The 72,089-nt window shown below is 43.2% G+C and overlaps 1 protein-coding gene across 2 annotated transcripts; it reads right to left on the minus strand.

Annotated features, from left to right (window-relative positions):
- Window positions 1-23,791: 23,791 nt before the first annotated feature.
- IP6K2 (inositol hexakisphosphate kinase 2) lies at window positions 23,792-55,573 on the minus strand. Of its 2 annotated transcripts, XM_056524808.1 has the most exons (6): window positions 55,435-55,573; window positions 32,214-32,477; window positions 30,010-30,238; window positions 29,527-29,699; window positions 27,340-27,515; window positions 23,792-26,514 (listed from the first exon to the last, which is right to left on the minus strand). In XM_056524808.1, the coding sequence occupies exons 2-6, from the start codon at window positions 32,413-32,415 to the stop codon at window positions 26,002-26,004; spliced, it is 1,293 nt and encodes a 430-aa protein (XP_056380783.1). In that variant the 5' UTR covers window positions 32,416-32,477; window positions 55,435-55,573; the 3' UTR covers window positions 23,792-26,001. The 2 variants fall into 2 exon arrangements, with proteins under 2 accessions (XP_056380783.1, XP_056380784.1); XM_056524809.1 differs by lacking the exon at window positions 55,435-55,573 and having other exon boundaries at window positions 32,214-32,645.
- Between the last annotated feature and the right edge of the window lie 16,516 nt (window positions 55,574-72,089).

Consider the following 72,089-nt stretch of genomic DNA (forward strand, 5'->3'; position numbering starts at 1 on the left):
ACACAGGGGCAGTATAAAAGTATATTCTCTTACATAATGACCACTATAGTAGCTATGTTTTACTTATGAGAGCAGTATTTTAGTAGTTTATGCATATCTGTACTTTCTAATGAATTTAAGAAACCTCCATGATTTAGTTACATTAACCCTTCCGAGTGGTGACATGGTGGCTTTAGTGCTCTCACTGCTGTCATTGAGCCCCCTGAAAGTCCCCTCAATGTTGAACATATTTCTCATTCTCTCCATTTCAGGGGCGGGACCAGAGCTGGGCTGTTTGCCAGTAGCACTCACACCAAGATTACCTTTGCCTTACTATGCTGGCCAATAACAGGAGAGCACCTACTGACAAGCCCTGCACCTCTTTGCTGTGCCATGATTCTGGAGAAAGTGCACTGGACAAAACAGGCTGGCACTGTTCTGGAGGATTAAAGATGGTACGTAGAGAACTCCTTAGGTGGTCGCCTAAGACACATTGTTGGTCCCTCAGAATGAGGCACACAGGCTTAGGATCCTTGCATAACACTAACTAAGCCTGTCCCCACTTCATGTGTTTAGTCTTGTTCTCTTTGCTGTTAGCAGGCCTGTCGCTACAGGACAGGCAAACCAAGCAATTGCTTGGGGCCCCCGAGCACAGCCAGTGCTTGCCCGTCCTGTAGCGATTAACAATCCTGCTCTTGGAGTTTGTGCTCCGGGCCCCAGGCACCCAGTCAAACAAGAGGGCCCCCGAATGTCTGACATTTATTTAAAATAAACTAATTTGCAGCTTTAGAGTTCTTCTCACCTCACCACAATCACGCTCCCCCCCCTGCACTTGGTATCTTCCCTCAGCCCGGACTTTTCTCTCAGCCTTCAGCCATCTGAGCAGGAGGAGGGGGAGGGGGGAGGAGAGAGCTGTGAGGAAAGGAGACCGCAGAGGCTGTACAACATGGGGCCTGACTACAGTAGGTGTCCCTGCATGTATATATGTGTATAAGCATGTGTGTGTGGATATATATATATATATATATATATATATGTGTATGTACATATGTGTATGTCTATATACTGTGCCTGTGTGTGTGTTACTGCTGTGGATGACTATATGTAAAGTGCATGTGTGTATCTATACCAGTGTTTCCCAACCAGGGTGCCTCCAGTTGTTGCAAAACAGGCATGCTGGGGGGTTGTAGTTTTGCAACCTCTGTAGGCATCCTGGTTGGGAAACACTGACCTATTCTATCTGTGTGTGTATGAAGCATGTATAGTATGTAATGTGTACAGTATGTGTGTATGATGCATGTACAGTATGTAATGTGTACAGTGTGTTTGTATATAATGCATGTACAGTATGTAATGTGTGCAGAATGTGTGCTGTGTGTATATAATGCATGTACAGTAATGTGTGCAGTATGTGTGTTGTGTGTGTATGATGCATGTACAGTATGTAATGTGTGCAATATGTGTGCTGTGTGTATATAATGCATGTACAGTATGTTATGTGTGCAGTAAGTGTGTTGTGTGTGTATGATGCATGTAAAGTATGTAATGTGTACAGTGTGTGTGTATGATGCATGTACAGTATGTAATGTGTATAGTATGTGTGTGTATGATGGATGTACAGTATGTAATGTGTACAGTATGTGTGTGTATGATGCATGTACAGTATGTAATGTGTACAGTATGTGTGTGTGTGTATGATGCATGTACAGTATGTAATGTGTACAGTGTGTGTGTGTGTGTGTGTGTGTGTGTGTGCATGATGCATGTACAGTATGTAATGTGTACAGTGTGTGTGTGTGTGTGTGTATGAAGCATGCATGTACAGTATGTAATGTGTACAGTGTGGTTGTGTGTGTATGAAGCATGCATGTACAGTATGTAATGTGTACAGTATCTGTGTGAATGAAGCATGCATGTACAGTATGTAATGTGTACAGTATCTGTGTGTATGAAGCATGCATGTACAGTATGTAATGTATACAGTATGGTGTGTGTGTATGAAGCATGCATGTACAGTATGTAATGTGTACAGTGTGTTGTGTGTATATAATGCATGCAGTGGCAGATCCAGGGGGGGGGGGGACAGGGCAATTGCCCCGTCCCATGCGTGCGCCCATTGGAAAGCAACGCGGAGGAGCGGAGCAGCGAACAGGACATGCACTGCCCAGCATGGTAAGTGACCAGCGGCACATCAGCTTCAGTGCTCCGACCACCGCTCCTCCAGTCCCGGGACCTATGGTGGCCGGACAAAAGGAGCAGTGGTCAGAACACTGAAGTAGGGCAGTAAACAGGCATACAGCCTCCAGCCATACACTATATGGCTGGAGGCTGTACGTCTGTGGGGGAACTATACTGCACCTAATGTGGGGTAAACTATACTGTCAACCTAATGTGGGGTAAACTATACTGCCAACCTAATGTGGAGAACTATACTGCACCTAATGTGGAGAACTATACTGCACCTAATGTGGAGAACTATACTGCACCTAATGTGGGGGACTATACTGATGTGGAGAACTATACTGCATCTAATGTGGGGAACTATACTGCACCTAACGTGGAGAACTATACTGCACCTAATGTGGGGAGAACTATACTGCACCTAATGTGGGGAGAACTATACTGCACCTAATGTGGGGAGAACTATACTGCACCTAATGTGGGGAGAACTATACTGCACCTAATGTGGGGGACTATACTGCACCTAATGTGGGGAGAACTATACTGCACCTAATGTGGGGGAACTATACTGCACCTAATGTGGAGAACTATACTGCACCTAATGTGGGGGAACTACAGCCTAATGTGGGGGAACTATACTGCACCTAATGTGGGGAACTATACTGCACCTAAGGTGGGGAACTATACTGCACCTAATGTGGGGAACTATACTGCCTAATGTGGGGGAACTATACTGCACCTAATGTGGGGAACTATATTGCCTAATGTGGGGGAACTATACTGCACCTAATGTGGGGGAACACTGCTAGCCTAATGTGGGGAGAACTCTGCTGCACCTAATGTGGGGGGAACTCTGCTGCACCTAATGTGGGGGAACTCTGCTGCACCTAATGTGGGGGGAACTGTGCCGCACCTAACGTGGGGGGAACTGTGCCATACCTAACGTGGGGGGAACTGTGCCGCACCTAACGTGGGGGGAACTGTGCCGTACCTAACGTGGGGGGGACTGTGCCGCACCTAACATGGGGGAACTGTGCCGCACCTAACGTGGGGGAACTGTGCTGCACCTAATGTGGGGGCCTCGTATCGACGTTCGCTCACGTCGCGTTCCCAGCATTCAAGGGCCGGCGTTACTACCTCCTGATGCCGGCCCTAGAGCGTGACGTGCGTGAACATCAAGGGGGGGCCTCCATGTCCATTTTGCTTGGGGCCCCTAAATTCCTTCAAACGGCCCTGGCTGTTAGTGATAGAATTCCCCTAACAACAGGCAGCAAACATCAATTTGCAGGGAAGTGAGACACCTAGTGGCAAAGAGTTTAGGGGTTTCTTTCAATGGTAAGGAGTCATTTTGGTAAATGTAGCGATTTCCAAGTATGTTAGACATCCCGTAGGCTATCACATCTAAGGGAGTCGTACATAGGGGTAGTACAAATTTCAATAACTAACATCAGGTAGTTAGTATACATTTTGATCAAACTGTACAAGACCACTAGCCATGACACAACCAATTCAAGTGAATGACCCCTTGGTCCCAGTAGCCTCCACTACTGCCAGTCCTAGCATCCTGGCTCCGGGCCATGCCCAACACACACAAACTGAGCCACTAGGCCCACCCATAAACTGTGCTAATATTAACCTATGAGAAATGTGCACTTAAATTATTTCTTGTGACTCTCCAGCTGTTGCAAACTATAACGCCCATCATGCACAAACAGAAGGCCATGATGGGAGCTATAGTTCTGCAACAACTGGAGAGATAAAGGTGGGGAGACCATGACTGTTTACCTGAGAATGCTCCCCTGTCCCAAGTCCCACATAGATCTGCTGTTCTGGTCTCTTTTAGTCAGGCCTGGCCAGAGCAGAATGATGTAACGCTAGTCGCACTGTCTGCATCATAGAGGAACCACTGGGCATGGAGCCTTGTGTTCCTTTGCTCCAGGCCGTGCTCAGTTATTTATTTGTATCGGTGTCTTAAAGACATCGATACGTATGAATGAAGGGAGAGAGAATGCCTCCTCAGGGAGCCAGTGCCAGTTGAGTATCCCTGCTCTATGGTAATGACATTTGGCCTTCTGAGACTGAACAACATATTGTAGTAGCCATGTGGCAGCTGCTTACATTGCAACAAAGCAAAGCCTGGAGAGTGTATTCTGTTATTCCACGTGCTCATGCACAGCACTTACACTTTGTGGCGGGCTCTCCCCAGCATTGTCACATTGCCAAGACTGATTTACACACACATACACAGATTTTGCAATATCTCCAGTTAGTGTAAACGTTTTTTAGTTATATTTTAAGGTTCTGTAGTATAAAATGATTATGCATGCATTTAGGTACACACAATTTTGCTTCTTTTTTTGAGCCAGATGCCATTATATCTCTCACCCAGCTCCTAAATGGAACATCTACGTAGTAATGCATAATACACCTATATAACACATACAGTAGCCCAACCAGGTTGAGTTGCCGTTTAAGGCTGCTTTCACACTATGAAAAGTACCCGTTATATAACGCCCGTTATAAAATAGCGGGCGATCGCGGGGTTAAAAATTTTACACCTTAAAAATGTCGATTTTACTTTTTTTGTCTTTCTCATCCAATTGCATTACATTTAAAAGGAAAACTGCTTACAATTGTGTTTTGTCGTCCCCCCCCCCCCAAAAATGAGACTTTTTCTGTGTTTTGGTCCCACTCCTAATTTTCGCAAAAAATTATGACCAAAATACAATGTGTGATCTCAGTCAATGCTGGATTAAATGTATTATTAGTAACAAGATACATATTGCTTTTGTATCTGTTGTAGACTATGATCTTTTAAAGGGTTAAATGTCACGTTCAGCACCTGATCTGTGGGGTACATTGAGCTCATAGGTGTGCCGGTACATTTCCGTACAGTCATCCTGAATTTCAGTTCCAGGCAGTGAAAGACATTCCGCTGGTGCCATACTGATCCCATGTTTTCTTTTTACCATGGGATAGATTTCAACACACAAGGAGCAGGACGTCTGACCTTTCCATTGACACTAATAGCTCAAGTGGAAGACACTATCTAAGTCCGATATGCAGGCAACAGCCGCTCCACTTCCATCATCCTACATGAGGCCAGGGCTTCCCTCTCACACAACAAATTGCAAAGAATCCATAATAGCTTATTGTTGTGCTCATAAATAGAAATCAAGAGTTGTCTAGAACATTAACCCATTCTTGGCCAGGGTGACAAGATTTTGGAAAAAAAACAAAAAAACACAGGACACCCATAAGCAAGACAAAATCTCCATAGAATTTTCCAATATCCCCCCATACAGTGATCATAGTGACCATATAGAGGTAGATGCTAGCTGTAGGCACGGCCCTGCAGACCATATACCGGTACTTACAGATGACGTCTTCTCTAATTGGAGTCGTACACTTTTCCTTTTCCTTACTATCCTGCCTAGACCACTATGATAAATTCTCCCAACCAAGATTTGTCTCCATAGAATCTGCCAGACAAAATGTTTTGGCTCTTTTCTCCAGCACAATGCTCACATATATACAAACTCTCTATTGCTCCACATAGTAATAGTGCCCACTTTGTGCCCTCATATATATAGTTACAGGTCCCCTATATGGCCCCATATATTGTTGTAGGCCCTCTCTGTGCACCCATGTACTTATCTATAGGCCCCTACGGTGTCCATTTTAGGACATCGTCAGTCAGACGTAACTCCATCCTCCGTCAGGTGAAATGGCGTCCCGCCTCCTCCCCTGAACCAATCGTCATCAGTCAACAGCCGCAACTCCCTCCTCCGTCATGTCAAACGGCGTCCTGCCTCTTCCCTCCCACCAATCGCCGTCAACTTCAGCCACAACTCCATCCCCCCTCATCTGGAACTCCGTCATCCAAAACACCATCATGCTTCAGATGATTCTCCCTCAGATGCAACTACCTGCCGCATAGCAGAGCCCACAGACGCAACTTCCTGCCGCATAGCAAAGCCAACGCTGCACAGCATGTATAGCAGAGTCGAAACTGTGAAACGTGTATACTACAGACACTACATGTGCTACAGAGTCGGTATAGCAGAGCCGACATTGAATAGTGTGTACAGCAGAACCCGTATAGCATAGAGCCGACACTCACTCGGCTCTGCTACATGGCAGAAAAGTTTTTCGTCTGAGGGATGACAGAGTTTTGGATGAGAGACTTTAGGATGACAAAGGAGGGAGGAGGGAGTTGCGGGTGACACCTGACCGAGATTGGCCCGAGGGAGGAGGCGGGACGCCGCTTCACCTGACGGAGGATGGAGTTACGTCTGACGATGTCCTAAAATGGACACCGTAGGCCCCCTGTGTAAAGTTTTTTTTGTCCAGATTTATCTGCTGTCCTCAATCACAAGAGGTTTTGAGGTTTTAGGAACAAATTTGTATAGATTTATAGAGTAAAAGCTAATGTGCATCACAAATACTAGAGTCTCTGAAAGAGGAAGTTTACATTTTCTTCCCCTTTCATAAGACGACCATTAGTCATATACTCACAAAGCACAGAACTTTATGAGTTGATCATTTGGCACCGTTCACAATGTTACATTGTGTTACTATTTGTTATTACTTTAACTCAGAAAGTTATAATAGTTTGTCAAAGAATGTTAAATACAAACTCAGCCCTGCTAGATCAGTATTTCACAGTCACTTTTCATATATCATCAAGGCGCAGTCAAGGTTACAGATTGCAGCAATAAATATATACTAAAAATAGCATAGACTATGGTATCGATAACACCAATATTTCACAGGGTACAGGGGACATTGGTCTGTGAAATTCAGAAACCTGTCATCTACAGTCAGTGAGGAAAAAGTAGGTGGCAAGGGCGTGGCTATAGGGAATGCAGGAATAACAGGGTTCTGATACCTGAGGGGGCTCAAAACCCTTGAGCCACATGAAACACCTGTTAGGTAGAGACTTGTTATATATTTTGCGTTGGTGCCCAGGAACTTCAAGTTATAACTCCAACCCAAAATATTGTGGCATGTAGAAGTGAAGTTAAAATATCATGTTTGCACTGGGTAGCATGAGCGACCACTATCCCAAATGTATAGGGGTTGTCCATTTGGATAACTTATTTTTATTTATTTATTTTTTAAATAAAACCCATTGGCAATACCCTAGGTAATCTATTGGAGAATATCCAGGAATAGCTGAGGGCAACCATACCAATCATATCATGGTGCTAATGAAGCGCACCCCTATATGATACCCACATGGGCAGGTGGTGTTGGCCTTTTTCTTCTTACCCTTTTTTATTTTTTTAAAGTTCATTGAATGGACACCTGGTGCAGTACAAGATGCAGTATTAGAAAAACAAATCATACAGGTGCCGCAAAAAGATGACATATGTGTGATGCAAAGCTTGTTTGCAGATAACAATCATATCAGAGTATGGTCACAACAAGACAACATCCATAAACATAAGACATAAAGCATGTCAGAGGGTCATGGCTATAGGGGAGAATGCTAAGTAATAAGCACTATGGCCCAGATTTATCAAACTGTGTGAGAGAAGAAATAAAGTGATTTTCCTACAGCAACCAATCACAGCTCAACTTTCACTTTACCAGAGCTCATTAGCTGAGCTGTGATTGGTTTCTGTGGGAAAATCCCCCTCACACAGTTTGATAAATCTCTCCAGTGTAGGGTATCTATGGTATAATGTTAGGGTGGTGATTGCAAAATCTATGGGAAAATTGCAAAACAAAAAAGTTCTTGTGTAATTTGGATATTAAAATATGAGTTTCGTTTGGGGGTGGGAGTGTGCGACACTCAGCAGTCAGTGTAAGGAGTCTGCCTAGCCATTTAAATATCATCCTGGAATATTTATAGCCTAGAATCCATCGTACCAGTGTGCTATGTGGTCTACTTATACGCTTGGCACTCAGACAAGCTCTCATCACTCCATGTGTGTCCCTGGTAATGTGCCAAGGGATACCAGTTATAAAAATACAATAAGCACAAGGCATCCTGGCTTGTGTCTGTCCCATTATCCCTGCAGGATTTCTTTTCAAAGAACAAGCAAATGACCATGAAACTAATTATGTCCTGACACACTAGACCCCTCCTTTAATAAGAGACAAAGGGGAGCCCAAGAATCTTATAACAATTAGTGGAAAGCCCCCACCAGAGTAACCAGCTTCACCCTTCCTCTCCACTGTGCAACCATTGTGCTGCCCTAGTGCCACTTTAACTTTAAATAGACAATTCTAATAGTAAAGAAGTAGAGAACCCAGCATGCAAGGATAGATATATTAGATGTTGGAGAAGATAGTCGGTATTTTACTTACCGTAATTCTACTTTCCTCGAGTCCTGAAGGCAGCACAGAAGGGATATTCCTATTCCCCGATCTCATTCAAGGACCGTCCCCTAGAATAAATAATATTTTAATGATTAATTACTGGGATGGGCCAGAGGCCTCATTAAGGGACCCTGCGCCTAGCTCACATTGTGTAATAAAATAGACCGAAATAATGCAAAAAAAAAAAACTTTATTGGGTAGGTGGTGTGCTGCCTTCGGGACTCGAGGAAAGTAGAATTACTGTATGTAAAATACCGACTTTCCTCATCATCCCTACAACAGCACAGAAGGGATCTAACATAGATAACAAAAAGGAGGGGTTAACTCTTGCCAACAGCAGACAACACTCCGGTGATAAAGGCTGGGTTCAAGGTCTGCAAATACAGCCTGTAATGCCTGGCAAAAGTAGATTATGAAGGACCATGAGGCAGCATTGCAAATTTCCAGCAAGGATACTTGTTTTCATTCTGCCCATGATGTGGATGTGGCTCTTGTTGAATGGGCTCTCAACGGATGAGGTGGATCCATCCCATTTCTCTGGTAAGCCTCTATTATGGTGGTACGTATCCATCTTGCTAGGGTGTCCTTAGAGGCCTTGCAGCCTATTTTTGCTCCAGCTGGAAGAAAAAAGAAATTTTCCTCTTTACATATCTGCTGTAAACGGTTTAAATAACAAGCCAGAGATCGCTTAATGTCTAAGCGGTGAAACGTCTCCTGTTCTTCTGAAACTGGATTGGGAAAAAACACTGGAAGAAAAGTCTCTCTATTAATATTTGCAGTAGAAGACACCTTTGGTAAAAAAAAAAAAAAAAAAGAAATGAAGGAACCGTTCTGATTTTTAAGCCTTCCAAAGAATCTTGAGAAACGGTTCTCTGGAGGAGAGAGCTTGCAATTCTCCTACTCTTTTTACTAAGGTGACTGCAATGAGGAAAAGTAGTTTCATGGACAGCCATTTTAAAATAATGTCTTCAATGGGCTCAAAAGGAGCATCAGTGAGGGCATTTAGGGCAAGAGTCAAATCCCACAAAGCCACTGGAGGTCTAACAACTGGTCTCAATTTTCTTAATGCCTTGAAAAATCTGGGAATTAGAGGCTGATTAGCAAATCTTCCATCTGACATAGCATTAATTGCAGTCATATGCACTCTTAGGGTATTAGCTTTTACTCCCTTATCGTATCCTTCCTGAAGAAACTGTACAATAGATTCTACCGAAAACTGCAGTTTAGACTGAGTCAACCAGCTCAGGAACTTCTTCTACATTCTGGAATATACAAAGTTTGTAGAAGGTCTTCTAGAGGAAAATAGTGTACTAACAACTTAATTGGATAACCCCAGGCCAATCAATCTTTCCCTTTCAGAAGCCAGGCAGTTAGATGTAGTCTGTCTGGTTGAGGATGTAGAAATACCTTCTGGAGAAGATCCGGAGCTGCTGGAAATTTGAAGAAACTCCCTTCCACCAGTTGCAAGACTGCTGGGAACCAGGCTCTGCGTGGCCAAAATGGCGTTATTAGAATGACCGTAGGTTCCTCCCTCAGGATCTTGCTCAGGGCCCTGGGCAGAACAGCCAGTGGTTGAAACAGCTAAACAAACCTCTTGTGCCAAGGGATGGATCCAGCGCTCCCCGAAGTGATAACCCCAGCCTGTGGCAGATCCATCAGTGATGATTACTTGATGTTCGCTGAAAAACTTCTTCCCTTGCTCCAGATTTGAGCAGATGGTCCACCATCATGTAGGAGTTTAGGGATGCCAATCTCTTGCTCCAAGCTCTCAGATTTTCGTGTTGGAAACTACTGAAATGGGCCTTTGCCCATGGAACTGCCTCTATCATGGCCATTAACATCCCTAGGATACTCATGGCATCTGTGATTGAAATTTTTGTAGAATGTTGAAGCCTGAAGATTTGGGGGGAGATTTATCAAAACCTGTCCAGAGGAAAAGTTGCCCAGTTACCCATAGCAACCAATCAGATCACTTCTTTCATTTTTAACAAGGTCTCTGCAAAATGAAAGAAGCAATCTGATTGGTTGCTATGGGCAACTGGGCAACTTTTCCTCTGGACAGGTTTTGATAAATCTCCTCCTTTGTCTTTTATACGTACAATCTTTTCTTCCGGTAAGAAGATCTTCATCTCTTGAAGATCCACAAGAAGACCCAGAAATTGGAGACAAGATGTAGAAACCAGCTTGGACTTTTGGAAATGTACTAAAAATCCCCACTTTCTCTAGTAGCTGAAGGCAAACCTGAAGATTTATTCTCAAGGTGTCCACATCGCTGGCTATGATCAGCCAGTCGTCCAAGTATGGCACAACCTTTATTTCTTGAAGACGCAGTACTGTAACTAGAACAATGACTAGCTTTGTAAAGATCCTGGGGGCAAGAGATAACCCAAATGGAAGAGCTTTGAATTGATAGTGGTGGATCTGATGTCTCCCTTGTACAGCTACTCTCAAAAATGACCTGTCTTCTCTGTAGATGGGTACATGGAGGTAGGCATCCTTCAGGTCGAGACACACCATCACATCTCCAGGTCTGACAATGCTGTACAGTGATCTTATATCTTGAATATTGTTTTCTTCAGATGCCTGTTGAGATACCTCAGGTCAATATTAAGCCGCCTGTTCTGGTCTGGGAACGGGAAAAACATGGGAATTCCAGAATATTCTTCTGTGGGGGGTACCGGTTCCAGAGCACCCTTTTGAACAAACTCTGTTAGAAGAGAAAGGACTCTGTGATCCCGATCTTGATTGAGAAGACAATGGTTCCTCGGCTGGTGAAGAAACCCTAAGCCATATCCTTCTAAAATTATCTGTAGGACCCAGGGATCGGAGGTTACCTTCTGCCATTCCGAAAGAAATCTTAATAATCTTGCCCCCACCGGATCCTCACAGCTGGCGTCAGAATTCAGTCTTGGGATTCGCAGGACCAGACTGCTTCTTTTTCCCCCTTGTCCTGGTATCTTGGCTGGTATTTTCTTTCCTTTTCCTGAAACTGATGTCTGCGTCCACCGCCTCTGTTCTCTTGCGTTTGGAACCTTCTGAACGGTTTACGAAAGGACTGTAGAAGCGAGAGATCTTTTTTGTTTTGTTTCAGAACCTTATCCAGCCACTCCCCAATCAGTTTACCAGGTTCAAAGGGCAAGGCGCAAAAATGGGATTTAGATGATGTATCACCTGCCCAAGGCTTCAACCAGATGGCTCAACATGTAGAGTGTGCCACCGCCACAGTCATTGCTGCCACCTTGAGGACATCAAGAGAGAAATCACAAAGGTAATCAGCTGCTTATATAACCCCTTGGGGACCGAGCCCATTTTGACCCTAAGGACCAGAGCATTTTTTGCATTTTTTGCAATTTTTTTGTGAGATATTCTACTTTATGTAAGTGGTAAATCTTCGTCGAAACTTGCATAATTTCTTTTTGCATTTTTATAACTTTGAAGCTCTCTGCTTGTAAGGAAAATAGACATACCAAATAAATTATATATTGATTCACATATACAATATGTCTACTTTAGGTTTGCATCATAAAGTTGACATGTTTTTACTTTTTGAAGACATCAAAGTTCAGCAGCAATTTTGCAATTTTTCAAGTAAATTTCTAAATCTGAATTTTTCAGGGACCAGTTCAGTTTTGAAGTGAATTTGAGGGTCTTTATGTTAGAAATACCCCATAATGGAGCCCATTATAAAAACTGCACCCCTCAATGTATTCAAATGACATACAGAAAGTTTGTTAACCCTTTAGGTGTTTCACAGGAATAGCAGCAAAGTGGAGGCAAAAAAATTCAAAATCTTCATTTTTTACACTAACATGTTCTTGTAGACCCATATTTTTATTTTTACAAGGGGTAAAAGGAGAAAAAGCCACCCAAAATATGTAACCCAATTTCTCTCGAGTAAGGAAATACCTCATATGTGGATGTAAAGTATTTGTGGGTGCACTAGAGGGCTCAGAAGTGAAGGAACGACAATGGGATTTTGGAGAGTGAATTTTGCTGAAATGGTTTTTGCAGGGCATGTCGTATTTAGGAAGCCCCTATGGTGCCAGAACAGCGAAAAACACTTCACATGGCATATTATTTGGAAAACTACACCCTTCAAGGAACGTAACAAGTGGTACAGTGAGCCTTAACACCCCACAGGTGTTTGATGTGAAAATGAAAATTAAACATTTTTTCACAAAAATGCTGATGTTACCCCAAATTTTTCATTTTCACAAGGGGTAATAGGTGAAAATGTCCCCCAAAATTTGAAACACCATTTCTCTCAAGTAAGGAAATATATCATATGTGGATGTAAAGTGCTCTGTGGGTGCACTAGAGGGCTCAGAAGGGAAGGAGCGACATTGGGCTTTTGGAAAGCGAATTTAGCTGAAATGGTTTTTGGGGGGCATGTCTCATTTAGGAAGCCCCCATGGTGCCAGAACAGCAAAAAACACCCCACATGGTATACTATTTGGGAAACGACACCCCTCAAGGAATGTAACAAGGGGTACAGTGAGCCTTAACACCCCACAGGTGTTTGACGACTTTGCGTTGAAGTTGGATGTGAAAATGAAAAATTTTAATTTTTTTTACTAAAATGCTGATGTTACCCCAAATTTTTCATTTTCACAAGGAGAAATAGGTGAAAATGTCCCCCAAAATTTGAAACCTCATTTCTCTCGAGTAAGGAAATACCTCATATGTGGATGTAAAGTGATCTGTGGGTTCACTAGAGGACTCAGAAGGGAAGGAGCGACATTGGGCTTTTGGAAAGCGAATTTTGGGGAAATGGTTTTTGGGGGGCATGTCACATTTAGGAAGCCCCTGTGGTGCCAGAACAGCAAAAAAAAAACACATGGCACACTATTTGGGAAACTACACCCCTCAAGGAAAGTAAGAAGGGGTGCAGTGAGCATTTACACCCCACCGGCGTTTGAAAGATCTTTGTAATATTTATTTATTTATTTATTTTGCGTTTATGTCAGAACCGCTGTAACCAGCAGCCACCCCTATGGAAATCACCAATTTAGGCCTCAAATGTACATGGCGCTCTCATTACTGAGCCTTGTTGTGCGCCTGCAGAGCATTTTACGTCCACATATGGGATATTTCCGTATTTGGGAGAAATTGTGTTACAAATTTTGGGGGTCTTTATTTCCTTTTACCTTTTGTGAAAATGAAAAGAATGGGGCAACACCAGCATGTTAGAGTAAAAAAAAATTTTTTTACACTAACATGCTGATATAGACCCCAACTTTACCTTTTCATAAGGGGTAAAAGGAGAAAAAGCCCCCCAAAATTTATAGTGCAATTTCTCCCGAGTACGGAGATACCCATGTGTGGCCCTAAACTATTGCCTTAAAATACGACAAGGCTCTGAAGTGGGAGATCGGCAAGCGCATTTGAGGGGTGTACCCGGATGCAAGCGTTACACTTGCCTCCTCCACCATAAATACTGTACGTCAGTTTTCCCCAAAACAGGGTACCTCCAGCTGTTGAAAAACTCCCAACATGCCTGCACAGTCAATGGCTGTCCGGGAATACTGGGAGTTGTTATTTTGCAACAGCTGGCGGATCAGTTTTGGAAAAACTGACGTACAAGACTTTTTTTTTTTATTGGGGGGGGGGGGGGGGGGGCAAAGTGTAAGGGTGTAGTGTATATGTAGTGTTTTACTCTTTATTTAGGGTTAGTGTAGTGTACTGTTTTAGGGTACAATCACACGGGCGGAGATTTACAGTGAGTTTCCCGCTGCAGCGGAAAATTTACCGCATCTCAAACTTGAAGCGGGAAACTTGCTGTAAACCCTAGCGCGTGTGTATGTACCCTGTACATTTACATGGGGGAGGGGGTGGGGGAGCAAAACTACAACTCCCAGCATGCACTGACAGACCATGCATGCTGGAAGTTGTAGTTATGCAACAGCTGGAGGCACACTGGTTGGGATTGGGAAACAATGAGTTAGGCAACAGACTACCACAGTGTTTCAGCACCACTGTCTGTTTCCTAACTTAGTGTTTCCCAACCCATGTGCCTCCAGCTGTTGCAAAACTACAACTCCCAGCATGCACGGTGTGTCAGTGCATGCTGGGAGTTATAGTTTTGAAACAGCAGGAGGCACACAGGTTGCGAAACACTGAGTTAGGAAACAGACAATGTTTCCCAACCAGTGCGCCCCAGTTGTTGCAATACTACAACTCCCAGCATGCCCAGACAGCCGAAGGGCATGTTGGGAGTTGTAGTTATGCAACAACTGGAGGAGAACAGTTTGGAGACCACTGTGTAGTGGTCTCCAAACTGTAGACCTCCAGATGTTGCAAGACTTCAACTCCAAGCATGCCCAGGCATGCTGGGAGTTGTAGTTCGGCAACATCTGAAGAGCCAGATGTTACAGAACTACAACTCCCAGCATGCCTGGACAGTCTGGGCATGCTTTGAATTGACATCTGGAGCGCTACGGTTTGGACACCACTGTATAGTGGTCTCCAAACTGTGCCAATCCAGATGTTGCAAAACTACAACTCCTAGCATACTGAGACTGTCCAAGCATGCTGAGAGTTGTAGTTTTGCAACATCTGGAAGGACAGTGGTCTCCAAGCTGTGGCCCTCCAGATGTTTCAAAACTACAACTTCCAGTGAAAGGCTGTCTGGGCATGCTGGTAGTAGTAGTTTTGAAACTCCTAGATACAGCAGTTAAGATCAATTTACGGCAATCTTCACGGTCCCTGGTCCTGGTCCCCACCGTGATGAAGGTAACTGCCCCTGCACATCGCCACCATCTTCCCCCCACTCTGGCTGTACCGGCCAATCGCAAGGGATAGGAGGAGGTGGCACCCTGTCACCTCGCTCCTATCCTTTAGGATGATCAGGGCTGTCTCTGACAGCTCCGATCATCCCTATTTTCCGGGCTATCGGGTCATCAGAGACCTGATCAGCCCGGAATAGCCATGAATTCCCACGGACATACAGGTACGCCCTTGGTCTTTAAGTACCAGGTATCCATACGTCCGTGGTCCCCAACAGGCTAAGGGATGTCAGCTGTCATGTCAATTCTTGCCTGGATACCCAAGTCTGTATATCTTGTGACAATTACTTAGCCAAAGCCTAAGAGCCCTGGACACCGATACAGATGACAGCGTTGCCTTGCTGAGGTTAGCAAGGTTAATATGGGCCCTTTTGAGAAAGGTATCTGCCTTTATATTCATGGCATCTCTCAAAAGTGCCGACTCGTCTGCTGGAAAGAATGCTTTTCTAGACAAATTGGCCACAGCAGGGTCTACAGCTGCAGGTTGATCCCAGGAATCAGAAGCTGATGGATCCAAACTGTATATCATCCTAAACCTTGATCCAAGATCTTGTCCATAATGCTTTTAAGGACATGATGGCCGGAAAGAACCCTAGACTTCTTGGGAAAATAAACATTCTTTATTTTGGCTTGAACGCTCATGTCTAACAGATTCAATGCAGCGCTTGACTTTCTTTATTAACCCATCTGCTGCCTCCTTCTTAAAGAGATAGAAGTCTTCTGAAATAACTTCAGACTAAGAGGAAGACTCTGAGGAAGAAGAAGATACCTGTCTCCTATGGTGCTTCATTCTCTTTTTCTTAGAGGGCCCCGCAGAGGAGGAAGAATCAGAACTTGAAGAATCTGACACGGTCTCTACTACCGATTTCCTTTTCTTAGTACGGACCGGACTAGAAGAAACAGATGAATAAGAAGATACATTATGTTTTTTGGTAAGCTTCTTGAGTTTCTGAGGATAAAACATTTTCATCTGAGAACTTTTCACGGAACCATGAAAAAAACGTTTTAGCCTAAATCCAGACTGCTCCGGAGGTGTACAGTTTTTGCAAAGCTCAGACGGCCAGCCTTCCATGAGTGTCTGTAGACAACTTATATACCTTTTAACTTTAACAGCTGCTGCCACATCTTTACTTTTGGCTCAATAGTCGCAGTCCTCATAGGGGCAATCGTCTGGTAGGGGTTGCTCACATGAAATACACGTCCATATGCTTGGACTTGGATTTCCTCTTTTGCCTCGGAAGACATCTATAGAAATATATATATACACACACAGGTCATGCCGGGACCCTGCACCGGCAACAGGAATAATCTTTGTACACCCGCTGGGACCCCGCACCGGCCAAAGACTGCACTATAAGCCACGCACCGGGACCCTGCATTGGGCAGTTTGGCAGGACAAGTGGTAATATTAATACATATACCGGGACCCCGCACCGGATAACAGTCTGCAGTATCTATAGTAATAACCGGGACCCCGCACCGGCATTAACTCTATACATATCACCTTAAACATGCCCGCAATGGCTGGACCAATGTAGCCAGGACCCCGCAAGGCTAGTCCCGTGGAACGGACGATCCGGTGACATGGAGGACTGGAAAAAAACACAATGTGAGCTAGGTGTTGGGTACCTTTATGGGGCCTCTGGCCCATCCCAGTAATTAATTAATTATTCAAATAGTATTTATTCTAGGGGACGGTCCTGGAATGAGATCTGGGAATAGGAATATCCCTTCTGTGCTGCTGTAGGGACGAAGAGGAAATTAACAATATTCGACTGTGTAACCTGTTTAAAAAGAAGTCAGATTTAAAGTTGGTCATCCTTTAGGAACCCATATATTGACCAAGTATTTTAACAGGTGCCAAATGCAGTTAAAGGGGTACTCCGGCCCTAAGATATGGTTGCTACATGAGAGATTGCGGGAGTCCCCAGCAATCAGACATCTTATCCCCTATGCTTTGGATAGGGGATAAGATGTCTTAGGGCCGGAGTAGCCCTTTAAGGCTCAACACCGGTTACTCTACAGTAAGAGATTTGTCCAAAACACACACTTTTTGAAAAAGATCAGTTCAAATTTTTGGGTACAGTTGCACTTGTTAAATTGAGTGGCAAACAGAAAACTCAATGAGGCACGCCACATACACTATTATGGTGTGATCCCCAAAATTCAGCAGCATCAGTGAGAGGGGAGATTCTACTTCCAAGGCGTTAGCAGTGCAGGGAGTGATCATGTAACTTGCTGCCACACTCGCTAGTAACCCTGCAATCAGTCTGGCTGTGTCACATGATCCCTCTCAGTGTTGACTGCTTATGGTGCTTATCATCACCTCTCCCTATCCATTGCTAAGTGATATTTTTGGCTCTCCAGTGATGTCAGGCTAAAGGCATATCACACACCCACTCTTAATACCTCTGCAACGTCCCTTGTTGTCTCCCATCCACGTGTGGGTCACCGGACACTTCTCCCCCACTCTGAAAACTTGCTAAGGTCAACTTCTATGGAATAGTCTGAGGTCTGTTAGTGATTGAGACTGATAAATTAGATGGGAGCAAAAACTGAGGTATTACAGTTTACCACAGGGTAGGCACCCAGCTTTTTCACACTTCTGAACAGCAAATTTACCTAGGGGTGCCAAAAAACTGGAATGAGGAATGTGTTACTACATAACTGGACAGGATTTGCCATTCAGTAACATAAGGAAGCTGAGACTGCAGCAACCATATTACTTCCTTCTTACAGATAAAAGGCTCAGTATAATGATTAAAACTTGACAAAAGAGAACTTTATTTAAAGAAGCACCCCATGTTTTTGTCTATCTCATGCATACCACATTACTAGTCCCACAATTTGTTTTATTCCAGCAGAGCTGCATCTGTGTTACTGTAACTTGGTCATGTGATCACCAGTCTGGTCCACATAGGAAATAGTCCTGGGTCAGCTGACTTAACTACAGGATGATATAATCACCTACCAGATTCCTCCTAGCAGCTCCCCTCCCCTCCATCTGTATACTGCTGCTGCAGATCTCTCCATGGGTTCAGAATTATAAAGTAGCTATACATCTCCTCTGAAGTGGTTTTCACTGTGTTTTTGCTAAATGTTATTTTGTTTTTGATGTAATTTGTTTGCAAAATTGCATGAAAATGGCACACTTTTACTGCCACTGCACACATCGCAATACATTTTTTTTTTTAAAGAGCAATTTTGGAAAATCACGAAAAACATTGTCAAAAAAGCTAAAAAAAAAAAACTGTAAAAATGCCACATGTGAACAAAGATGTTTTAAGAAGAGTTAAAGTCTTCAATCTCAGTTGTGAGGATAAATCAAAACACTTTTGTCTTATGGCAATATTTCTCTGAAAAAAATGTACCCTGAATAAGAAACCACATCAAAAGTGCAAATAATAAAAAAAACTGACCCCAGCCTTCTTATAAGTCTCAGCCTTTGGAGTCTAGCCAGGTAATTAGATCACCAGGCACTATAAACTCTATCTGCAAAGCCAGAGGATTCATGGGAAATGTAGGCAGCACCAGGAAATTATTTCTGTCATTCCGTGTGCGCAAAGAAATCTTATGCATGCCACATCTGCTTAAACAGGTTAGCACAAGGCATACACAAGAACCTCTACATTATTCTCTTCTTTAAAGGTGTACTCTGCTGGAAATTATTTTTTAAATCAATTGGTGCCAGAAAGAAACAGATTTGTAAATTACTTCTACTTAAAACCCTTAATCCTTCCAGTACTCATCAGCTGCTGTATGCTACAGAGGAAATTCTTTTCTTTTTGAATTTCTTTGTCTGACCACAGTGCTCTCTGCTGACATGTCGGGAACTGTACAGAGCAGGAAAGGTTTGCTATGGGGATTTGCTCCTACGCTGGACAGTTCCTAAAATGGACAGAGATGTCATCAGAGAGCACTGTGGTCAGACAGAAAAGAACAACTCAACTTCCTCTGCAGTATACAGCAGCTTATAAGTGCTGGAAGGATTAAGATTGTTAAATAGATGTAATTCACAAATTTGTTTAACAGTTGATAAAAAATAAAATAAAATTTCTCCTGTGGAGTACCCCTTTAAACACTGCAGTGTTCTTTTGCCTATTTAGTACAGAATAAGCTATAAAAGGATAATATAAAAGCATTGTCCAAGCACTTTGCTTACTTACTGTAGTTGATAACACACTTGTAAAGTCCCATCACTGCTCCAGCTCTGCTCCTAAGTGCAATAAGTAATAAACTAGTCACCTAGGACTTCAGTCCCACTATAAATGATTAGTGTAGCCTATGTAATGCAGCTTTAGCCTGTCTCCATGTCTTCTCCCTGTCAGCTTTTACAGGCAGGTAGCAGTGTCAGGCAGCATGGCATAGGACACACTAGAGAAGAGTTATTGGTCAAGGATGGTTGGAATATTTGAATTGTCCTTCCTATATATCCTATAACATGGCAGACTGATCTCTGTCTACATAGGAAAGCATGTAACTTACGGGTGGTCTGTGTGGGGGCTCAGCTTGAATAATGAAATGTATGGATGTAACTAAGCTGGGGAAAACAAATGACACTGCAGGGTAGAGCTGGACGGTATGACCGAATATGTGTATCACGGTATTTTTGTAACTTATGGCGGTTCCATGGTATATAACGGTATTTCTTTCACCCCCACCCCAAATCATGTGACCCGCGAGCGCTCTTCTGCTCCCCTCCCCCCCCTAAATCATGTTACCCGCCAGCGCTGTTCTGCTCCCCACACCAAATCATGTGACCCGCGAGCACTCTTCTGCTCCCCTCCCCCCCCCCCAAATCATGTTACCCGCCAGCGCTGTTCTGTAAGAAGCCGGCTTCTTACATGACAGTGGGCTCAGCCTATCACTGGCCGGGACGGGACATCGGCTGGTGATAGGATGACGGCTGTCCGACGTTCCAGTCCCCAGCGTAAGGCCGACATAGGTAAGTTAAAGTTTATTTTGTTTATCTTTTGCAGCCCGGGCATAGGGATACAGCGTACAGCAGTGGTCTCCAACCTGCGGACCTCCAGCTGTTGCAAAACTACAACTCCCAGCATGCTGGGAGTTGTAGTTTTGCAACAGCTGGAGGTCCGCAGGTTGGAGACCACTGGCGTACAGTGAGTTCCAGCGCCGGCGGCCCCAAACAAAGAGGAGGAGAGCAGTGTTTGCGGGTGACATATGTGAGTAGTACCCCGCTGGGCTGATAATTAATTGGGGGGGAGGAGAACAGTGCTCGCAGGTAACATGATTTGGTGGGGGAAGCAAACCGGTATTGCAGTATGGGAAAAATTCATATCGTGCAGCCCAAAAATTTCAGTATTCGGTATGAACCAGTAAACCGCCCAGCCCTACTGCAGGGATACTGGAGATGATCGAGCATTCTGTGTAAAAAAAAAAAAAAAAAGGTGCTTGTTTAGGTGGACAGAGGCAAACATCTAAATAATACACATAACTGGACCAGGAGTTTACTAGGTCAGATTTGCTCAATACTTTTCATTACTACAAATCCATTGCAGCTGTAATGAAAATTGAACTGTACCAAAAACCTACTGACCCCAAACTGCAAAACATTAGTCTCCATCTTGTGTCACATTCAGTTCACTGATCAATACACTATTAACCCATGGCCTCAGCATTTTACTATTAAATATGTCAAGAATCAACTCATAACACACATGCACTGGAATTAACCATATACATAAGCACAGGAGATTTAGCAAAACTAGTGCAAAGGAAGCAGTCACTATAGCAACAAGATCGCCATTCTAATTTCTCAGACAGTTTGGAAAATAAAAAAGGTAGAATCTGGTAGCTATGGTGAGTAGAGATGAGCAAAGTTACAGTGATTCGATTCGACACAAACTTCTCGGCTCAGCAGTTGCTGACTTTACCTTGCATAAATGAGTTCAGCTTACAGGTGCTCCGGTGGGCTGGAAAAGGTGCATACAGTCCTAGGAAAGAGTCTACAGCCACCGGAGCGCCTGAAAGCTGAACTAATTTCTGCAGGTTAAAGTAATCAACTGCTGAGCCGAGAAGTTTGTGTCGAATCAAATCACTGTAACTTCGCTCATCTCTAATGGTGAACTGCTCACTCTGACTCTGCTCACTTGAACTTTTTTTTTTTTTACTTGAGCAAGAGAATGGTCATGCTAAACCCAGCTCTGTGGCTGTAAGTGTAAACAGTATACTATGGTGTCCAATAGAGATGCAGCCTTGGGAATCAATGATATTTTTAATGGTTGTCCAATAACCCGGTCACCAGATATGACTGATAACAGATTAGAGGAATTCTCAGTTATGTGTATATATCTAGTGTTGCCCACAGTCATCAAAATAGCATGAAATAATTTTCACAGGCACAGCTTCTTTCTACAATGCTGCTAGCTATGTGATTATCTCCCATCACAGGACCGTCCACAAGTGCTAAATTCAGCTGTCACTCTGCAGTTTCTCTCAAAAGTAAGAGCAATGGCTGACACACATTAAAAGGAGTACTCCGGCGATAAGACCTCTTATCCCCTATCCAAAGGATAGGAGATAAGATGCCTGATTGCTGGGGTCCAGCCGCTGGGGACCCCCGTGTTCTTGCACGCAGCACCCCGTTACAATCAGTCCCCGGAGCGTGTTCGCTCCGGGTATGATTACTGGCGATCACGGGGGCGGAGCATTGTGATGTCATGCCTCTGCCCCCTCAATGCAAGCCTATGGGAGGGGGCATGACGCCCCCTGCCATAGGCTCGCATTTAGGGGGCGGAGCGTGACATCAACACAGGGGCGGAGGCGTGACATCACAATGCTCCGCCCCCGTGATCGCCAGTAATCAGACCAGGATCGAACATGCTCCGGAGCCGATTGTAACGGGGTGCTGCGTGCAAGATCACGGGGGTCCCCAGCGGCGGGACCCCCGCGATCAGGCATCTTATCTCCTATCCTTTGGATAGGGGGAAGAGATGTCTTAGTGCTGGAGTGCCCCTTTAACTCCTTTAAACTGGAGGGTTGAAACCACAGGATGCGGTCAGGGCAGCATATACACTGCCATTACCTAATTCATTGTATGTCTGGTGGATAAGCACTGACCAGTTCTAGACCTCTGAATACTGTGATCGCATGAGGCTTTGACGTTTGTGACATTGGCTTAAATGGATAGTGTGTAAAAATAGAATTTAGGAATTGCTCTCCTACGACATTATACTTGATCTGAGTATGTTACATATCAGTGGTCTTCATTCTATGATTTTCCAGCAGTTGTGAAGCTATGTCAAGCGTCTTGACAGCATGGTGGGAGTCCTAGTTTCACAACAGCTGGGCAGCCTGTTAGGAGACAAACTAAAAGGTTTGTCCGTTCACTATTGTTGTAGAACTACAAGGTCTAACACTTTTTGCATAAAGATTAGTATGCAAGTTATAATAAAAGGTTGTAATGTCCAGTACCTAATAGAGTAAACCTCGTCAGACATTAGAATTTTGTTGGCAGATCCCAAGTGCCTATGAGATGTGCTTGTCTACCTGACCATGCATAAAGGGGAAGGGAAACATTTTATATGTATAGCTGACTTTGGTTACACAAAGTTAAGGGTGTTTTCCAGGAAAAAAATATTTTTTTTTTTATTATAGAGCAACTGGCTCAAGAAATGTTATCAGATTTGTAAATTACTTCTATATAAAAAATCGTTATCCTTCCAGTAGTTATCAGCTGCTGAAGTACAGTTGTTCCTTTCTGTCTTGCAACACTGCTCTCTGCTGACATCTCTGCTTGTCTCAGGAACTGTACAGAGTAGAAGAGGTTTGCTATGGGGATTCGCTCCTTATCTGGACAGCTCCCGAAACAGGGGTCAGAGAGTAGTTAGACAGAAAAGAACTCAACATCAGCAGCTCATAAGTACATAAGTTACAAATCTGTAACTTTGTGGAGCCAGTTTTTTTTTTTTTTTCCTGGAATACCCCTTTAAAGCTTGAATAGTCACAAACGTCTTTGCTAAATTATGGAAGCAATAATACCCAGTAAAATGTGGCACTTTTAAAGAAACTAAAGCTGAAGTGTCTCATATTACCATTTGCCACACAAATTATATAACATTATTATCCATATCAGGTTGGAAAGAAGACTACTGTAGTGTTCAATGGGATAGAGTGAAAAACCATTTGAGAAGTCGGCCCATATGGCTAAAATGTGGCAACTAATAACTGGACGAGTTTGTCGGCAAACTTGTGTGGTGATCCGGCCAGCAGCTTCTGTGGTTTTACCCTTAACAGACTCTGTCCCCATTACAAAAAGAAGTAAATACTAGGGGCCAGCACCCCTTTTTAGAACCTGCCTACTTAACGTTTAGTACTATGTGAAGCATCAAGTTTAATGACACAAAGCACAGCCATCCCTCACTCTATAGGCAACGCTTTGAATTAGCTTTGACTTTTTCATTGAGGAGGTCAGGCATAAAACCATTGGACTTATATTTAAAAAAAAAAAAATAATAATTGGTTCCACTATAGGAGAAAAAGTAATGAGCCTTCACGAGAGTTATAAGTCATAGAATATATTTTATTTACTATTTTAGGAACAAAAGATAAATTAAAAAAAAAAGAAATGCATCCATTACTCATTGCTTGACATGGTGATGGGTTGTAATAACTGTACAGCAGCATTGTTCTCATAGACACAGCAGAGGAGAAGGCAATTTTTATGGGTAAAATCCTCCGTGACAAAAGCGCCACCATGAAAAGGTTCGGGATTGTGGGCATCAATGAGGTAACATCGTGCCCTAGTTTTGATCACAATTGTAAATGTGCATTCTGTTTAAAGGCAGTTTACCCGGCAGGAAGGAAGCCTGTGACTGCATGGTCATGGATTCCCTTGCCTTACAGCTGTGTTTCCCAACCAGGGTGCCTCCAGCTGTTGCAAAACTACAACTCCCAGCATGCCTGGACAGCCAACGGCTGTCCAGGCATGCTGGGAATTGTAGTTTTGTAACAGCTGGAGACACCCTGGTTGGGAAACACTGCCTTAGGGTAAGCATTCCTCAAACTGTAGCTCTCCAATTGCGGCCAAAACTACTACTTTTAGCCAAAGGCTGTCTATGGGTGCTGGAAATTGTAGTTATGCTACAACTGGAGAGTCACAGATTGGGAAACGTTCACTTGAACCCTAGAAAACATCCGAGATCCTAGTGCAAGGTTCTTTTAAATCATTTTCTTTGTCTATAAACAGTTGGGTTTTGAACATGGCAGTAACCAAACAGCATTTGAGAGCCATATAGATATTCATTACTAGAAAGCTGGTTACAAACCCAATGGAAGCTGGGATATCTGGTGGTTAGACATACATTATTGCTATCTATACCCCTTGTATGGACGCTAGACATACTTCGTGAACAAGATGGAACAAAGTTGTATTAGAGATGAGCGAACTTAAGTAATTCGATTCGTCACAAACTTCTCGGCTCGGCAGTTGCTGACTTTAGCCTGCATTCATTAGTTCAGCTTTCAGGTTCTCCGTTGGGCTGGAAAAGGTGGATACAATCCTAGGAGAGAGTCTCCAGCCCACCGGAGCACCTGAAAGCTGAACTAATTTATGCAGGCTAAAGTCAGCAACTGCCGAGCCGAGAAGTTCGTGACGAATCAAATTACTGGAAGTTCGCTCATCTCTAACATTGTACATCTGCAAGGCCCATAGATCAACCAGAGTTAACAATCTCTAATGAAACCAAACTTTACTGTAACTGTACATATAAGAAACAATGCTGCAGAAACAGGATCTATTGACATTAAACTGAAAAAACAAAAACACCACTTGAATTTCATTCCAAGCATCAATGCTTAAAACAGTTACCCGTTCTATTGACACAAAGCAGATCATTGCTTTTTTTTTTTTTTTTCTTTTTAATATTTTCTGTTGTTCCCCTTAACAGACATATCACAAAATATAAGTATTTGGTTTAATGATAGCTTTAGAGAAGCAAATAAAAAGTGCAAATGACATGGAACGCATTTTGTGGTAAACTCAAGGCTTCTCATTCGATGAACGGCCCCTAATTCAATACACACTGTAACAGACCCTTTGCTGATAGCAGGTGGCATTTTATAGTCTTCTGTGTGTGATAAAAGGCACATATGTTCATGACGTTACATCATCCATTATAATATTCCACTGTTATTGAAATCAAGGCTGGAGCCCAATAAATAGAAATGTTACATTGAAACGATACACCAGGCAATGGCATCCAATACAGCATCACTTTGTTTAGTTTTCAGTATCATTTGCTTTTTTCCTATCCGGTATTTAGTCATGGATATTATGGTATTACCGTAGTTCAGGCAATAATTGTATGTAACAGAGGGCCAAGCTTTTCCAAGCACCAGCGCGTGGAATACAGTCCACATTATTTCCATGGTTGTTTGGCGCACAACATGCCAAACAAAAACCAAAACTAAATTAAAGAAAAAAAGAGGGAGGGAAACACAAACATACACACTGGTGTAACAGAGGTATCTGAATCAAACATGGAATGTTTTAGAAATATTTAAAATAAATAAGTATAACAATATTATTCAGTGCTCTGTCCAGCACAGCTTCGTAAATGCCCTCTCGTTTTTTTGTTTTTAGAACAAGTCTTCTGACAGGCGAGGCCCATCGTATTCTGTAATGATTTAAACCACCACAAAGTGGTCATTTTGGAATAGACATAGTTATTCTAGTGCTTCATACAGATGTGGTTTTAGATTTCCTTTATTCGCTGATGTCATCTCTTATTTCTTTAATAATAGCTATTAAATTCTGGAGTCCAAAAATGTATCCCGTGTCCTGGCCTTCATGTACCACGCTATCTTCCCTGTAAAACTTGCAGGTCGTATGTGCAAAGTCTATCATGCGGACGTCTACAGTGCTGGCTGCGGGTTTGTTGCTGGAAGGTTTGTAGGCATAAGCTCCGGCCGATTCGTCCGAAGACTCCTCGGACAGATCCCCTAAGTCTTCCGAGTCAGAGTCCATGGGAACCTCTGGTAATTCTTTCCCATCGTAAATAATAAGCAGTGAGCTGGAATAAAAGCGATATGACTCCTGTTTTTCTAAAACTATTTTAAGTTCTGTGAGTTTTTTGATTACAGGGTCAATCAGTTCTCGACGCAGGTTTTTCCCATTGTGAAAGAACTGGTAAAGTGCTTCTTTAAAGCCCTGGACTGAGAGTTTCCTGCCATGGTATTTGTTCATGAACATGAGTTGACCAGTGCCCGTTTGGTAGACCTGCAAAGAGAGAAAATTAAAACCATGAGTCAATGGCACTTCTGCATACTCGATAGCTAAAGCTGTATTTAGATATTGCTTAAAAAGCATTTGTGTCACATATCTATATCTGAACCACTTATTTTCTGTTAGACCATGTTAACTTAAAACAATGCTCAGCAGAAGGCAGACTGCTATTTGCAGGAACCAGTTCAAAATAGCCATGGTCTGCTATTTGGTCAGTTCAGCACAAAAAGAGAACAATCTAGCATTAATCTAAATTATTACCATGATAAGGCAAATGTGATGACATATAGGGTCCAAGAGTGACTAAAATAAGGAATATGTAAAACAAGCGGTGTATATGTATTGAAAAAAAAAAACAAACAAAGGTTATAAAAACCATTACAAAACTTCTTTGTAGCTTTAGAGCACAAGCTCTGATGCCACCAACTCTGGGTTATGTAATGAACCAGTGACACTATACAGACTGCTGTATAAAGGGTTAATGCACTCATCATTATGGGGAAGTGCAATATCCACAAGGGAGGGGAGTATATAAATACTGTGTACAGAAAAATGATTCTTATACCAGTTAAATTGAAATCTTAAACAAAATGACTGGGAGAATAATGACTGTGTACCCAAGCCGCCATCCGTGCTGCACAAACACAACTGCTAATTAGTTCTGAAATCCCTCACCAATAAGCTGAACTCTAATAAATCATTTCACGCTACTACACAGCTATATTGACTTCATAACATATAAACAGCGCTGGCACTTTATATTTAGAGCATGTAATGACTTTAGGCAAGATGCTGTCCATGTCCTAACATTAACCTCACCTGCATTCCGCACACCCGGACCCCAATAATCGCAGATGTGCTTTGCTGACATTTCTGGATTTGATTGGCTTTCTTTTCCTCCGTTGCATCATCACCATGTTGCCGTGTTCCCATCTTTAGATCCAGGACACATGGTACCTGGTACCGACAGGTCAGATTTTCCAATAAAATAAATTCTGGCTAGTTAAGGAAACCAAGTGTGCAAGTTTCAAAGAAAACTAAAACAATGACCACTTAGGGTGTATTCACATGTACAGTATTTGGCACATATTTGATGCGTAGGATTTGAATCTGCAGATTTCAATGTAAACTAAATGACTGAACGCAGCTTTAAAGGGGTACTCAAATGGGAAAAAATATATATTTGTTTTTTTAAATCAACTGGTGCCAGGAAGTTAAACAGATTTGTAAATTACTTCTATTAAAAAATCTTAACCCTTCTAGTACTTAACTTCTATTTGCTCCACAGGAACTAATTTTCTTTTTGAATTTCCTTTTCTGTCTGACCACAGTGCTCTTTGCTAACACCTCTGTCCATTTTAGGAACTGTTTGGAGCAGAAGATGTTTGCTATGGGGATTTGCTCCTACTCTGGACAGTTTCCTCAAATGAACAGAGAGGTCATTAAAGAGCACTATGGTCAGGCAGAAAGGAAATTCAAAGAGAAAAGAACTTCCTGTGGAGCAAATAGAACCGGATAAGTACTAGAAGGATTAAGATTTTTAAATAGAAGTAATTTACAAATCTGTTTAACTTTTTGGCACTAGTTGATTTAAAAATAAATAAAATAAATAAAAAAGGTTTTCCAGGGTAGTACCCTTTAAATCTGCAGCTTCAAATCCTGTGCATCAAATATGCGCAGGATACTGTACATACGAGTAGAGCCTTAGGGTGTATTCGCACACACAGTACCCTGTAAATATTTGATGTGCAGATTAGGAAGCTGAAGATTTTATGCTTAAGATTTAAATGTAAACTAAATGATTAAAGGCAGTATCAAATCTGCAGCTTCAAATCGTGCACATCAAACATGCACAGAATACTGTACATGTGAAGTCCCTTCAGGAAAGCATTTGTTAAACAGCAACTGAAGTATAATAAAAAGGACAATAACACAAAGATTAACCTTCAGTATGTGCCAAAGTTAGCAGTTTTTTAAGTGAATATAATGATTACTAAAGGAGTTGTAAAGATTTTAAAGATTTCAAGATGATTATTCGCAGGCATGGTGCTTATTTCGAGTCCATTAAATTGACCATGCTAAGCCAACTTGCCAATTTCAGCTACTGTTACTTTTCAAAAAGAATTACCAATCTTCACTATTCATTTTTATCTAGACACTAGTTAATATTAGTGTAATGTTACTAGTTGCTACCACCCTACTGACTATTACTAGACACCATCCAAGCTTGTTATTTGTTCATTTGCCCTAAAGTAGCTTGTGTCTGAAGGGTACTTTAAGGAGACACTAAAATCTTCTCTATTCAGGGACCAAGATGCACATTTGAAGTGATGCTGAGCATTTAGAGTTAATCCGCTTTCACTTCCTAGTACAAGTCTAATCATCAGACTTCCTAAGATATGATAAGCAGAGATTAAACTGACTGCAGTGTCACCTTTGCTAAAGGGAGGCAACCTTTACTACGTGCAGTCCGTCACCAGCTCATTATTTTTATATATTCACTCAGGAACGTGCTTAGCAGAGGCTGTGTGGAAGTTGTCAGAGTACCAATCAAACATTGTTAGTAAGCTATGTAAGGGAAAACAATAGACATATTCCCACAGCAACCAATCACAGCTCAGCTAACAAGCTCTGGTAAAGTGAAAGCTAAGCTGTGATTGGTTGCTGTGAGAAAATTCCTATTTTTTCTCTCACACAGTTTGATAAATCTGGGCCTCTAAATCTGGGGTTCCAAAAATGGAAACTTGTTTACATCTCTACATGAACACAAAACAAACACAGGATAGCCAACATAATGGAATCACCGGCCCGCAGGGCACCACAGTGGGTTGCGAGCTGCACTCAAAAAGTTCAGATCTAAACTGTTGTGCAATTTCTCAGGTTCTTCTAAAACCGATTTCTGGCCAGCACTACAAAATATAATTTTGCATGGTTCATTGGGGAGGTGGTGGATATCTAGGTAGGTATTTAGGTAGCAAAAGTATAAGCATTGGTGGAAAAGGATACTGTATTGGTTCCTGTGTTTGGCATTTTCCTTCATACGCTGGAGCTGTTGCTGGTGACATTTCATACTCCATGGGTTGTGCTTAAATTGTGAACTGACGTTCCCTTTCTTTTCCACGCTGTAGTACAAAACTTCGGATTTCTTTAACCATTCAAATTCTTCTTCTAGTTTGTGGCTGAAGTAAAAGAAAATAAAGACCGATAATTTATACTCTGAAGCAGTTTTGTAGAACACAGCAGCAGATTTGCCAATATACTGTCAGCAGTTTACTTAGAGAATCATATATTGTAAATCTTTCTGCAATGCATTTAGAAATTGTATTGGGGGTTAAAAGTTTAGCTAAAGATTGTTTACTTTTTTTCTGGAGATTCTGTTAAATACGGATTTAGGAAATATGTCACACGTGGAAAGGTCATCAATAAAACATTTTTTATGATGTTGCTGACCAGCAACATCTCTTTATACTATAAAAGTTAGAATCTCACCTTTTAATTTTCTCTTCTTTCCTATGTTGTCGGACCCTTTCCTTGGTGAGGTTATCGTTCTCCAAAAGAAGACCCTTCTTATTAGACCACCTGAACAGTTTACTTTTGGCCTCTGAACAGTCTGACATGAAGTCGACATTTTCTAGGTTGTCTTGGTCCCGACTTAAAGGATAGGCAATTAAGCAAAGATTCCCATCTTCATCTTCTTCAAAGCTTACAGATACCACACCTGTAAAGTTAGAGAGAGGAAGGCAGGTTTAGAAATAAGGAGGTGGATGACAAAACACAAAGTAACACAGGGTGACATCAAGGTCTGTATAGGATATACCTTACCCAATCCTTAGCATATATCCTGTTATAGGCCAAATCTCATCTGCCAACCTAACAAATATCAAAACAGCTAAACATAGAAACACCTGACATAGAAACAAGGCATAAAATATATATATATCTCAAGACACATTGCTTTATGGAGTAGTTTAGATTTGGCAAAGCAAAACACAACACTGACAAAATAATAACAGGAGACCATTTCAATTCATAACAATATTTATTGAAATATAATAAATATTCTTTATTGATTGCAATTGAGAAAAATGAAGATGTAAAACAATTCCTATTTACATCTTAGCAGTGAAACACTCAAAGTGTTTCCATTACGCAAAAAGCATTCAATATCATCAAACTATGCGGGAAGGGTTCAAGGCATCTGATTAGGAGATGAGCAAGCATTGCAAAATAAAAAATAAATAAAAAATAAAAAGGAAAAAAAAGGACAAACATCACAGCGGACGCTACTTGAAACACTTATGTTCTGTCACCTGGCTTCAAAACTTTTTCTCAAGGTATTTAAGCCATTCGCTTAATTTGCATTAATAGTTAAGAAGCAAACATGTGAAACAAAGAAAATGTAATTCTTCGTGGTAAACTCTTTAAAAGCACTTTCTTTTGTCTGCTCATATCAGAGTCTCTAAAACACTGATAGCTTAAAAAAAAAAGTCTTTGGCAATGGTTCAGCTGATTTCCAGGTGTGCCATAGAAAGTCCTCAGTCATGAACTGTCCCTTATTCCTAGAGACATTGCACAGCTTCCTCTAGGCAGCAGGGGAGAGTGGTAGATGGACCTGGGACATTTACAGGAGGAAGTGCAGCACAGGAGTGGACAGTCTTTGCTTTCAAGCACAAAAAAATGGAAGGACACTAATTGGGTAAAGGGGGCAAGCGAGCTAGCAAACAAACAGCCTCCAGCTTTATCTCCAAGTGATGTAAATGTGTATAGACCATGGCTGTTTGCCCTCCCTCCACCACGTTAAAAACTACACCACCAAAAGAAAAACACAGAAGCAAAAAAACAAAACAAAAAAACAAACAAACAAACAAACCAGCTCATAAGATGGATCATAACATTTCATATACAGGTATGTTGCTCTTTTTAAACAATCTGCTACCCTGCATGAACAATTCTCTGTTTACCTGCAATGTATGGGACCGCATGGCTGACAGCGATGGATTATTCTATAAGCCATCCTAGGTCTATGAATCACCTTTCACTTGCAGTCAGATCAAATGACTTAAGAACAGGAATGTAGTGCCCTTGAGAACCGGGATTTCCACTCACATATTTCAGGTGACTCATTCCAGTGTTTAACGCAACCCTTTAATCCAAAAATAAAGTTCCATTTCCTTTGAAAGGGAAAGCTCCCGGAATACATACTTATCCTGCGTTTTTCTCAACATCTCAGACAAGAGATTTCACATAAAAGTTTTAGTTAACCAAAAAAAATAAATAATAATTAAAGCCAACTTCTAGTTCCGCAATGAAAGGAAAGTTTAAGAAGAGAAGAAGAGAAAAAAATAGTACAGAAAAAAGGGCAAAACAAAAATCAAAGTCTGTACGGTACCAGGTAGCTTTAAACACTGGTCTTCTCATATTCCACTTACCTACAGGAGTCTAAGGGAGGGTTAGGGCCACAAGCACAGCTTGTCTAAACTCTAATGCTTTTTAGCCAGCCAAGAGACCCAATGGTGATCTCCGACACACGCCTCACAGCCTGTCCCTGACAACATTAAAATATGTGAAAAAAAAAAATAATAATAATAATTCTTCTTCTGGAGGAAGAAGAGCTTTAGAATAAACAGGTCATGGCGACATTTGTACGAGACCCAAGGAGAGAACACCCCCCCCACAAAAGAGCTGGGACTTACCTTTATACTGTGGTGTAAATTTTCTGATCTCAGCAGGGAGTGTTTCATAGAACAGGTGCTCCCTTTGAATAAGAGGCTTACAGATGGTCTTGTCATTGAAGCGCAGGACACAAGAGTGTCCTCCAACCTGGTGTAAAAAAGGCTCGAGCAGAACTCCCTTTGCGTAGTGCTCCACTTCCATAGCTCCGAATGCAGGGCTCATCGTTACTGCACATTAGAGAACAGCTCGTACAGATTTGTCCTTTAAGACGGCTTACCCGGTCTCTGTTAAAGCAAATGCAAAGAAACAAAGATCCCTCCTGTTAGACCTTGGGTAAGACTCAGCTTGTGCATGTACTAAAAAACTCTCTCCATGGCTCTATATTAAGAATACAATCCACAGTGTCTTTTCTCTGCCAGGCAAAATTCTCAAGTGAGCTCTCAGGCTTATAGCACTGAGACAAATAGAGTGATGTCACACAGGAGAAGAAAAACAAGCTTGTCCACTCCTCCCAAAGTGACGTCAGAACCAATCACAAATGTATCTGGGCGTATCCCAGAAGCCAGGCCGAAGAGACAAAAGAAGGTGGAGTAACAATGCTACTGCTGCTGTTCTCAGCTGTTTGTCTGAGCCACAAAATATTGATAACATACAGCTGAAAACAGCAGCTAAGGCTATGACAGTGGACCTCCCATAAACAGAGAACATACTACATTTATACACATTCAAATCATGATATACATAGGAAAAGAAGGATACATAAAACCATTATGAGCAGTGGTCTCCAACATGCCCTCACAAATATTACAACCTGTCTCTTTATATAACTATTCCTTGAAGCATAAAAAAAAAAAAAGATGAAACCTGTTTCCGCCCTGACATGTGAGCACAGATCACAAAAGCAACAATTACCACAGCATACAGAGAACACAATGTTATCACATATAAAATCATGGCAACCTGCATGAATCAACTCCAGGATGATTTCTGGGCAAGCATACACTGTGCTGGTTAAAGGAGAGGACCTTGCGTTTACTAGCCGATCATATATGTAGCAGGAGGAATCCCACATGTCAGAACGTACACTTCTTTACATGTTTAAGCCACTAGAGGGAACTCTATGCTACATTTTGAAGAGTTTTTTTCCTCACACGCCTTTGTTTACTCATTTGTATAACTCATTATGTGATTTATTTCTTCCAAATAAACATGGGAAAGCTGAGAGAACATCTTATGTTATTTGCCAGTCCTTTCCATTAAATTTGTTTCCTCCACATGCTAAATCTAAAAGGGGAATTCTCATGTTCTGGAAATGTTATCTAAATTTATTGAGCAACAAATTCTGATCCACCTTTCGGTTCCTCACCATTTTTACCTGGTGTCAGTGCATGGAAACATTCTATAAGGATGCTAGAGAGAAATAAATAGAAGCACACACTGTAGGACCCTTTAAAATATAACAAAAAATTACAACTTAAAAAAGGTTACAAGAGTAAGGTAAAGCAGTAATTCCAATGGAGGGAGAATTCAGGACACATTGTAGAGTCCGGACCACAGAACCGCATCCCAGTGACTCTCATATGAGCTCAGTAGGCGATTCAGCAGGACATGACACTTTGGTGATTTCCTGGCACCTTCTTCTGTGTCTGTCCAATAAACTTCATAATAGAGGATGTAAAACAATCTTATAGCCACCTCAAAAAAGTTCTATGCAGGATTTTAACAAGGCTTTTTATTTCAGGAACATGCAGACTATCTTATGAACTGAGACTGTGAAAAATACATCTCCTGTTTAAGCTTTGGCACCTCCATCATAGACACTGGACAGGATAGCACAGCACGCAGCACCATATTACCCAGTAAAATGCTGAACACCATTAAAAGGGGTTATGGATTCTGTATGGGAGCCGCTGAAGATGGCTAAACACTGTACTTTGTTATCTTCAGCAGTTCCCATAGAGAATATATGGAGGGGTGATGCAGTCATTTTATAGTTTTTCTCCTGTGATAAAGCAATGGAATTTATGAAGCAGATGTATGGCCACCCTGCGATAGTCTCCTGATGGGCTGAGCGTTCATGTGTTCTGAATGGAGGGCTCAGCCAATGACTGACTAAGATCTTTGATGACTTTCTGGGATCAATAGGATCAGATGTGTCGGCATGCCATTTTGCAGACATATCCATGCCTCAGAAAGCATAAACATGGTGTGAACACACCCCAAAATGGTCGGCTGGTCTTGCTTAAATTGTAGGGATGGGACAATATTTTTTTTTGAAATGTGTATGGGGAATCTTTACTTCAATTTTTTCCATGTTCTCTGTTATAAAACACTGTAGGCTGCAATAGCCACTTGGAAATTTCTGGGAAGCAACAACTTGTATAGGCATTAAAGGGGTACTCCGCTCAAAACATCTTATCCCCTATCCGCTGGGGACCCCCACGATCTCGCCTGCGGCACCCGTCATTCAGTGCACAGAGCTAACTCCACTCGGAGCACGATGACTGGCGATGCCAGCCGCCACGCCCCTCCATTCACATCTACGGGAGGAGGCATGGCTGCTATATGTACTAGCCGTCACACCTCCTCCCATAGACATGAATGGAGGGGGCAAGGCGTGAGTTCACGAACATGGAAGCTGCAAGCTTTTGTGTTTCGGACACCGCCACTACCAGCCCGGATATCAAGGGGGTACCTAGCGGCGGGATTCCTGTAATCTCCTTTGGATGGGGATAAGATGATTAGAGCGGAGTACCCATTTAACAGAATGTTTTTAGAAAGTTGGGCACCAAAAAGTCGGGGCTACCTGACTAATGGAGCTTGCTCAATGCCAATGATAAAAAAAATGGCTACTTTCACAACAAGTATCTGGTGGTTCTACATAACTGTAGGATTTGTATGGACTAAGTGAATCAATGATGTAACACTGTCACTTCTCTAGTATGTACAACAAGTGTCCTTGACATGGAACTTCCTTGATTCCTTAAAGGAGTTGTCCAGGATTAGAAAACAGCACCACACCTGCGTTCAGGTTGTGTGTTGAATTACTACTTTTCTTTATTTTCAGTAGAACTGAGCTGCAATATCATTCACAAACTAAGTGCAATAGTGGTGCTCTTTCTGGAAGAAAGCAGCCATGTTCAACATGTTCACACCATGTTTTGTTAATATGGGGACCGGATCCAGCTGGGGGAGTGAAAACCGGGCGCTCCCGTACCCCAGCCAGACCCGGCCCGCATCTCATTCATTCAGGGCTCATTTTTGCCCTGTATACAGTTGTGACCAGACCTAAAACCGTGGTATACTACGGTTTTAGGTCCGGTCACTGACTGGAGGGCCCGGTTTTCACTCCCCCAGCTGGATCTGGTCCCCGTATTGACAAAATATGGCGTGAACGCACCCTAACCCTGGATAACCCGATGCATTCACATATTGATTTTGCCATACTGTTTTGAATCAGTTTTTGTATTTGAAAACAGTACAGACCAGGGCAGCGGTGACAGGCGAGTATAACTTCCTATACTTTACATTGCACGGATCCCTCAACATACGATGGTTTCAACAAACGATGGTTCATTTGGAATGGATTACCATCGTATGTTGAGGGACCACTGTACTACTACTCCCAGCATGGAACAGACTGTCCCATGATGGGAGAAGTAGTACCTGTACTAATTGACATATCGCCCGATGCGATCGTCCATAATATAGCATTGATGCGGAGTGGCTCTACACAGCATCTCTGCACTATACTCCGGCCAGTGATGTGAATAGAACATCACTCATTCATATTTTCCGCCCAGAGTGGAGATTGACCGGATGGTTGCAGCCAATCACAGCTCAGAGGGAAATTTGAATGAGTGATGTTCTATTCATATCACTGGTCGGAGTATAGTGCAGAGATGCGAGCGCTGTATAGAGGCTCTCCACATGTTTTAGGGGTAAGTGTGGGTGGCAGATGGCTCTTCATTTGTTTATTTTGCTTTTTCCTGTCTTTTGTATCGCATACTTTGTCCAATATTGATTAGGTGCTTTCATGTACCCCTATCCCATGCCATTGTATGTTTACAGTGCTATTCTTTTTGCACAAATTCCAATGTGTTAGGGTGGTTTCACACCTGGGAGAAGGGGGGGGGGGGGGGGGGGGGGGGCTTAATCGCGGTACCCGCACTCAGCCGTATAGGGGAACCGTATTTAATGCATGTCTATGAGCTGACCGGAGTGAACCGCAGCCTCCGGTCAGCTGCGTTTTCGGCCGTATGCGGTTTCCCGACCGTAGGCAAAAACGTGGTCGACCACGTTTTTTTGCCTGCGGTCGGGAAACCGAATACGGACGAAAACGCAGCCGACCGGAGGCTGCGGTTCACTCCGGTCAGCTCATAGACATGCATTAAATACGGTTCCCGTATACGGCTGAGTGTGGGCGCTGCGATTAAGCCCCGCCCCCTCCCCTGCCCCCCCCCCGCCCAGCCATATACGGGAACCGTAAGTACAAAACGTGGTGTGAAACCACCCTTAGCCTGTACCTCCCGCATCTTATTAGTCCTGTGCATAGTGCTTTCATATTGTTTTAATATGTTTTATATGTATTCTCAATAAAGTTTTGTACACTTTTGCGTATTCCTTCGTTTTGCTGATTTTTCACTGTTTGGGGTTAGGATTTCGAGACTTTATCAGCAAACATACTGCTATTGTTTTGGATAATAGTAAAAACTAAATATACGCTCCCATCGTTTTTTAATTTATAATAGGGGGAGATTTATCAAAACCTGTCCAGAGGAAAAGTAGCTGAGTTTCCCATAGCAACCAATCAGATCACTTCTTTCCTTTTTAAAAAGGTCTCTACAAAAAGAATCGATCTGATCGGGTGCTATGGGCAACTCAGCAACTTTTCCTCTGGACAGGTTTTAAAAATCTCCCCCATAATGTATTAAATCAGACTGGCGTACCGGATAGCTGGTACACAGCAATTCACAAAGTGGTCTTATATCAGTGCGGTAAAATACAATATACTCCCATAATGCTAAATTATTTTTATTCCTTTGGTAGGTATGACTATAGCTGCAGTATAAGCTGATGTACAACAAGCAACAAATGATCCTGCCTTAGACTACATTCACACAGCAGAATTTCCACACATCTGTACCAATTCAGCATCCGCATTCATTTGGGTGGTTTATGGCTTGTGTGGAATTTGCAAGCGGAAATTCTAAAGTGTTAATATAGCCTTAGGGAAAATGTAATAAAAGTGCAAAAACACACCACATAGAGCACAGGAATATGAACTTACAGCTATCTAGGACTATGACGTAGCTCCTGGATGGGTCTCTTTCCTCTTCAACCAACAATTAAAAAACTCTGTGTTGTGAAGTCATTAGTCTGCGGATCGTGACATAATAGTTTCACTGTGACACAAACGACTAACCCATTCCATTTAGCTTACATCATAAAGATAGTACTATACTAAACAGTCTCTGGGTGGCACATTTACACTATTGCGATATACAGTAAACATTGTGCTCATGTTACGTAGAACTATACAGAGTAATTATTAAAGCTATAGACACATAAAGGTGGAACAGTGTTTATTTGTAGTGCTCACTTGGCAGCAACACAATTCATAATGGATGGAGCTTGGATTTCTGCATTATAAAGAATTTACAGCATCTTCTGTACTTCATAAAGTATACTAGATATGCAGAGTGTCCCAACTCAGGTGTATTCTGCTCTGGGTACAGACACTACATTCATCACATTGATCAGCCAAGTCCTAAAGCTTCACACTCCATTACAGAGTCTTTTAGGTAAGGTTTCCATACAAGTTTTTCTGGCGTTTGAGCCAAAGCCAGATGAATATTCAAAAGGAATAGGAAATATAAAGGAAGGACATACATCTCCTTTCTACTGAATCCACTTCTGACTTTGGCTCAAAAACTGAAGTCGCAGTATTTAAAAAACCTTGGTGGAAACCTAGCCTTAGAGAGCCAGGATGGCCATAACCAAGAGAGAACCACCACCCAACCTTCTCATACCAATTCTGGTCAGCTAATTTGATATATTGTAATATAGGTGCAAAAAAGTGATGCCACTGGTACCCTCTCAGATTGTAGGAATAGACAAGCTACTTAGTATATTCACTGTAGTAGCAGGTTTGGCCAACTTTATTATAAGGTGTATGGGCACCTAAAATTTAAAAAACACAGAAATTTTATCATACAGTTCATGGGTGAAAAAAATATAAGAAAAAAAACAAAGCAAAATAAAACAACGTATGTGTAAAATTTATTGGGGGAGATTTATCAAAACCGGTCCAGATGAAAAGTTGCCTAGTTGCCCATAGCAACCAGCTTGATTCATTTTCAACAAGGCCTCTGCAAAATGAAAGAAGCAATCTGATTGGTTGCTATGGACAACTGGGCACCTTTTTGTTTGCACAGGTTTTGATAAATTACCCCCATTGAGATTTGACTGCAGAAATTGTGTCGGAAATCAAATTCCTATTGACTACTGGAATTTTCTGGGCGGAATCTGTATCCAAATCGGAAGTTCCAATATGGAGCTTCCGTATTGTGCACCAAGCAGCAGAACCCCATTAAGATCCATGGGATTCTGCTGGAAGCTGTTTTCACTTAGAATTATTCCAAGGCCCTACAGTTCTAACCAGAGAAATGAGGAGCAATATTTAAGACTAAAGATTAACTAAAAATATTAAATATTTCAGCAGTAAAGGAAGCATATTCCCATATGGATGAGTGTTTTGCTGCCCTTGTTTTCTGTTCTGGCTGCTAGGATACAGAGATGTCATGACTAGTTTTTGCCTTGCTCTAATGCAATTATCTCCCTTGGGATCATATGATCTGTGCCATTACAAACAGCTTCCTACAATGAACAACATACAGCCATCCCCTGTGACACTGATGTGGGAAAACCTGTAGGTACAGAAAGTAATACTAAATATTCTATAACTGCAACAGCACATAGGTTATAGTCCTAGAGAAAGATATATTCAAACACTAATCCGATAGGTGCATTAAAACATAAAGGCTACAAGAGGGGAAACTTAACTGCATGAAATGAACTACACAAGAAGGAACTACAACACTAAATAATTTAGACAGTCGACTGTATACCCTATAATCCATCAACCACAACACAGTTCAGTGGAAAATTCGACAAAACATCAGAATTCTACCTATCTCAATATAGAGTCTACACAGACACAAATGACACCAACCCCAAAACTGCCCTCCTTATAGAAGACACAAAATCACAAGGGCTGTGAAAGTTTGGCCTAATAAATATAGTTCTCTTCATAAACCTATTTTTTCTAAGTCAGATAAGTTACATGGCTTGGATAAAAGTAATGATCTAGCATGACCTCTGGCAAGATGCTGTCAGCATGGTGCCAAACCAGCATTTCAGATGAACAGTCATGACGGATAGTGATTGTCAAGTAATGTGTTCCCAACAACCAGCCGCCTCAGATTACAAATAACTTCAGGGGTGTGGAAATGTAATAAAAAACTACTTGTCCATGGGACTAAAATGGAGCAAAGTCTACTTGTCCCTCATGACGATCCACTTGTCCTGGGCAATTTTCACTTTTACACTCTTGTTTTTTTCCTCCTCGTCCTATAATAGTCATAACTAACCACTATAATGATACCTTTTAATTGTTCCATATCATATACTCCAAAACAAAAACAATTAGGGATGTCCCAATACCGATACTAGTATCGGTATCGGGCCCGATACTAGCCATTTGCATGGTATCGGGGACTTGTTTAATGTCCCCGATACCATGTCCGATACCTGCTGCCGCTCCGCTGCCCCGTTCTCCCATCCGCATCATAGTGTTCCATGGAGGAGCATGTGACACACACGTCACTCCACCTCCTCCCCTGCGCAACGCTATGGAGGAAGCAGAGTGACGTATGGGTCAAATGCTCCTCCATAGGACGCCATGATGCGGACGGGAGAAAGGGGCAGTGGAGCGGCAGCACCCGACAGAGGACAGCTGCAGGTGAGCTTTCTGCAAGATGGGGGCTGCTACTAATGTCTACAGGGGGGCCTGCTGGTGTCTAAAGAGGGGGACCTGCTGTCTACGGGGGGTGGCTTCCGTTTCTATGCAGTAAATTTTTCAGTAAAAATGACACCTATATTCTGTAGGTCCATACGATTAAAATGATACCCTACTTATATAGGTTTGATTTTGTCGTACTTCTGAAAAAAAATCATAAGTACATGAAGGGAAATTTATACATTTAAAATTGTCATCTTCTGACCCCTATAACTTTTTTTTATTTTACCGCGTATGGGGCGGTATGAGGGCAATCAATCGCCGGAGGGAGGCACTATCAATGACAGAGCCACGGGACACCAGGGAAGGAGAGGTTACCTCTATACTCTATTGCCTCCCCCGCAATCAAGCTGCCATCCCCACCCCACTAGCCCACCAGGGAGCATTCACATGTCCCTTAAGACAGCGGCGATCTAAAGGGTTAATAGCCAGCCGCATGCTAGCTATTAGCAGCGGCCCCAGCTACTGAAAACAGCCGGGGGCTGCAGAGTACGGAGCGGGCAGGAGTCCGGTGCCCTCTCCATACAGACTGCTGAGCGTCGTCGTGCTTGTCAAGGGCTTTCACGTCTGGCCCAGTTTGCCTAAAGCAGGGCTAAGGACCTGAAAAACTCACCTACCCGGAACTGCATGTCTCGGGCGTCAGGCGATAGAATTCCACATCCCTGTAACTTTATATTTAAGGGGGACTCCACTGGAATTTTTTTTTTTTTATTAAATTTTTTTTTTTTTTTTTTTACAACTGGTGGCAGAAAGTGAAACATATTTGAAAATTACAATTTAAAAATCTTAACCCTTCCAGTACTTAGCTGCCGTATGCTCCACAGGAAGTTTTTATTTATTTTTTATATTTCCTTTATGTCTGACACATTTGTCCATTTTAGGAACTGTCCAGAGTAGGAGAAAATCCCCATAGCAAACCTATCTTGCTCTGAACAGTTCCTGACATGAACAGAGGTGTCAGCAGAGAGCACCGTGGTCAGACAGAAAAGAAATTCAAAAAGAAAAGAACTTCCTGTGGAGCATACAGCAGCTGATAAGTACTGGAAGGATTAAGATTTTTAATTAGAAGCAAGTTTCAAATATGTTTAAACTTTCTGGCATCAGTTGCTAAAAAAAAAAAAAGGTTTGCAGCAGAGTACCCCTTTAACGACGCCGGGCGTATGCATACGAAAGTGAAAGTAAAGTGATCTTTACTGTGGCAACCACTAGGAAGGCCAAACTGCAACTCCCAGCATGCCCAGACAGCCAAAGGCTGTCTGGGCATGCTGGGAGTTGTAGTTTTGCAACATCTGGAGGGTCACAGTTTGGAGACCACTGTTACAGTGGTGCCCAAACGGTAGCCCTCCAGATGTTGCCAAACTACAACTCAGCATGCCTAGACTGCCCAGGCATGCTGGGAGTTTTAGTTCTGTAACATCTGTCCCTTCAGATTTTGCAATTTTCATGACATTTTTGAAAATTGCTGCTCTACTTTGAAGCCCTCAACTTTTTTCAAAAAGCAAAAATATGTCCATTTTATGATGCCAACATTAAGTGGACATATTGTATTTGTGAATAAAAATAAAATGTATTTGGAATACCCATTGAGCTTCAATGTTAGAAAAATGCAAAATGTTCCAAATTTTCATGAAATTTGGGGACTTTTCATCAAAAAAGGATGCAAGTAACGCCGAAAATTTACCACCAAAATAAAGTAGAATATGTCACAAAAAAACAATTTCAGAATCAGAATATTCGGTAAAAGCGTTTTCGAGTTATTAATTCGTAAAGCGACGGTGGTCAGAATTGCGAAAAAGGGCTCAGTCCTTAAAGGTGATAAAGGGCTGCGTCCTTAAGGGGTTAAAGAAACACTGCTTATAATGGGCTGTATTAGAAAATGTATTAACTTCCTTGATTCATGTTCAATATTTTGCAACCCAGAAATTTACAACTCTTGAATGCTGTGGCCTGGAAAATCTGGGAGAAAATATTTAGAACATTGCATACCTGGTCTAGTAAAGAGTGTTGAGCTGCAGAAATATTTTCTTTTTTGGTGTAACAAATAACCATAACAGTATTACACTTCATCAGATCGTTTGTGCAATTTACACAAGCTTCTTTAGATAGAACCTCTGAGACAAAACTACATCAGTATTGCCCGTGACAAAACAATGTAATAGGATTTCTGTCCCATTCGCAGTCAGTGTCTTACCTTGAGAACCTTTTTTTTTTTTTTTTTTTAGCTGGGTCCTCAAGTGACAGTGGAAAATGAGCTGCAATGTGGGGATCTTACCTTATAACCATTTTTCACAGTTGATTTTGCTGTTTGTAATTAAGTCCAAACCGTAACACAAAACAATTCTCCCTCACTTTTTGCTGAGCTTGAGGGGAACATTTTTTTTTTTTGGCCGCAGCACATTCATGATGGAAATTGCAGTAGATTTCTACTGATGCAATATTCTGCAAGTAAACACTGTGTTGATACTCTTATTATGTGTGTTTATTTCCTTGCAGTGTACCATGGGGGACATAGAAGCAGCGTTATACACTATAAATATATTGCTAAAAAAGCAATAATCAAATATGCATTACCCATATAGACTTGTGGGCTAAAACTGTACAAGAATAACATTGGGCTAAGACATCTGTAAAGAAATGTCCACGTCCCCCCCCTAAGCCATTGTATGGAGTATTGAACATTACTGGATTATTTGCATATTTCGAGACCTTCTCCAAACGCAATTAGGCTCTAACCTACACAGAGGCGATGTCTCATCTTTAAACAGGATCATTACCATTTTGCTGTGAACACTGGAAACACAAAATACTGACACATCCAGGTCAGCCCCACCCAAAACAGGAAATTTACTTGTAGATGAAGGAATGTAAACAGAGTGTGTTGTGGTAATTCATATTCTGGCAGGTCACCGCTATAGCGAACACGGCTATAGAAGTTGGGCAACAACCACCACTTATCACCTATCCACATGGATCCAAATGTCTGTACATTTGGGGTCCCAACCATAAAACCCACAATGATCATGAGTTTAGGGAGCCAAGCACGCTTTCAGCTGCTTTATTCAAAGTCTATAGGACTGTCGGAGATAGCCGAGTATTTAACCCAGTGATTAGACACTTATTACTTATGCTGTGGATAGGTAATAAGCATTTGTTGTTGGACAACCTAAGGCCGTATTCCCACCTGCTGGAGAATGCATGCAGCGCGTTTTATTGCCGGGATTATAAGCAACATAGGGAGAAAAACCGCCATTTGCACTGGATGTGTAAATAAACTACAATCTTCTCAATGAAGCCCCAGAGTGCCGCTTTCCATTACTAAGGGTACGTTCACACGAGCGGATACCCAGTGTTTTTTACGTAGCGTATCAGCCGCTGAAGGACCACTGTATGGTGCCTTTACATGTGCCTGCTCGGAGCGACCCATCCTTTGATGTCAAGGATTTAAAGCTACAGATTTCAATGTCAACTAATTGACTGAACACAGCATTAAATCTGCAACACCAAATATTCGCAGGTTCACACGGTACGTGTGAACACGCCATAAGAATACGTTCATATGTCTGTATTTTTGCTGCAGATCTGCTGAAGATTTAGCCTCCCATAGACTTCAATGGGCAGCAAAATCTGCTGAAGCAGATCTGCAGCAGAAAATACGCACGTGTGAAGGACCCTAAGGGCTTGTCCACACAAGCAGATTTTTGTGCTGATTTTCTGCAGCTGATCTGCTGCTATTTATTTTCTGCTGCTTAACTTTAACTTACCAGCAAAAAATAAGCAGCAGAAAAAAAGTTGTAAAATTAAGCAGCAAAATCCGCTCGTGAGAACGAGCCCTAAGGGTATGTTCACACGTACAGGATCTGCTGCATATTTTCTGCAGCTGATTTTGCTATCCAATATGCCTGTGTGAATGCGCCATTAATGTATTATTGCTTCAACTTTCCTACTGAGTAATGAGATATTGTATCTTGCAGCAAGACAGGCAGGATTAGAAGCAATCTGTTACTGGAATGTGTATTATTTGTACAGCAATTATAGAAACAACATGTGATACACATCTCTGTAAAGCTACAGTACCTATTACCAACTAAGCACAAAAGTTACACTCAAAAGTGCAAACTAGGTTGTCAATAGCAACCATCTGCTCCTCTGACTTTACAACACAGTCACACATTAGCATTAATTTTCACTGAGACCACAATTAGTGATGTGTCTTCATTTCACAGAAAGGAGAGATGGTAGAATGTGTCAGTCAATCAGACACCGCCTTAGCAGTTTTGTTTGAGGAGTTCTTTGTGTGTGCACTGAAGGCTGGAACAGATTAAAAACAGGAAACCAGAGACCTCAAATGTTGACAGTTTCAGTATAAATCACAGACTTATTTGTGCAGTGTTGTCGAGAGCAGCAAACTACTAAGTCTGCAGACAAGACTGTAAATGGGAGGTATGTATGGCCTTTAAAAGTTATATTAGGACAGATATTGATGGCCAACATTGATGGCTCACAGTCCATATCAGGGCATCCCATTGATCAACTAATAGAAAAGAGCCCTGTCCACCAGGCACAATGCTACACATTTTGGAGAAGCTGTACCTGGTATTAGGGTACGTTCACACGGGCGGATTTTTTTGTGGGTTTTCCGCAGCGTATTTGAAAGGGTGCGGGCTCTTCTCGGCTGTCCGCAGCATATTTTCCGCAGCGGAGTTTCCGCTGTGGAAAATCCACCGCGGAAAATCTGCTGAGGACAGCCGAGAAGAGCCCACCCCCTTTCAAATACGCAACGGAAAACCCGCAAAAAAATCCCCCGTGTGAACGTCCCCTTACAGCTCAATCCCACTTAGGCTGGGTTCACACTACGTTTTCTCCCATACGGGAGCGCATACGGCAGGGGGGAGCTAAAACCTCGCGCTCCAGTATGCCTTCGTATGCGCTCCCGTATGTCATTCATTTCAATGAGCCGGCCGGAGTGAAACGTTCGGTCCGGTCGGCTCATTTTTGCGCCGTATGCGCTTTTACAACCGGACCTCAAACCGTGGTTGACCACAGTTTTAGGTCCGGTTGTAAAAGCGCATACGGCGCAAAAATGAGCCGACCGGACCGAATGTTTCACTCCGGCCGGCTCATTGAAATGAATGACAAACGGGAGAGCATACGAAGGCATACTCCCCCCTGCCGTATGCGCTCCCGTATGGGGTAAAACGTAGTGTGAACCCAGCCTAACTTAAATGAGAGTGAGCTGCCTGCAAAAAGCTTCAGTACAGTACCAGGCACAGCAACTAAAAAAGGTACGGTGCGGTGCTCAATAAACAATGAAGGAGACACCAATGGTCAGAGCATTGGGATCCCATCAGTCAGCAGACCAATGTGGGGAGACAGATTCCCATCAAACTGATACTTATGGTCTATCCTAATGCTAGGCTATAATATAAAAGGGTTGTCATGGGACATCATCATTTACATATGGCTGGGGACATGTTAAAAAGAAATATTAAAGGGGTAGTCCGGGGAACTGAACCCATAGCCCATCCTTTCCCTCTCACCAACCTATGTATTTGTCCTAATATCATTCATTAGCTATATAGAGATGTTTGAAAGAAAACACATGTGCAGTGTGCACACAGATAGCAAAGGCAATTTGGCTGGTAGCCATTACACATAGCTGCACTGACTGCTGGGAGTTGTAGTCTGGGCTGCAAACAAGAAAAAAAAGAATATTCAGGAGACAACAGGGGCCACATGAACTGACAAAATCACATGGATAACTGCAGGGGACACAGAACAGGTATTGTGGTGGCTTTGAGGCGTTTTTATTTTTATTAACTTCCACGGAGCACTCCTTTTAGTAATATTCAACTACAGTGACCCCTCGACCTACGATGGCCCTGAAATACGATAATTTCAACATACAATGCTTTTTTATGTCAGTGCCATCGCATTAACGGCTATACGGCAGTGCAGACTGCTTCAGCTGCCGCCGGATAGCCGTTTACGGTGCCCAGTGTGCTCCGGTGATGGTCACTCACCTATCCTCGGGGCTCCGGCGTGTCCTCTTTGGGATCCTCTGCATCGTCGGCGCTCTCCATCGCTGCACACGCCATCCCGTCATCCAATAGGAGCGGCGTGCGTAGCGACGTGAGAGCCCGGATCCCGGGGAAGCAGAAGCCTTACACCTCAGGGACGCGGCGGCAGCGATGGACAGCGACATTCCGGGCAGCGGTGGCAAGCGGTGACGGTCCGGAGCGACTGGGACAGGCGAGTACAACTTCCTCTAACAGTGGTCTACAACCTGCGGACCTCCAGATGTTGCAAAACTATAACACCCAGCATGCCCGGACAGCCAACGGCTGTCCGGGCATGCTGGGTGGTGTAGTTTTGCATCATCTGGAGGTCCGCAGGTTGTAGACCACTGTCCTATACTTTACATTGCACGGATCCCTCAACATGTGATGGTTTCAACAAATGATGGTCCGTTTGGAACGTATTACCGTCGTATGTTGAGGGACCACTGTACTTCAATCCCCTGCAGCTGCCGTTCCCCTCTCAACACCTGGTTCTTGTCATGAGTCAAAACAACAAGAACTGCCCACTCAGACAAATACTGGCTGCAGCTGTGCCCCAACTCAGAGATTGGCTGAGCAGGTCATTTCTGCCAAGACAGCTCACCTTGGAAGCAGGAAGAAGTTTTGAGGAGAAAGTGACCCCCCCCCCCCCCCCCGGATCAAGTTTGAAGAAGCAATGTGAGGCCTCAGTGGACCAGCAGTACTCCTTACTATATTTACACCATGAGACCCTTCATGTATCGCTCTGGACTGTAGCTCAGTACTTAAAATATATTAGTAGCACTACAAAAAGTCACAGTGTAGCCCAAGCCTTGACAGCCGCCATTGCTCTCCAAGACATATGTACAGTAGCAGCCGATATGTCAAACTACACAGACACACACGTTCAAAAACAATGCATGTATGTGGAAAGATCTTTCTAGTACCTGTGTATTAAACACCAAATGATGTCTATATTCTGGCTCAGAGCTGGCCAATAGATATGCCAGCTTGTCTTGTGTAACAACAGTACGGTATACAAGTGAAGCTGCATTTATATGAATAAAAGTCATTCTTTGCCAGAGGTATATTAATAGTTTATAACAGGAGCTCGGGCAATGCAGGGCCAACATGCTTAGACCATCCGGTTATAGCCTCCGCTGCAAATGACAGGTATAAATATACTGCTTAAAACAGGTGTGCAGTCTTATGAGGCCACTGCACCCAACATCGCCCCGACAGGGAGGGTCAGTCAGCAGAGATGTGCATCTCCAACATACACAGGAAATCTCAAACAGGGAACTCATTGGGGAAGATTTATCAAAACCTGTGCAGAGTAAAACTTGCCCAGTTGCCCATAGCAACCAATCAGCTTGCTTCTTTCATTTTTAAAAAGGCCTGTGAAAAATGAAAGAAGCGATCTGACTGGTTGCTATGGGCAACTGGACAACTTTACCTTTGCACTGGTTTTGATAAATCTCCCCCATTGTGATTTCACGGACATATGGATTTTTTTTTTATTTTCTAGGAGACTTGCAGCTCCATTGGATTGACACTGGCAGCAGAGTTTGTGCTGCGCGCGCTGACGTAATTCCTGAATGTAGAACTTATTATCCAGACATTACAGGGCTTCTTATATAATGTATGTTCTGTACCATGACAATTCTAAGTCTGCTTCTATCACATAATTCCCAAGATACCGCGGGAGAGTTATCGAAACCTGAGCAGAGGAAAAGTTGACCAGTTGCCCATAGCAACCAGATTGTTTCTTTCATTTTCCAGAGGCCTCTTCAAAAATTAAAGAAGTGATCTGATTGGTTGTTATGGGCAACAGGTCAACTTTTCCTCTGCACAAGTTTTAATAAATCTTTCCCACCAGTGTTTTCATCCCCCCCCCCCCCCCCTTAAGTAAAAGAATCCTAGCACATTTATATTGACAGGTAAAGCTGTAGAATACATGATCCAGACTGATAGTGCCATAGAAGGTGATTCATAGTCTCTAGTTAGGAGCATACATGGAATGTCCCATCCCTGCCTAGGGTTTCATCAGGGGGCAGGTGCCCAAAGCAGAGATGGGGTTAGGAAAAGTCATATCAAAAATAGTTTTCATTATGGCCTTGCTTGGCATTGGATATAAAGCCTAGAGTACACATTGCAACATGAACAGAACAGGCCATTATCACCCACAAGGACACAGCTCCCAGAAGAGGGTAAACCTGACACCTGACAGGAACATGGAACCAAGACATGTACCTGTAATATAAGCTTCAAGTGGAGACAACATCAAAGTGAAGAAAATGTATATGTAATGTAACAATTCTATAATAATTCCAGTAGTCCTATGGCTTTATCACTATATGGATTATGTCATTTACAGAAACTGTGCTGTCCTTTACACAGATAGAAATTTTGTTCAAAGCATATAAATAATAAGGACTAATAAGGATTGTTCACACCTACCGTATTTTTCGCCGTATAAGACGCACTTTTTCTTCCTGGGGGGGAAAAGTTGGTGCGTCTTATACGGCGAATACACCCCTATCGGGTCGGTCCCTGCGGCCATCAACGGCCGGGACCCGCGGCTAATACAGGACATCCCCGATCGCGATGATGCCCTGTATTAACCCTTCAGACGCGGCGATCAAAGCTGACCGCCGCATCCGAAGCGAAAGTCGGGCTGTTCGGGAGCGCCGCGGTGAAATGGCGGCATCCTGAACAGCTTACAGGACACCCGGAGGGACCTTTCCTGCCTCCTCGGTGTCTGCTCCGTGCCGGGATCCACTGCATGGCGGCGCTCTCCTTCGACGTTATCACATCGTCCCAACATCCAATAGGAGCGGCATACGAAGCGACGTGATGACGGCAATGGAGAGCGTGGATCCCAGGGAAGATGATGTCCGGAGCTTCGGGGACACCCCGGGGACGTGGCGACAGCGATGGAGCGACATCCAGGGCAGCGGTGACGGGTCCGGAGCGGCGGGGACACGCAAGTACTACCTCCTATCCAGTGGTCTTCAACCTGCGGACCTCCAGATGTTGCAAAACTACAACTCCCAGCATGCCCGGACAGCCAACGGCTGTCCGGGCATGCTGGGAGTTGTAGTTTTGCAACATCTGGAGGTCCGCAGGTTGAAGACCACTGTTGGGTGCAGAATCTTTTTTTTCTAGATTTAGCACCTTTAAAATTGGGTGCGTCTTACATGCCGATGCGTCCTATAGGGCGAAAAATACGGTATATTGGAAGTAACATTCCAGCAAAACACCAGACACGACAACAGATCCAGAAAGACTCCGTTATAGTGAATTCACATGTAACAGACTAAGGCTATGTTCACATCAGCATTGTGGAGCTCCATTAAAACAGCCGATAAAAGGGCTGGGACAGAGGTTGAGACAACAGATCAACGGAACCCCACAAGTCCCATTCACTCTGTATGTGCTCCGTCGGGGTTCTGTTAGATGTCTGTTATTTTACATGAATTAAGCTGAGAAAAAAAACCTGACATTTAATGTGAACCTATCCTAATGCAGGTACAATCTAAAACAAATGATAGTACCAGGCATTGTTGGCAATATTTTACAAATGCTACTGAACTTTTCCCAGCTGTCACAGCACATAGATTTATCTTGAGTTTCACCTTTTCAATGTCTAAGGCCATATTCACACAGTGGAATTCTGAAATTCAGTTCTGCAAAGCTTGCAGTGGATTTTTTTTTTGCAGAATTTCTATGTTCTCAAAATACAGAGTTCTGCTAAAATTCAAAGTCCCATTTACTTCAATGGGATTCTGCCACAGAATTCCACAAAATTAAAAACAGGTCTTACATTTCGCGGAATGCAGAATTGCTACCATGGAAATTCCACTGTGTGACTGGGACAGCAGAATCCCATTGAAGTCAATGGGCAGTAAATTTCGGCTGTGTGAACACAGCTTATAAGGGTGCATTCACACACTGGTTTTCCTCTGCAGGAGACCTAGTTTGAGTTACGCTACCATTCGTTTGAACGGGCCCATAGACAGTCCGCAATAATGGCAGATTTGCAGACTGCCAGTGCACCCGTTTAACCCCTTAACGACCATAGACGTAAATGTACGTCCTGGTGTGACTTTACTTAGAGCACCAGGACGTACATTTACGTCCTGTGTATGACCACGAGCATCGGAGCGGTTCTCGCGGTCATACACAGCAGGTTCTGGCTGCTATCAGCAGCCGGGGACCCGCCAGTAATGGCCGACATCCGCGATCGCGCGGATGTCTGCCATTAACCCCTCAGATGCTGTGATCAGTACAGATCACGGCATCTGCAGCAATGCACATGTTACAATAGATGATCGGATCGCCCGCAGCGCCGCCGTCCATCTCCCGACGTCTCCTGCTCTGGTCTGAGATCGAGCCAACCAGAGCAGAAGATAGCCAATAACACTGATCAGTGCTATCCCCTATGCATAGCACTGAACAGTATTAGCAATGAAATGATTGCTATTGATAGTCCCTATGGGGACATAAAGTGTTAAAAGAAAAAAAAAAGTTGAAAAAAAAAAAAAAATGGGAAAAATCCCCTCCCAATAAAAGTGAAAATGTTCAGTTTTTCCCACTTCACCCCCAAAAAGCGTAATTTTTTTTTTTTAGTTGGCATCACTGCGTGCGTAAATGTCCAAACTATCAAGATATAATGTTAATGATCCCCTACAGGGAACGGCGCAAAAAAAAAAAAATAGATAAAGTCCAAAAATTATTCTTTTGTCACATTTTATTCCAAACTAAATTATAAAAAGTAATCTAAAAGCTTTATATATGCAAATGTGTCGATAAAAAGTACAGATGACGGCGCAAACAAATGAGCCCTCACACCGCCCTATATACGGCAAAATTAAAACGTTATAGGTGGTCAAAATCGGGGGATTTTAGATTTTACTGATTTTGTACAAAAAGTTTTAGATTTTTTTTTTAAGCGGTACAAAAATATAAAAGTATCTAGCCATGGGTATCATTTTAATTGTATTGACCCACAGAATAAAGAAGACGTCATTTTTACCGTAAAGTGTACAGTGTGAAAACAAAACCCTCCAAGATGTGCAAAATTGTGGTTTTCATTAAAATTTCCTCGTTAAAATTTTTTTGTAAGGGTTCGCCGTACATTTTATGATCAAATGAGAGGTTTCATTACAAAGTACAATTGGTCACGCAAAAAACAAGCCCTTATATGGGTCTGTAGATGGAAATATAAAAGTTATGGATTTTAGAAGATGAGGAGGAAAATTCGAAAACGCTAAAATTAAATTGGCCTGGTCCTTAAGGTTAAAATGGGCTTGGTCCTTCAGGAAACCCACTGTGTGGAATTCCGCCTCATTTTTATGCCTAATTGTTTTGAATGGGATTCTGCAGTCCCATTCCGACGCAGATATAAGATCAGTCTTATTTTTTGCCAAATTCCACAATGAAATCCCACTGAAATCTATGGAGCTTGAATTTCGGCTGAATTCTGTGTTCTGAAAACACAAATTCTGACAAAATTCTGGTGGAATTTCTGCCGAATTGCAAAAATTCTGCCATGTGAACATACCCTCTGGGTGAAATATGTGCTGAATTCTGGGAGTCATAGTTTTGCAACGGCTGGAGAGCCACAGGTTGGGGAACTACTAGATCTATTGGTATCCATTTTACAACAAATTCAACACACTGGCCCTCATTTACTATTCTGAACCTATCATTTTTTGGCGCATCTTTGTCTGCGACATGTCGCAGACATCGTGCGCCAGTCTGCAACATTTTGTCCCGACAAACCCGATGTGGATTCTCCCAAACCCGAAAAAGGGGCGTGACCCAACATTTCTGAGCTTTCCCACGTATTTATAAAGGTTTCCAACCCAAATTTGTTGAATTGTTGTGGATTTTTTCCCCGACAACTCAGAGGAAACCAAAACCAACAAAACCCACGTGCGACAAACAGGATGCGACATAAATACCAGGGGAAAAAAGCAGTCGGGTAAGAAAGCAACATAGACTTACAACCCGATTTTCTAAGTAAATGAGGACCAGTGTTGTTGTTTTCACTATCGCTTACGAGGAAGGTTTTGATCAATAAAACAAACACATTTTTTTTTTTTTTTTTTATAAATCATACATACACACCTATGAAAATTGCTCCTGCCAACCTTGCAGGCTTTAGAGCATTCTCTATTAATTTACCAGTCTCCCAAATTGGCACTGATTTTCATTCTATAAGGAAGGCTGACAGGACTATATGAGACACCAAGCATCACAGCACAAGTCGAATGCATATTTGTTCTCTTCTAGGAAATACAGTAAGTTATGTAACAATCCCATGCCATAGATTCTCAGCACACTGCCTGCCCCTATAAGGAAATACTGATGATACACTACACCAGTGCTTCCCAACCAGGGTGCCTCCAGCTGTTGCAAAACTACAACTTCCAGCATGCCCGGACAGCCAAAGGCTGTCCGGGCATGCTGGGAGTTGTAGTTTTGCAACAGCTGGAGGCACCCTGGTTGGTAAACACTGTACTACAAATACAGTAAAGTTCTAGGCCACTAGTACAGGCAACCTATTCCTGGTTTACAAGAAGTAATAAAGCCATATTCAGTAGATATCCAACTTGTGCAGGGTAACACTGAGCAGCTCAAACCAATCAGATGTAAGCTTTGGCATTTAGTGGCATTTTTAAAAATGAACAAAGCAATCTGATAGGTTGCTATGGGCAACTGCTCCACTGTTCTTCTGCACACGTTTGGATATATCTTCCCTAATTTTCATTGGCATCACACAGCCACTTTAAAGCGTACCAGTCAGATCCAACAAAAAAAGTATTTTTTTTAACCAGTTCAGTATGCATGCATATGCCCTGCACCCCAAGTCCTTAAGGATGTAGGGCGTATGGATACGCCTGTGGGAATTCTGGTCCCTGCCGCTAGCCGGTCAGGGACCGGACCGGGATGCCTGCTGAAATCATTCAGCAGGCATCCCGGCACATCGCCCCCATGTCGGTGATCGCAGGAAATTGCATGTCATTTCAGACATGAGATTTTCTGCTATTCCGGGCTGATCGGGTCTCTGGTGACCCCATTGCCCCGGAAAATAGGGATGATTGGAGCTGTCAGTGACAGCCCTTATCCTGAGGGATAGAAGCAAGGTTGCAGTGTTGCAACAACCTCCTCCTATCCCCTGCCATTAGTCAGCAATGAGCGCTGACCAATGGCAGTTGAAGACAGGGGGTTGCCATAGAAACCCCCCGCTCTGCCCACCCCTGGATGTCGAGCAGAACAGGGGGGGGGGGGGAAGAAGATGGCGGCCGGTACCTGAAAAGAAGATGTGGTGGGGACTGGCGATCATTGGTGGCATCAGCGGAGATCAGCGGCGCAGGTAGGGAGGCGACGGCGTGGAGCAGCAAGGGAGGTGGCATTAAAGCGATCTTTATTGCTGCATTCCTAGTGGTTGCCAAACTGCAACTCTCAGCATGCCCAGACAGCCGAAGGCTGTCTGGGCATGCTGGGAGTTGTAGTTTTGCAACATCTGGAGGGTCACAGTTTGGAGACCACTATTACAGTGGTGCCCAAACAGTAGCCCTCCAGATGTTGCAAAACTACACTCTTAGCATGCCGAGACTGCCCAGGCATGCTGGGAGTTGTAATTCTGTAACATCTGTCCTTTCAGATTTTGCAATTTTCATGAAAATTTTGAAAATTGCTGCTATACTTGGGGGGGGGGGGGGGGGGGGGGAGTTGTTTGACTGTCCTGTTCAGTATGAAACACTGAAAATTTTCTAATGAAAGCTTTACAACATATCAAAAGTTTTTGTATCTGACAGTGCCCATATAAGGCCGGTTTCACACAGACATAATACAGCATTGACTTTTGCATCCGTATTTCAGCCACAGGTCCCGGCCTGACTGCGGGTCTGATGACCTGACAGCTGATGCAAAAATGTGGCTGCATTAAGCCTGTGTGAATCCCTCCTAAGAATAGCCATGGTTTTTGACAGCGCAATTTTCAAAAATGTTTGTCACCTGTTAGAAATGCACTGCCAAAACCCAGTGTACAGGACATCAAATCGGTAAAGGTGCACCCCCCCCCCCCCCCCGGGTACCAAATTGCCAACTGGAGAGCCAGTACACCAATGTGTGAGAAATGCATTATAGATGGGAGTTATACATTATAGAAGCCACCACTCCAGAGCTAAGGACATGCAGACTACACATTCAGCTTTTTATATTTGATCATGGCCCTAAAGTTGAGTGCCTGGGGTTGGCACTGTCACCTACCATTCATAACCCTGTCACATGTTTAGCCTACAGAAGCCTATGGAGCTGGCACTAGCTCTAACATACGTCACGTATTAGGAACGTCACTAAGAAGTATTACACAATCCTGTCTCTAGTACATACTACAAGTCCCAGGATGCTCTGTCCGGCCTAAAACCTCTAGTCATGCTGAGCCTTCTTGTTCTACCATTTTATGAAACACCTCCCATGGCACGTTGTGACTTGTAGTTCCACAAATATACATTTAGTGTTGTTATATTGGATTCCGCCCCCAGTCGTGTCCCTCTGGTTTGCACTGCCACCTGACCAACATAACCCTGTTATAGGTATGGCATCCCCTCAGAAGCCTATTGGAGGGGCGGATGGGGGGCACCAGTGGGTGGATTACACCAGTGGTCTTGAACTGTGGCCCTCCAGATGTTGCAAATCTTCAACTCCCAGCATGCCCACACACCTTTTTTAAGTTTTGCAACATCTGGAGGGCCACAGTTCAAGACCACTGTATTACACAATCCTGCCTGCTGTACATACTACAAGTCCCAGGATACCCTGTCATACCTTTCGGCATGCTGAGTCTTCTGGTTCTACCACTATATGTAACACTGTAAAGCCTTCTATGACAAGCTGTGAATTATAGCCCCACAACAACTAGCGGCCCATTTACTGCCTGGCTTGGACCCGGAGACGGCCATTGAGACGACACCAAATGTCACAAACATCCGGTTCCCCGTAGGCAGCTCTCGCCCCCACCCGCTCGCCTATGAATCCCACTGAAATGTAGGCGACACATTCCTAAACCTAATATGGACGGTGGGGGACAGGGAAGGTTTCTGTTTGTTTTACCTGAGCGTCACCTTTATCCCGGCTTCTAAGCTGCCTGCTCTCTTTTGTCTCAGCTGAATCAAAATGGCGGCGTAGGCATCTGGGCCTCAGAGTAGAGCCTCCTCCCTATTGGTCGGGCACAAGAGGCGCTCGCTGATTGGCTGAGGGTCCAGCTCTGTTGCTAAGGGATGGGTGGTTACTAGGGAAGAATGTGCCAGAGTCTCCTCAGAGAGTGAGGAGGAGGAGGTGGGTGCGGGGAGCTGAGCTGTGTGCACAGATAATGGGCGTCAGGCACCTGTGCTTTATGTGTTTGTTTTATGTCACTAGTGAGGAAGGTTAACGCTCAAGTGAAGTGAAGGGCCAGGAAAACAAATAAGACAGATTAGACATCACATGCTTTTAGCTACCTGTCTTAGAGCAGTGTTTCCCCAACCAGGGTGCCTCCAGCTGTTGCAAAACTACAACTCCCAGCATGCCTGGACAGCCAAAGGCTGTCCAGGCATGCTGGGAGTTGTAGTTTTGCAACAACTGGAGGCACCCTGGTTGGGGAAACACTGTCTTCGAGTACAGCCTGTCAGTGATAATAGCTGTTTATAAGAAAAAGCTATTACCTAGAGTAACCAATAAAGGCTGTCCAGTAGGGGTGTGAATCGCCAAGAATTTGGCGATTCGATTCGAATCGCGATACCAGTGTGGCGATTCGATATATCGCGATATATCGCGATACCGTCTAGGTGGCGATACATCGCGATATATCGCCCACCTGGGAGCATTCATAGATCCCAATAGACGCCGCTGTCAGCTTTGACAGCGGCGATCTAGTACTCTGGTGCTCACTTTTCTCATGTTAGCCCGTGCGGGCTGCAAAATAAAATAAAACGCACTTTCTCTTACCTGCCAACGAGCCCGCGGAGCTCCGGTACAGGTGTTCGGTCCCCGGGCTGTATTCTTCTTACTTCCTGTTAGTCCGGCACGTCACATGGAGCTTCAGCCTATCACCAGCGGAGGCGGGACATCGCTGTGGCTGGTGATAGGCTGAAGCTCCATGTGACGTGCCGGACTAACAGGAAGTAAGAAGAATACAGCCCGGGGACCGAACACCTGTACCGGACTGTACCGGAGCTCCGCGGGCTCGTTGGCAGGTAAGAGAAAGTGCGTTTTATTAAAAATTCCACATCCCTAAAAGAATCGATTCAAAAATATTTTGAATCGATTCTGTATCGGCAAATGAAAAATCGCGATTATCGCGAGAATCGATTTTTTCTTACATCCCTACTGTCCAGGCATGCTGGGAGTTGTAGTTTTGCAACAGCCGGAGGCACCCTGGTTGGGAAACACTGTCTTAGAGTACAGCCTGTCAGTGATAATAGCTGTTTATAAGAAAAAGCTATTACCCATAGTAACCAATCTTAGTTTTACTTTTATATCTTACACAATGGTACAATGAAAGTTGTGACTGCTCTGGGCAGCAAAGAGTGTTTTTTTGATACTTGTGTCCCATTGTTCCCCTACCTGTGAACCTACGAGCATGTCCTGGCAGCTGGAGGTTTGGGACAAGTGGAGAGCCATAGGTTGGAAGTACTTTTGTATTTTGATTGTCAGAGCATGATGGGAGTTGTAGTTTCACAACAGCTGGAGAGCCATAGGTTGTAAACACTATTGTAAAACATGGTGCACATGATTTGCATATAAAAATTCTTCTTTTTAGTAATATAAACCATCCGGTTATTTCTTAGTAGTATTACTAAGTGCTCACTGAATAGCGCGACAGTCCGCTTGGTCTCCGGTTAATATTTCACCCCTTTCCGGGCCTTCCAGAGTCCATGAGGTTCACCTTCCTCTCACGAAGGAGAAGCCGCAAATGAGCGCCGGACACTGACGTTTCGGAGGCCACACCTCCTTTCTCAAGCATCATGCTTGAGAAAGGAGGTGTGGCCTCCGAAACTTCGGAAGTGTCCGGTAGAATCCTTTCATAAATGCATTGCTATGTATTAGGGATGTCCCGATACTAGTATCGGTATCAGGGCCGATACTAGCCATTACCATGGTATCAGGGACTCGTTCAATATCCCCGATACCAAATCCGATACCTGCTGCCCCGACCTCCCGTCTGCATCATGGAGAGAGGAGCAGGTGACAGACACGTCACTCCACCTCCACTGCGCCCAGCGTAATGATACGTAGGAAGCAGAGTGACTTGTATGTCACATGCTCCTCCATAGAACGCCATGATGCAGACGGGAGAATGGGGCAGTGGAGCTGCCGTCTACAAGGGCTGCTGTTTACAAGGGGGGGCTACAGTCTACAGGAGAGCTGCTACTAACCTCTGCAGGGGGGCTGCAGTCTACAGGGGGGGCCCTGTTGTTTACAAGGGTGGGCTGCGGTCTACAGGGGTCTACTACTAATGTCTACAAGGGGGGGGGCAGTGTCTAAAAGGGGGGGGCAGTGTCTAAAAGGGGGGGGGCACTGTTTACAAGGGGGGATGCTGTCTACAAGGGGGGGGGGCTGTGTTCTACAGGGGGGCTGCTACTTATGTCTACAAGGGGATACTACCTAATATTAAAGGCAATCTCATAGCAGAGTCACCTGCACTAACTTGAATTTATAGGTAGATAGTGCAGGTGCAAATTCCCTGTTCTGTCCAATGGAGAAGAGAGAAATCTTGGCTCATACTACAGCAGCCGCCTCCATTGTACACAACAAGGACCCACATATCATACGGTAAACAGCGCCAGAAACCGGGTCACCCTGGTGTCAGATTCCCTTTAAAATAAAAGTACTCGTAATTGGTATTGGCGAGTAGTAGAATTAAAGTATCTGTACTCGTACTCGGTCTTAAAAAAATGGTATCAGGACATCCTTACTATGTATGGAGATGCCACATTTCCGAAGGATCCAATTGCTGGCTGATTTGTCGGTGCACACTGCACACACAATGTAAATTCTGGGCAAATATTCTTCTATGTGAATGGGCTCTTAGAGTACACTGACACGGGCAAACTAGAAGCGTGTTTCCTGCTGCAGGTTTTAGCTACAGCCTGAATCCATGCTAGATTTTCCATAGCTGCATTTCCACAGTGTAAAATCTGCAGCAGACCCCATTGAAGTCAACATAATTTGCTGCAAAAAATCCACCTCGGCTAAAACCCACGGTAGGAAGTTTGCAGATAAATCGTTTCTAATCCTCCCATGTGAATGTACCTTAAATGTGTGCATAAACATTTAAAAGGGTTATCCACCATAAGGTGATTTTAGTGCATACCTGCCACACAGTAATGGACATACTTAGGAAGCATCTGTGCTTGTTTTGGGGCTAAATAGCTATATTGTGAGATTACCATAAGGTGGTTATCTTTTTGTGAACTGGGTATAGCCTGTTGAAGTTTAGGCTCTTAAACTACACATAGTTCCATGTTTGAAAGCGTGAGGTCACCTTCCTCCCTCTCACACATCAGCCACCCCACCCAAACGAGTTGTATTCAATTCAAAAGACTAGTGTTTTCTAACCAGAGTGCCTCCAGCTGTTGCAAAATGATCTATCTTCCACCCAAAACTTGACATACCCCTTTAAACTGACTGTGAAGTTGGAAAAATTGGGGCTGTTGTTGTATTAGGGCCAAAATGTTTCCATTTGTGTTCCCCTGTGGTATTTAACATTAAGATTACAATATAGACATATATATAGACTTTTGTAACACAGTAAGAACCATACAGAAGCATGGATTCTCTGCACTTACCCTCATATTGTGCCTTCTTTTAAAAGATAGATATTGAGAATTTGCCCATAGTATAATTTAGCAATTCAATTAAAGTGTCACCAAAGGTGGAGCTTCATCTCCTAACAGGTGAACATCAGTTCCTTGAGGTTACCAGCAGCATCTCTAAAAGGCTAAACACTTAATCATAATAAATGTGATTAGTTATTTTAATAAGTGACCAAGAGCTATTACATTTTATGGCCATGCTATAACAATCATTGTAAAACCAGTGTGCAGCATCAAAAAAAAGAAAAACAGACAATGCATTTGGAAAGTCTCCAGACCCTTTGCCTTTTTTTTTATATATTTTTTTTTATGTTTTTATATTTTTTTAGATTTCCCTCATAAATCTGCACTCAATTCTTTATAAATAAAATGTGAAAACAGAATTTAAGAAACATATCCAAAGAAAGCACTCGAGGAGAAATGTTGCTGGCGCTACCGCACTTCTCTATCTGGCTTCTTGCTAATCACCCAATAGCCGCAGCTTTCCAGCAATGCTCAGTCCCAAACAGAGTGGTAGAATACGATAATGTAGAAGAGATGAAACAGGCAGCAACTCGCTGTGATAATCCACGGCTTCTTTATTAACGGGGACAGGTGAAATAACAAACAGGCACAATCCAATAGAGCAACGTTTCGTGCCACGCGCTTCTTGCGGATCACTCATATCCTAAGAAACAATGAATGAACAGGGCACTCACCATGGGCGTAATCTTCACTCTTCTTTATTCAAACATGAAGTAGAAAATACATACAGTGCAGGATCAGGGTGGACCATACAAGCGGGAGGTGTCAGTCGGGGCAAAGGTGCCGTTTTGCGGTATACGCTTTAACTGGCCCACGACGTCATGGTGCTGGATACACATTTAAATATCCCTCCCCTCTGTTGTTAGGGTAACCATCAAACAAAAGATAAGTGCAAATAAAAACATGTTAAAACCAACAATGCAGAACAGGGATATTATAAAAAGGCACTTAACTCTGTACGCTCATTTAAACCAAGCGTCCCCATAGCTTCTAAATGTATAATCCCTCTGGTTTCTTTCTTCAGTAAAATTTGTTAAAACCATTATAGCAACACTTGACCCTCTCAAGACCTGAAACTGAAATCCACTTGGAGACAAGTTTTTGCTTTCATTGGTACCATTCTAGGGAACATGTGACACTTATAATTTTTTATTTTATTTTTTGAGTCCATTCTGCGGTTGTTTTTTATAATTTTTTTAGGTCGTACGTCATGCGGTATAATTGATATGTTAACTTTACTCTGCAGGTTGATACGGTTATGGCGACACCACATTTCTATACTTTCTTTTATATTTTAGTTCATTTATAGCATAAAAACTATTTTTGTAAAAAAAAAATCACGTTTGTAAGTCGTCGTATTCTGTGAGCCATAACTTTTTTTTATTTTTTCACTGACGCAATTGTGTGTGGACTCTTTTTTTTGTGGGGCATGTTGACGTTTTTGGGTGGACTATTTTTGGGTGTGTTTATATATATATAATTTATTTTTTCAATTTTTTTTATTTATTTTCACATTTTTATTCCACTTTTTTAATTTACTTTTCACATTTTCCTTTTTTTTTATTTTTATTATTATACATGTTCAATGGAGTACACATCTGTACTCCATTGAATTATGCCTATGTCTGTAATAGACATAGGATAGATCAGTCTCTACCTTAGGTAAAGACTGATCTGTTGCCATGACAATGGAGGCCACTGTCAGTCCTCCGGTTGCCATGGCAATCAGATGACAGCCATTTCATGTGATTCACAAGCTTCAACAGATCGCTTTTCTACTGTTTCTTGTTATGGATGTTAAAGTGAAAGTAAACCATTCCCGGCAGCTCAGTCGGGCTGTTCGGGACCGCCACGGTGAAATCGCGGCATCTCGAACAGCTGAGAGGACGAGGGAAGGGGCCCTACTTTCCTCCTCTGCGTCCAATCGGTGAGCGTGGATAAAACTGATCAATGCTATGCTATGGCATAGCATTGAACAGTGTATGCAATCAGAAGATTGCATGTTATAGTCCCCTATGGGGACTAAAAAATGGTGTAAGAAAAGTAAAAAAAAAAGTTAATAAATGTGATTTAACCCCTTCCCTAATAAAAGTTTGAATCACCCCCCTTTCCCATAAAAAAATATATATGTAAACAAAAATAAACATGTCGTATCGCCGCATGCATAAATGTCCAAAATGTCAATGGCGTATACTTAAAAAGAAATTTCAAAGTCCAAAATTGCATATTTTTTGTCATTTTGTATACCCTAAAAATTCAAAAAATCCCATGAAAAAAATGGTACCGATAAAAACTAAAGACCACGGCGCAAAAATTTACCCCTCATATAGCCCTGTATGCGAAAAAATAAATAAGTTATAGGGGTCAGAATATGACAATTTTAAACATACTAATTTTGGTGCATGTAGTTATAATTTTATTTTAAGTAGTATAATAAAATACTTGAGCACTAATGTCATTTACCTCCTCAAGTGCCCCTGTGGCAAAACATATGTCGGGCAAAAGTCTGTAATTCGGAGGCACTTGCAGAGAGATGTCATATCAGTACTGGAAACTCAATATGGAGAACTAATGTAGCGCGGCATTTTAAAACCAGTGGCCATTCAGTATCGGATTTGATGTGGCAAGTAATTGAAAATGTAGAATGTAGAACTAATAAGGAAGATAATAAAAGGAACTTACTGCGCCATGAGACTTATTGGATCACGGACTTGGAATCTCTCGAACTGAAAGGTTTGAATGAAGTATGTAATTTCAAGGTATTTCTCTAGATTTGTAATGGTGATAGGATATATGTATTGTAAATGATAGTGTTTCTGAATTTCTAGTGCAGAAAAAGTTAATGGTAAGACTGCTACGCCCTATATCTATTACTTGAACTGTCCTATATGTGAACATGACTAAAGGGGTTTGCCCTGAAACGTAGTGTGTGGCAGGATGGAGCACAGGTCTTTGTCCATCTGACCCGTATGAGATCAGACATCTGTTGGCATGAAGTTTATCGCTACAAAATGTAGCTTGGGTATCTCTGTAATCGTATGGACCTACAGAATAAAGATAAGGTGTCCATTTTACCGAAAAGTGCACTGCGTAGATACGGAAGTCGCAAAAAATTACAAAAAGGCGTTTTTTCTTCAATTTTGTCCCACAAATTTTTTTTTTGTGGGGTTTTGCCATAGATTTTGTGGTGAAATGACTAATGTCATTACAAAGTAAAATTGGTAGCGCATAAAACAAGCCTTCATATAGGTCTGTAGGTGGAAAACTGAAAACATTATGATTTTTAGAATGTGAAATGGAAAAAACGAAAGAGAAAAAACGGAAAAATGATAAGTCCTGAAAGGGTTTAGGGAAACCTGTTCCAGAATTCTCTGGACCTCAGATTGGGCCAAAGTTTACCATAGTTCACAACTCGGTGAATGTCCTTGAGTTGCCCAGTCATAGCCCTGACTCGAACCCAGTGTATCTTCTCTGGAGAGACCTGAAAACGGCTGACAGCGATTGAGAGGATCTGCTGAGAAGAATTGCATCATCCCCAAGAAGACTGGAGGCTGTAATTGTTGCCGATAATGCTTTAAATAAGTGCTGATAAAGGGTATGAATAGTTTTTTCCCATGCGATATTTTAGTTTTTCCTTTACAATATTTTAGCAAGATTTCTAACGTATTGAGTGCAGAATTACGGAGGAATACTAGATTTTTTTTAGTTTAGCAAGGCTGCAACATAACAAAATGTGAAAAAAAGTATAAGGGTATGAAAACTTTCTGAATACATTGTATTCCAAGGACTCCATGCTTTATCTGTGGGCGAAGATAGCCATATTTCTCTCACTTTTAAGTAATAGTAATGATGGAGGATATAATTTCATGCAATGATGGAGGATACAGTTTTATGTGTTAGTATCAGTTTCATGCACCAACGTTGTCCTCTATTACTAAAGTACACATTAGATAGAAGCATTTTAATGGTTAAACAACAGCTGAACAAACATATGTCTGATGAACTATCGTTTTACCGACATTGCCTTAGACATTTTAGTCTATACGTGATCAGTGACGCCGGGGAGAGGACAGATGATCTTTCTGGGAATGTTATTTTATTTGTAGAAGTTTTGATGATTTTTATTGAATTGTCAATAAAGTATATAACCACAATGCTGGTCCATGTAGACCAGAGAACATACATAGTTATGCCAACTCAAATATGACATATTATCAGTTCCTAGAAAACTAACTGGATGTGCCAGTCTGAAGATGCAGAGAGAAAGAAAAAAGTGACCAATAAGTCTTGGTAAGGGGTGAAAATGACTCTGAAACATCTACTGTCTGCACAATAAGCTAAAGAACTAAGCTTGTGCACCAACTATGATGCCACATCATATTGTGTACAGAAAAAGGCAACTTAGAAACCGATCCAGCTACAAATCTCTGGATAGATTCTTTCTTTCAGATGTTGTCAGAGAACCTTTCTATATTATGAAATAAGCGTTATACACATGTGACTGATAATACTGTATGTACAGTTCTGTCAGCATATTTATTTTTATTCTGTTCTTAGATGTCACATGGTGTAAGGCAGCACTGCTGTAATAAACCTGATAATTATTTTCTTGTAAGCTAATTTGTAACCTGTTTTTAAAACGTTTATACTCAAAGGCATAAAGAAAACATGTCCATTGCCCATTATAGGCTGGATTCACAACCCAAAGTAGCAAAGTCCTGAGAGTAAAAGTCGAACTCACCTTGTTTTATGTTATATCATAGTTTATCCACAGTGTCTAGGTAGTACTTTTATTTACAATATAAGACATTACTTTGGGTTAATTTTCTACATTTAAGCTTCTGCTGACACTTAGGTTCTTTGATGTTTACCCTGGAAAGTTTGACAATTTGACCAGTTTTAAGTACATATGAAATATGTATGACAAATGAAGTGTAGAGTTATCTTTCAGTATTTATCAAATCCTTAATATGCTATTGAAGAGATTGATTGTTCATAGGACAGAATAATCAGATCCCAGAATCTTTCCTGGAAAGACACCTTTAGTCTCCTGTACGATATCTTGAAGACACAAAGTCCTTTTATCTCCACCAGTATGTATGTAAACAATAAAGGTATTGAAAATATTTCAATTTTAACATTTGAGTCAATAATGGAAATTACAACGTGGATTTTAGGCTGGTGCTAAAGTATTATTTAGAGCACAGAACAATAGATTCAGTGAAGGAATCAAAGCAATTCACAATAACAGCACAACAATAGAAGGTGTTATTCAGGGAAAGAAGGTTCATCTTCTGTGTAATGTAGAGTACAAGTTGTTTTATTGCACAATGATGCCAATAGATAACAGATAAGGAGCAAGTATTACATTGCTTATGTGGGTGTACCAACTCTTCACCCTAATGGCAGAAGTTAGAGCAAAAAAAAAAGATCAATGTGCTTGATCATTGCTTTTATAGGAGATAAGAGGTCTTGGGGACTTCCAGTACCTTATTTCCCTCTTAACATTGAGAATATGCTAGATTTTGTGCTTGTGTATGGGGTGGTGGTGAGGGATAAGAAGCAAAAGCAGTCAGATATGTTATAATGTTGTCCAATTTGACAGTGTCCTAGAGATAAGGGGTTTCCTGACCTCAATAAAAAACCAAACCACTATGATCCCCCAGCCCTGTCTGTGAGACAAGGAGATAGAAGCTGAAAGGTGAGCTGGATTTATGGTGCTGCAGTGCCCACCTATTTGCAATCAGTTGATCAACCTACCAGTAATGTGTACAGCTACCTTTACTTATTACTAGTCAGATACCCATGATGAGTTAAAGTGTTTTAGGAAAATGTATCCCCTATGCAGGTGATCGCTTTGGATAGGGGATACATTTTTCTATTCTGGAGTACTCCTTTAAGGAATATGTTGTATAGATGTTTACAGATCATCTCTACACTTCATTTGTACAGACATATTTGTCTCTGTAACTTGCTGGATACATTCGCAACTTGGGTTGGAAAGTTTTTCTTTTTAATTGAACCAGATTCCAGTTTAGGTATTGCGTCCAGAGCTATTGGGATATAATTGTTCTTTTCTTGCCTTTTTAAGCTTTCATAGAACATTATGTCACTTTATAATCAAGGATTACAATAATTTTGCTTTGAGCATACATTACAATTTTGACAAACTCTTGGATTATGCACTCAACTGAAGCACAAAGGGGGAGATTTATCAATGCTTTTATAGCATTTTTTTTGTCTATGTTTTGGCGCAGTTCAGGCAGTATCTTTTGATATAGACAGTTTCACTCTTTTTGCTTACCCGTAGAACTTTTTCTTTTTGACCATGCAGTGGTCACGTATTGTGCGTGCAAAGGTACCTTTTTTTAGGCGAAAAGCTACACCACCTACCAGTAGGCGTGAGGATAATTTCTACCTTCCACAATTCAACCTTTAACCTCTTGTGGACGACAGCGTCCCACTCCCCTTCTATGACACATTATAGTGGGTCATAGCTGGGTGGTCCTGGCAGCTATCTGCCACCAGGACCCATCTCTAATGCCAGACATCACCAATCACGGTGATGCCCAGCTTTAACCCCTTAAACACCACAATCAAATTTGATTGTAGCATCTAAAATACAAGTAAAAATGTCATGGCAGCTCTGAAAGTAAGTTAAAACACCTAACCTGCCAAATTCAGGACACAGGAAAGTGTCTACTTCCCTCCCTCACAAGCTTCTTGTCACGATTCGGCTTACGGGTTGTGGATCCGCTGTGTCAGCGAGGGATTGGCGTGGACCGTGCTAGTGGACCGGTTCTAAGAGGCCACTGGTTTTCACCAGAGCCCGCCGCAAAGCGGGATGGTCTTGCTGCGGCAGTAGCAACCAGGTCGTATCCACTAGCAACGGCTCAACCTCGCTGACTGCTGAGAAGGCGTGGGACAGAAGAACTAGGCAGAGGCAAGGTCAGACGTAGCAGAAGGTCGGGGGCAGGCGGCAAGGTTCGTAGTCAGGATGGATAGCAGAAGTTCAGGTAACACAGGCTTTGGACACACTAAACGCTTTCACTGGCACAAGGCAACAAGATCCGGCAAGGGAGTGCAGGGGAAGTGAACAGATATAGTCTGGGAGCAGATGGAAGCCAATTAAGCTAATTGGGCCAGGCACCAATCATTGGTGCACTGGCCCTTTAAGTCTCAGAGAGCTGGCGCGCCCTAGAGAGCGGAGCCGCGCGTGCCAGCACATGACAGCAGAGGACCGGGACGGGTAAGTGACCTGGGATGCGACTCGCGAGCGGGCGCGTCCCGCTGTGCGAATCGCATCCCCGACGGCCATGTCAGAGCAGCGCTCCCGGTCAGCGGGACTGACCGGGGCGCTGCAGGGAGAGAAACGCCGTGAGCGCTCCGGGGAGGAGCGGGGACCCGGAGCGCTAGGCGTAACAGTACCCCCCCCCCCCCCTTAGGTCTCCCCCTTTTTTTGTCCGACAAGTGCTCTACCTGGGACGAGGACACCGGGAGTGAATGGAGGGCTTCCTCAAAGGCAGGGAGTACAGCAGGAGTGGGAATGGGGAGGGAGGGCAGAGGGTGAAGCTTGGCACGGGGCAGGGTGACACAAGGACGGGAGCCATGAGGAGGCACAGAGGCTTGCCTGACGGGACTGGGAGGGGGGGAGAGGCACTTCCTATGGCAGGCAGAGTCCCAGTTCTTGATCTCCCCGGTGGTCCAATCAAGGGTGGGAGAATGAAGCCGGAGCCATGGCAGACCGAGGAGGACCTCAGAGGTACAGTTGGGGAGAATGAAGAGCTCAATCCTTTCGTGGTGGGGTCCAATGCACATCAGGAAGGGTTCTGTGCGGTAACGCACGGAGCAATCCAATCTGACTCCGTTGACCGCGGAAATGTAGAGCGGCTTGACGAGACGGGTCACCGGGATGCGGAATTTATTCACAAACGACTCCAAAATAAAATTCCCAGAGGCACCAGAGTCCAAGCAGGCCACGGCTGAGAGGGAGGAGTTGGCTGAAGGAGAAATCCGCACGGGCACCGTGAGACGTGGAGAAGCAGACTTAGAACCAAGAGACGCCACACCCACGTGAGCTGGGTGCGTGCGTGCGTTTCCCAGACGTGGAGGACGGATAGGGCAATCCACCAAGAAATGCTCGGTACTGGCACAGTACAGACAGAGATTTTCTTCCCTACGGCGATTCCTCTCTTCCTGGGTCAGGCGAGACCGATCCACTTGCATGGCCTCCTCGGCGGGAGGCCCAGGCGTAGACTGCAAAGGATGCTGTGGGAGAGGTGCCCAGAGATCTAAGTCTTTTTCCTGGCGGAGCTCTTGGTGTCGCTCAGAAAAACGCATGTCAATGCGGGTAGCCAAATGGATGAGTTCTTGGAAGTTGGCAGGAATCTCTCGTGCGGCCAGCACATCCTTGATGCGACTGGATAGGCCTTTTTTAAAGGTCGCGCAGAGAGCCTCGTTATTCCATGATAACTCGGAAGCAAGAGTACGAAATTGGATGGCGTACTCGCCCACTGAAGAATTACCCTGGACCAGGTTCAACAGGGCAGTCTCGGCAGAAGAAGCTCGGGCTGGCTCCTCGAAGACACTCCGGACTTCAGCGAAGAAGGACTGGACTGTGGCTGTGGCAGGATCATTGCGGTCCCAGAGCGGTGTGGCCCAAGACAAGGCCTTTCCTGAAAGAAGGCTTACTACGAACGCCACCTTAGACCGTTCTGTAGGAAACAAGTCCGACAACATCTCCATATGCAGGGAACACTGAGACAAAAATCCACGGCAGAGTTTAGAGTCCCCATCAAATTTGTCCGGCAGGGACAAGCGGAGGCTAGGAGCGGCCACTCGCTGCGGAGGAGGTGCAGGAGCTGGCGGAGGAGATGGTTGCTGCTGTAGCAGAGGCAGAAGTTGCTGTAACGTGGTGGTCAACTGCGACAGCTGCTGTCCTTGTTGGGCAATTTGCTGCGATTGCTGAGCGACCACCGTGGTAAGGTCAGCGAGACTTGGCAGCGGCACCTCAGCGGGATCCATGGCCGGATCTACTGTCACGATTCGGCTTACGGGTTGTGGATCCGCTGTGTCAGCGAGGGATTGGCGTGGACCGTGCTAGTGGACCGGTTCTAAGAGGCCACTGGTTTTCACCAGAGCCCGCCGCAAAGCGGGATGGTCTTGCTGCGGCAGTAGCAACCAGGTCGTATCCACTAGCAACGGCTCAACCTCGCTGACTGCTGAGAAGGCGTGGGACAGAAGAACTAGGCAGAGGCAAGGTCAGACGTAGCAGAAGGTCGGGGGCAGGCGGCAAGGTTCGTAGTCAGGATGGATAGCAGAAGTTCAGGTAACACAGGCTTTGGACACACTAAACGCTTTCACTGGCACAAGGCAACAAGATCCGGCAAGGGAGTGCAGGGGAAGTGAACAGATATAGTCTGGGAGCAGATGGAAGCCAATTAAGCTAATTGGGCCAGGCACCAATCATTGGTGCACTGGCCCTTTAAGTCTCAGAGAGCTGGCGCGCGCGCGCCCTAGAGAGCGGAGCGCGCGCGCCAGCACATGACAGCAGAGGACCGGGACAGGTAAGTGACCTGGGATGCGACTCGCGAGCGGGCGCGTCCCGCTGTGCGAATCGCATCCCCGACGGCCATGTCAGAGCAGCGCTCCCGGTTAGCGGGACTGACCGGGGCGCTGCAGGGAGAGAAACGCCGTGAGCGCTCCGGGGAGGAGCGGGGACCCGGAGCGCTAGGCGTAACACTTCTTGAAAAAGTGTATGTGGTCGAGCTTTTCCCACCACAGCAGAGCTGCGCAAAATTCATCATCCTGCTGCACCTTCTTGATAAATAAGATGCCCGCTAGTCAAACCCACCACCCAAATAAACGTGGGGAAATAGCTCTACCCAAGGCATTCTTTGATAAATTTGGGCCAAAGTATCTAAATAGTTCCTATACCAAGATCCACTTATCCACCTACAATAAGATACCTTATTGACTAATTGCCATTTTTATTACAGCTTGTGCAATCTCCTTTATACCTGCTTCTATTTGTCAGGTTAGATGTTTGTTTCCTAATGATGAACAGTATTATAGATATCTGATGAATGAAGCCATTGAAGGTTGTGTTGGTAGTTTGGAAGTAAAGTGCACTTTTATAGTCACAGTCTAGTTTCAAAACAAAAATAAAACCTGAAATGAGTTGGCAGAGATATGGTTATGCAACAGGAATATTCATCCCAAAGTTAATATTATGACACCCATTAAAATAGAGAGTTTCACTGCCTTATTGTCATCTCCTTCAAATCATAACTGTGTGTAGATGAAATAAGTCATGGGTGATGCCTGTAATGTTATTGCCTAACACACGATTGATTTGCCTTTAGGGTCCAAGTGTACATTTTTATTCCATGCAAAAAGAAAGAGTGAATAAAAACAATGGTGTTATGAATATGGTCAAAAAAAATAAAAGACATATTCATAGTATATAGTATACCTGATATTTTGGTTGTTTGTTTTTCCCTGCATGCGGATTCAGGGATGTGACTGCACAAAGAAAGGCCTTGCTTATGTAGGATTAAAGGGGTACTCCACTGGAAAACATTTTTTTTAAATCAGCTGGTGCTAAAAAGTTAAACAGATTTGTAAATTACTTCTATTAAAAAATCTTAATCCTTCCGGTACTTAAATTAGTACTCCGGGATAAGAAAACTTATCCCCTATCCTAAGGATAGGGGATAAGTTTCAGATCGCAGGGGGTCCGACCGCTGGGGCCCCCCGGGATCTCCCATACGGGGCCCCGACAGTCAGCAGCCAGGGGCTGTGTCCGACCACCACATGACGCGGCAGCCGACACGCCCCCTCAATACATCTCTATGGGAGAGCCGGAGCGCTGCAATCAGCAGCCTCCGCCATAGAAATGTATTGAGGGGGCGTGTCGGATGCCGCATCATGCGGTGGTCAAAATGAGCTATTTCGGCAAAGAGCCGAGAGCCCCATACAGGAGATCACGGGGGGGGGGCCCACCGGTCGGACCCCCGCGATCTGGGAACTCATCCCCTATCCTTAGGATAGGGGGTAAGTTTTCTTATCCTGGAGTACTCCTTTAAAGGGGTACTCCGGTGGAAAACTTTTTTTTAAAATCAACTGGTGCCAGAAAGTTAAACAGATTTGTATATTACTTCTATTAAAAAATCTTAATCCTTCCAGTACTCATTAGCTGCTGAATAGTACAGAGGAAATTATTTTCTTTTTGGAACACAAAGCTCTCTAATGACATCACGAGCACAGTGCTCTCTGCTAACATCTCTGTCCATTTTAGGAACTGTCCAGTGCAGCATATGTTTGCTATGGGGATTTTCTCCTACCTGGGACAGTTCTTAAAACAGACAGATGTCAGCAGAGAGCACTGTGCTCGTGATTCAGCAGTGAGCTCTGTGTTCCAAAAAGAAAATAATTTCCTCTGTAGTATTCAGCAGCTAATAAGTACTGGAAGGATTAATATTTTTTTAATTGAAATAATTTACAAATCTGCTTAACTTTCTGGAACCAGTTGATTTAAAAAAAATAAAAATAAAAGTTTTCCACCGGAGAACCCCTTAAACAGCTGCTGTATTCTCCACAGGAAATTATTTTCTTTTTGAATTTCCTTTCTGTCTGCCCACAGTGCTCTCTGCTGGCACCTCTGTCCATTTTTGGAACTGTCCAGAGCAGGAAAGGTTTTCTATGAGGATTTGCTCCTGCTCTTGACAGTTCCAAAAATGGACAGAGGTGTCAGCAGAGAGCACTGTGAAGCACAGGAAAATCAAAAAGAAAAAAACTTTCTGTGGATCATAACAGCATCTGATAAGTACAGGAAGTATTAAGATTTTTTAATAGAAGTAATTTACTAATCTGTTTAACTTTCTGACACCAGTTGATTTAAAGCGTCAGATCCAATAAAAAATTTTTTTTAACCTCTTAAAGGAAAATTGTCACTAAACTCCTCCCACACTAACAGAAGATAATGGCTGGTAGTGCGGTGGACGCTGATAAATATGCTGCCTACCATGCCCGGATCCGTACTGCCGTTCGCCCGTTGTCGTCATTATTCTTAATTTGCAAATGATCTAACTGGCACAGGAGGGGTTATAAGGCTCCATCTGGCACTGTGATGTCAGCGCCGCTCGTCTGCAGCACCAACCCGGCTTATAAATATTCATCCCCTCCCTCTGCCTCTCCCTCTCCTCCCTGTTCTGTACAGGACTCCACTGAGCTGAGGCCGCTTCCGGGTGTACACTGGTTGTCCTAGTAGTGGCAATTACTGAGCTACCTTTTTCGGATACAGAGCTCCAAGTCGACTTCATAGCCATAGAGAGAAATTATATATTTTTGGCAGACGCCTCCACTTGAGAGTTAACCATACATGATTTATACATTGAATTCAATAATAAAACATTAAGCAGTTAGCTCATATGTCTATACCAGTGACTTGGAGCTTTGTATTGGAGAACTGCTCTTTGATATAAAGATATACACATTATCCACAAAGGATATATTGGAAAAAAAAAATTTGGTGGTAAAAGGTAGAGATTTCCTTTATAACAGAATCCTGCTAATTGTCACGATGCCGGCTGGCAGGTAGTGGATCCTCTGTGCCAGAGAGGGATTGGCGTGGACCGTGCTAGTGGATCGGTTCTAAGTCACTACTGGTTTTCACCAGAGCCCGCCGCAAAGCGGGATGGTCTTGCTGCGGCGGTAGTGACCAGGTCGTATCCACTAGCAACGGCTCAACCTCTCTGGCTGCTGAAGATAGGCGCGGTACAAGGGAGTAGACAGAAGCAAGGTCGGACATGGCAGAAGGTCGTGGCAGGCAGCAAGGATCGTAGTCAGGGGCAACGGCAGGAGGTCTGGAACACAGGCTAGGAACAC

This window comes from Hyla sarda, chromosome 6 (assembly GCF_029499605.1).
Source record: "Hyla sarda isolate aHylSar1 chromosome 6, aHylSar1.hap1, whole genome shotgun sequence".
In the NCBI taxonomy this organism is placed as follows: Eukaryota; Metazoa; Chordata; class Amphibia; order Anura; family Hylidae; genus Hyla; species Hyla sarda.

What these genes read in the sequence shown, in the direction of transcription:
- IP6K2 (XM_056524808.1), bottom strand. Translation starts at nt 32,415, where the DNA reads ATGAGCCCTGCATTCGGAGCTATGGAAGTGGAGCACTACGCAAAGGGA. An exon ending in AAAGAAGAGAAAATTAAAAG is followed by an intron (nt 29,700 to 30,009) that starts GTGAGATTCTAA and finishes CTTTTACTTCAG; the next exon opens with CCACAAACTAGAAGAAGAAT. An exon ending in TCCGGGTGTGCGGAATGCAG is followed by an intron (nt 26,515 to 27,339) that starts GTGAGGTTAATG and finishes CTCTCTTTGCAG; the next exon opens with GTCTACCAAACGGGCACTGG.